General features: G+C 42.9%; 2 protein-coding genes and 2 pseudogenes across 2 annotated transcripts; all 4 read left to right on the top strand.

The window, feature by feature from the left end:
• Positions 1-5,375: 5,375 nt before the first annotated feature.
• LOC118675086 lies at positions 5,376-6,066 on the top strand (annotated as a pseudogene).
• A 317-nt stretch (positions 6,067-6,383) lies between these two features.
• On the top strand, positions 6,384-6,897 carry LOC118675085 (annotated as a pseudogene).
• Positions 6,898-8,821: 1,924 nt separating this feature from the next.
• On the top strand, positions 8,822-15,504 carry LOC118675196 (MYC binding protein). The gene is made up of 5 exons (XM_036347473.1): positions 8,822-8,948; positions 9,149-9,221; positions 12,686-12,734; positions 12,974-13,103; positions 14,295-15,504. The coding sequence occupies exons 1-5, from the start codon at positions 8,865-8,867 to the stop codon at positions 14,337-14,339; spliced, it is 381 nt and encodes a 126-aa protein (XP_036203366.1). The 5' UTR covers positions 8,822-8,864; the 3' UTR covers positions 14,340-15,504.
• A 4,129-nt stretch (positions 15,505-19,633) lies between these two features.
• Positions 19,634-35,724, top strand: RRAGC (Ras related GTP binding C). The gene is made up of 7 exons (XM_036347472.1): positions 19,634-19,988; positions 21,333-21,536; positions 22,511-22,710; positions 25,238-25,352; positions 26,769-26,911; positions 29,267-29,415; positions 34,230-35,724. Exons 1-7 carry the CDS (start codon positions 19,752-19,754, stop codon positions 34,379-34,381), a joined length of 1,200 nt encoding a protein of 399 aa, XP_036203365.1. The 5' UTR covers positions 19,634-19,751; the 3' UTR covers positions 34,382-35,724.
• The last annotated feature ends 25,224 nt before the right edge of the window (positions 35,725-60,948 follow it).

Below are 60,948 nucleotides of genomic sequence, written 5' to 3'. Positions count from 1 at the left end.
CAGACAGTACCGCTTCTCTCGTTTGAGTCTGGGTCCCTAAAGACTCGCCTGTATCTGGAGCTCAGAGTCTGCGACTCCCTCCCGATTGAAAACGCCAAGCGCGCCCTCCGCCGCCAGCCCGCTCCGCACACTCCGCACCTCAGAATTTGACTTCAGCACTGCGCCTCCTCTGAGTGTCCGTATGCGTTTCTCTTTCCTCCTAGTTGTAGGACTTCCACTCAGCCAGCGTTCCTGTGGTTCTGGGTGATGTCCGTTCCGTTTTTTAGTTTCCCTTTTGAAGTAGTTGTTCAAGGCAGCAAACTCCGGCGTTAACCTATGTCGCCATCTTGGTTCTCTCCGACATGTTTTATTTTTAAGCACCCCCATGTAATATAGTGAGGAATGTATTTCAGCATTTTGAGAAAAGCTGATCTGGCATTTGTTTAAAACTTTTTAAAAAAAATCTGAGTATGAGAATATGAGTATGTTCTTGGTTAAATAAAGATTTGAATAACAATGTAAAAAGGTATCCCTCCTCCCCCCCTTTTTTTTTACTTTCTCACCCTCCAAACTGCTTTTTGCCCCTGGTGATGACAACTGTCAACAGCTGGGTGTGTATTCTAGGCCTTTTCTATCCAGGATGAGCAGAAAGGGAAATGTATTGTAGATGATGGCTCACTACTCACTGCACTGAATTGCACTCATCTACTCTACATCCCCAAAGGGACAAATTCATAGAAATGCTCATCTGCCATGGTGAATATACCAGGTCACCAGCTCTGAGGAGAGACCTTTAATGACCTAAAGGGCAATGTAATTGTTAATCACAGGAAACTGGACAGCAACAGGGTTCATCTAACTATGAAATCGGACATGACCCATTGATTATTAATACTGATGACTAAATAGTTATTATCTAGTCAGAAAGATTTTCTGGTACCAGAAACATTGTTCACATGACCAAACACAGTGATTATCTTTTTTTTTTTTTTTAATATATTTTATTGATTTTTTACAGAGAGGAAGGGAGAGAGACAGAGAGCCAGAAACATCGATGAGAGAGAAACATCGATCAGCTGCCTCCTGTACATCCCCACTGGGGATGCCCGCGCAACCCAGGTACATGCCCTTGACCGGAATCGAACCTGGGACCTTTCAGTCCACAGGCCGACGCTCTATCCACTGAGCCAAACCGGTTTTGGCCACAGTGATTATCTTATTGGGTTCCCCAGAGGGCAAAATTACTGTAAAGAGAGCACATACAAACATTGGGTGTTTTAAATTTGATATCTCTGAATTACAGAGGAACCATTTATTCAGCTTAATTTAGGGTTCATAATTTTAGTCTTCTAAAGTGCTGGGTTATTGGTCATACTGTAAGTATTCTTATCTGTGCTGTTCAATAAAGTAGCCACTAGGCACAGGTGGCTTACACATGTCACGTTGCCAGAGCACAAAAGCTGCACGTGACTAGGGGCTACCTCACTGGAGAGCACATGTCGTCTATTTCATCACTGCTGCCAAAAGCTCTATTGGACAGCCTGTTTTAGAGGCAAGAATGAGCTGAAAGGGAAATGGATTTTAGCTGGTGGCTGACTCATTCACTGCACTGAATGGAACTGAACCTGCTCTACACCTGAAAAGGGAGCACAAGTTGGAAATGCCTGAGCTATAACTTCTAAGAAGGATTTGCTTCTGATTCATAGTCATCTAAACCAGCGGTTCTCAACCTGAGGGTTGCGACCGCTTTGGGGGTTGAACGACCCTTTCACAGGGGTTGCCTGAGACCATCGGAAAACACATATATAACTACATACTGTTTTTGTGATTAGTCACTATGCTTTAATTATGTTCAATTTGTAACAATGAAAATACATCCTGCATATCAGATAATTACATGACGATTCATAACAGTAGCAAAATTACAGCTATGAAGTAGCAATGAAAATAATTTTATGGTTGGGGGTCACCACAACATGTGGAACTGTATTAAAGGGTCGAGGCATTAGGAAGGTTGAGAACCACTGATCTAAACTAAGAAAAGTTTGTGTTGATTTCTCTCTTAGCTAATTAAGAGCCAAATGAAATGTTTTATATTTTCTGCTTTTGAATTCTATAGTAATGTATTTATGTACATAGTATTCATATCATTTGCTATAAAAGCTTTAGAATCTAAGACTTGTGAAACAATGCTGCTTCTTTCAGGAAATACTATTCCCTTTAAGGAAAAAAACATCTTTTATTTCTTTTTGTGATAGAAAAGTAAAGTGCTCATGGTACAAAAAATTATTAAAAATCAAGTCAATTGTACTCATACTACCCAGAGATAAGTTAACATTTTGATGAATATACTTCTAGGCTTTTTTGTTGTTGTTGTTAATCATCACCCAAGGATATGTTTTCTATTGATGTTTTAGAGAGAGTGGAAGGGAGGGGGAAAGAAACATTGATGTGTGAGAGACATATCTGGTTGCCTTAAACACACACCCCGACTGGGACAAGGGATCAAGCCTGCAACTGAGATACCTGCCCTTGCCTGGAATTGAACCTGCGACCGTTCAGTCTAAGGGATGACCCTTTAACCACTGAGGAACCGGCCAAGGCATAGGCTTTTTTGGGTATGCATCTCTACATTTAAGTAAATTCACAACGATGGGGCCATATTATTCTATTTTATAATCTGAAAATCACTGACACTATCAAATGTCTTTTTTAAAAAAATATATTTTATTGATTTTTACAGAGAGGGATAGAGAGTTAGAAATATCAATGAGAGAAACATCAATCAGCTGCCTCCTGCACACCCCCTACTGGGGATGTGCCCGCAACCCAGGTACCTGCCCTTGATCAGAATCGAATCTGGGACCCTTCAGTCTGCAGGCCGATGCTCTATCCACGGAGCCAAAACGATTAGGGCTCAAATGTCTTTTTATATTAATATATAATTATCATTTTTACTGTTTGCATACTACCACACTGTGGGTGTACTATTATTTGTTATGTAAAAGTCTTTCTTGTACTGATAATTATTGTGTATGTTTTCAAGTTATGATTACTATCATAATATCTGCTTACACTTTTTTTATGTCTTTTATAAGAGGCCCAATGCACGAAATTCGTGCAAGGGGCTTGGCCCTCGCAGCCCCCGCTTCGTCCGGCAGGAAGTCTGGAAGGTCGTTCAGCTGTCCGGTCTAATTGGCATATTATGCTTTTATTATTATAGATTACTTTTTAAAATATTTTTTTTTTTAAATTTATTTTATTGATTTTTTACAGAGAGGAAGGGAGAGAGATAGAGAGTTAGAAACATCGATGAGAGAGAAACATCGATCAGCTGCCTCCTGCACACCTCCTACCGGGGATGTGCCCGCAACCCAGGTATATGCCCTTGACTGGAATTGAACCTGGGACCTCTCAGTCCGCAGGCCGATGCTCTATCCACTGAGCCAAACCGGTTTTGGCAAAATATATTTTTTTTTTTTTATTGATTTCGGAGAGGAAGAGAGATAGAAACATCAATGATGAGAATCATTGGTCGGCTGCCTCCTGCATGTCGACTCATGGTAAAAATTATTTTTTTTTACTGGGGATCGAACCCACAACCTGGGCATGTGCCCTTGACTAGAATCGAACCTGGGACCTTCAGTCCACAGCCGACACTCTATCCATTGAGCCAAACCAGTTAGGGCCCTGCTTACACTTTAAAGTGCTTTGGATGGTTGGGTCAAAGAGTATATTATTGTTAACATAAATATAAATTTTCTCTATCTCAGGAATACAACTACATTTTAGAAGGTTGATGCTTTTCCAAGTCTTTTTTAACTGCATAAAGATTTCAAAAAGTCTCTAACCAGATATTTAAAAATTCAAAACTATATTTAAATAATTAAACTTTTAAGAGAAAATAGATGATTTCTTAATGTCTCTTGCATGCAGATTTTAAGTATGCTTAAAGAGAAAAACCAGTTTAATAACAACGATTAAGAGCTGACTTTAGGGTTATATTAATTTAGCTGAGACCTTGGATAATATAAGGTGTGCCTCAGTTTCCTCACTATAAAATAAGGAAGCAACATCTTGTAGGATTTTTGTGATGAATGTATCTTGTAACTATAGCATCCCAGGATGTTGTTTGTGTAACATTTCCCTTTCTATAAGGGATATAGGACATGCATTTATATTTTAGATGAAAGTGAATGAAAACATTTATTCTTTTTACTTTCTTTTGGGATATATTTCTTCTTAGATAGATATCCGAGGATACCAATCTTAATATAAAACTTGGCTGATAATCCAAGCATGTAAATTATAACTGGTCCTATTGTTCCTTCCACAAGGCAAGCTTCGTGTCTTAAATAGGTCAAATACTGTTACAACAAAAATTCCTATAATATCATCACCACTCCAATGTTCCATTTATTTCTCTAATAACATCTTGGTAGTAAAAATAGTTGAAAAATTTTGGAGTTAATTTTAAGATGATAAAATTTTTACAGTATTTTTCATAGCAAAATATAATAAAGATTTGATGACTATTAGTGAATACACTACTGAAATGATTTCTGAAAATGTTCAAAAAACTGCCATAAAGAAACTAGAATCTAGACATTTAAATGTGGATTAAAAAAAACTAGTCTAAATTCTTTTTACAGAGAGGAAGGTAGAGGGAGAGTTAGAAACATCGATGAGAGAGAAACATCGATCAGCTGCCTCCTGCACACCCCTTACTGGGGTTGTGCCCGCAACCAAGGTACATGCCCTTGAACAGAATTGAACCTAGGATCCTTGAGTCCACAGGCTGACGCTCTATCCACTGAGCCAAACCAGTTAGGGCTAGTCTAAATTCTTATAGCAAGAGCCAGATCTGTTTCCTCTGCTTTCATTAAATGATGTATCTTACTGAATGATGAAATGAAACACAATCATTTTCCTTTGTGTATAAATGAGATTTTAAAATCACTGACTCTGGTTATAACTTAATAGATCAAACTACTGTTCCTGAACAGTAGTTTCAGGAACCTCTCCAAAAGCTGAGTTAAAAAAAATAAAACAACAAACTTCAGCTAAGTAAGAAGACGCCTTACTTATGAGTTCTACAATTTTATTCTTAATAGAGATTATATGCAGTGCTCTCCAGTATCATGTTTTTATTTATTATTATTATTGCATTATGAGGTCTAAACATAAGTGAATTAAAAATCCTAATATCTTAAATATATTTGTGGTAACAGATTATCACAACTCTAGGGAAAAAGCAAAGCAACCAGCACATGGATAGAGTGATGTTTTGTTCATATTTTGGCCATTGGTTTGCTTTAAGGAATAGCACACAGTCAGAATGGAAGAATTTACCTGCCTCCTAGTTGATGGGGTTCAGAGCTAAGATGGCGGACTAAAAAAACACGGGGGACTGGAGTTTCCTTGGAGGCATTCTGGAGGAAGTTCACATCCACTCCGCTGTGATTGGAAAGATCTGGCTCACCACCCTGTTCATATTTCGTATGCTTGTTCTGGGTGTAGCAGCTGAAAATGTCTGGAATGATGAGCAGTCTGGCTTCATCTGTAATATAGAACAACTTGGCTGCAGAAATGTATACCATGACCAGGCTTTTCCTATCTCCCTCATAGATACTGGGTTCTGCAGGTGATTTTCGTGTCTTCACCATCCCCTGGTCTACATGGCCCATGCTTTGTGCCGACTGAGAGTTCTGGAGAAAGAGGCAGAGGGAGGAAGCTCAACTGGGAGGAGAACTGAAAGGTCTTGAGTTTGATATGTCTGGGGATCGGAGGAGATTGCAGCAAGCACTTTGTCAGCTGCAGCAAAGGACACGTAATAAGCTCCGCTCAGGGAAACCGGGCTTTGCACCTATGTGATACACATTTTCACTCGCTCTGTTGTTGAAGTTGGGTTTATGATTGGACAGTACTTTTTATATGGATTTCATTTAGAGTCTTTATTTAAATGCCAAGGCTACCCATGTCCAAATATGTCGAGTAAGACTCCCTCCATGTTCTGCGTGGAGTAGGGTTCGGTATCTGAAAGAGGAGCCGCACAACAAATGAGAGAAAAAGACACGAGATAATTTTGCAATATTGGGGGACCAGGCGGCCAAGTCCCGAAGGACTTCCTCCGTGCTCAGGCCTCACCAAGCTTTTATTGATCTGGGATGCACCCATAGCATAGCCCTTAGGCAGGTGACCCCCTAGTAACAAGCAGACTAGCCCATCAGCAAGGATTTACATAATAATAAATGGGGGAGTAGTTTCAGCTACCACTGTCTGGACAAACAGAGGTGGCGCCTAGCTCCGAGCTTTGTTAGGGCTTCAAAGGCACCCAGCCTTGGGGGGGGGGGGGGTTTCCGGGGAGTTCTCTGTCTATGCTTATCATATAGTGAAGGCAATAAACAGTTTCCCACACAAATATAATTGATTGTTTTGTCTCAAGACCAACAGAAAAGACAATATTCCTATTATTTTTGCAATCCACAGCCATCGGTTCACTTTTCTTAAACATTCTAGAAATTTTCCACCTAAAAGATTGAGAGAGGGCTCTGGGGACAATATAAATTGAAGGATGAGCATAATGAATTCTATTCAAACAGGTCAAGACAAAATCTTGCCAAATATCAGAGCACAGCTGCAAATTCACTGAAGCGACTCTCTTCTGCACCTGGTTATAATCTGATAGTGGAAAAGCAAGCACACGCAACAGTGCATCCTAGTTTAAACTGCCCTGCATTTCAGGCAGGTCCTGATAGTCACAATAGAAATGATGAGAAATGCATTTTGGATGAACAGGAAACTGTATATTCTAATGAGATGTACACATTTAGTACTACCTGTAGTCATATTCAAAGTATCAGCTCAAGTACTAATGAAAACACTAAAACAAAACAAAACAAAACACAACACAACACACAACACAACAGAAGCCCTAACCGGTTTGGCTCAGTGGATAGAGCATCAGCCTGAGGACTGAAGGGTCCCGGGTTCGATTCTGGTCAAGGGCAGGTACCTTGGTTGCGGGCACAACCCCAGAAGGGGGTGTGCAGGAGGCAGCTGATTGATGTTTCTCTCTCATCGATGTTTCTAACTCTCTATCCCTCTCTCTTCCACTCTGTAAAAAATCAATAAAATGTATTTAAAACAAAACAAAACTGGAAAATAAGTTAGTGGTAAACAGTTGAGGAAAAAAAAAAAGAAATTGATGGCAAAAACAGCAAAAGGAACCAGTACCCTACAGGTCACTGTTCTATTCCAGGTGTTGCTATAGATCTGGACAACCACATGGGCAGTCACTCCAAACAGCTTTCTCTTTGTCAGCTAACTGCACCAGGAAACCATGGTGGCTTCGTGCTACACGGAGTCCCTCTACAGAAGATGAAAATTGGGTGTCACCTCCTAAAGGTAATCTCAAGGGCTGGTTCAGAGAAAGTACAATCAGAACCCTTTCTCCTTTACAAGGAGAATTCCAACCACTTGACATTCCAGACACTCCTAATTCTTTTGGAGCATTGTGCTCTGGATCAGAACCTGCAATAATCCTGCTGCTTGTCCTCCAAATCAATTAGTGTTGCTGACAAGCAATCTCATTGGTAGGCGGGCTCCCACGGACCTTCAGATCTGAACAGCTGTTGGCTTTTAGACATTCTGAGGATTATCACAGAAGTAGCCTAGTAATAGTGGAACACAGACAAAACAACTAAAGGCAGCTCTGAAGACCAGGTGTTAAAATGTACAAATGCAAACCCATTTCAAAGAGGAAAAACAGCTCTAATTCTGAATTGTGAAGGGGTAGTTTCGAAAACAATGATATAGAGTTACCAAATCGGGATTACTTTTTCACAGGCCCACTTCAGAATTTGTGAAAACCGAGTTTGGGGAAATCATATGTTCAGAATTGAGGCTAAATGAATTGGAATAGAGTTTTTCCTTGAAGGGACCACAGTACTTCGGAGATTGTTCTTAATGTATATCATTCCTTCTTTTAATTACTGATCTTTTATTTGTGGACACTGGTTAAATTTTGTTTGCTCCTGGGACTGTTTCCTTACAGACTGCAACTTAATATGTCATGAGTATAATCTTAACGCTGTTATCCAGTCAATAAAATCTTAAAAAGATTTGTGGCTTGCTTTGACCAGTTTATGGCATCGTGATTCCGTGCCCAGACTGACCTTTTGGCTCTGGTTATCTAATCTCACCATTTTACTAACGGGACCTATCTTACAGGTATAGTGTGAAGACCAAAATAAGAAACACGTGTTTAACAGAGTGGCATCAATAGGCTATGCAAAGTGCTAGCTCTGATTAACATGTGTGACTGCTCACTCTATAGGCCCACATTAACTCGGCCACAAAACAAGGAAACCCCAAACGTAAAAGCCAGAACTGAAACATATGATTCCTAAACACATTCCTCAAACCATTGGAAATCCAAAGGCCGCCCTGCGTCAGTCGTGGGCACCTTTTTAGGATGGGAGCCAAAAAGCCAGAGCATACTTATTGGTTACCACAGATTCCGAGGTCCCAGTTGAGGCAGGTCCGCCTACTATCCGCGTCGGAAGATCCTTCCTGGTAATAGTCCTCGGGCTGCCGAGTTACGCAGGCTCCACCCCCATGCGCCACGCCCGTCTTTGGGCCCCACAAGGACGCAGGTTCCGAGTTACCAAAACCTCACTCGTCCCGAGGCCACAGACTCGCTGCAGGGGCCGGAAGAGGAAAGAGTGTTGTCAGGCTAGCCCGATGGGCGGGCGTACGCAGACTCCCTCGGCTCAGCCCACCACGGGGCATTCAGAGCGTCCTTGTCGCCATGAAAACAGGCCACACCCCGACCCTTCCGGACCGTGGTTCGCAAGTGCGCAGGCGCGCGCGCCCTTCCGCGCATGTGCAGTGCTGCTCAGAGCCCGCCAGCCACGGTCTCCGGCGCCAGCTACGCCGCTGCCGCTGTCACTATGGCCCATTACAAAGTGAGGGGGGCGCGGCGGCGTGGCTGGGGGCGTGCGGGAGGTGGTCAGCCGCGGGTCGGCTCCGGGTGGGCATGAGGGCGCGCGCAGGTTTGAGGGGGAGGCCAGAGGTAGCGATGCGGAGGCGGGGTTTGCCAGCCTCCAGAGCCTTCTTCCTGCTCCGGCCCCCGGATCCCGGCCACTGACCCGCCGTATCTCCTCAGGCCGCCGACTCGAAGCGCGAGCAGTTCCGGAGGTACTTGGAGAAGTCGGGAGTGCTGGACACGCTGACCAAGGGTGAGCATGGGCGCGGAGAGAGTGCCTCGTGTTCTCGCCGGGCTCCTCGGGCTGCGCCCCTGACGGTCTGTGACGTGGGGAAGGAAGGGCACAGGTGGGACCCGTGCGGGGGTCCAGCGAGGCGGGCCTCGGGTCCGGCGCACGCCCCGCCGCCGGACGCCGCCCGGCCCGGCCCGGCCCGGCCCGGCCCGGCCCGGGTTGCCTGGCGCACGCCGCCGCTCTCCCGGCCGGGAGTGAAACTCTTGCAGCTGTTGCAAAAAGTCTCTTCAACTTCCGTTCCTTTGCCTCGAGCAGCCGCAGTGGGCATGTTTGCTACAGACCTTGAGATCCCAGTTCCTCCCGCCCGACGGTTTCTGGGGCGCCCTGAATCCTGTTAAGAAACATTTAACCTCGAACCAAGCTGGAAAATTTCCAGGTTTGAAGTGCGCTACGAAGTAGCTAAGTGAGCCTAATCCCCGAAGCAGGCGATTCAGTCAATTAGGCTTTTCAACCCCGTTTCGTAGTCCATATTAGTTTCTACACGGTGCAGATTTCACAGTTAAAGTAGAATTACGGTGATACTGTTTTCACTTTCTAAATGAGAAGCGGTTACACTGTCTCTTCCTCCGGGGTTCAAGCTCTAAGTGAGGGTGCTTGAAGCTGAGGGTTTCGAGTTGGTTGGGGAACTGCTTATTTCGTTAGCAGTAATTTAAATGCCTATTAGGTATCACTTAACTCCCGTTCAAGGATGTGTAAGAGCTGGCAGGATGAGGACCTAGGTCTAAATGAGAAGAACAGTAAGTGTCTGGGAAATAATTTGGTTACCGCTCTTTGGCCGGAAACAAAGATTAGGAGCAAAGTGGAAGGGAAGAATAACTCTGGCTTAGCAGAATGTAGGGTTTTTAATTCTCGAGTATGGATTGATAATTTTGATTTCCTACTTACCTTGGGCGGGGTTCAGGTACTCGTTTCCCTGCCTCTTTGCAAACATTAATAAATTTCAGCAAACATTAAGGAACTAACTACTCTATGAAATGCTTGTCCTCTGTTGTTTCTGGAAGCGTTACAGATTCTTGGAGGCCCCCCCCCCCAAACAAAAACAAAAACAAACACACACACACACACACAAAACTCCACAAGTTCATTTCTTTCTTTCATTTAACCATTTTATTCAGATTAAATGGGGATACAGTAGTGGAAAAACACACCACACTCCCTGCTCTAAATGAGCTTATATCCTAGTTGGGGGAAGACATAATTAATACACAGTGTCAGCCAGTGGTATTAAGACATAGCAAAATAGGGGATAAAGGAGGGATGGGTGTGGCATCTTATGTAGGGTGGGTGGTGGTGGGGGAGGACTCTCTTAAGTAGGAACATTTGAGCAGAGACCTGAATGAAATAGTATCTGCTGTCCAGAGTTCCAGGAAGTGTAAAGAGGCCAAAGTGCTTGGATGGAGCGAGTGAAAAGTAGAATGGTAAAGGCCAGAGAAGTGACCCTGGGGGAAGGCGACTGAAGATGTACAGCTTTGTGGCCATACATGATTTTCCTTCATGAGAGATTAGAAACCATTGGTGGCTTCTTTTCCCTTGCTCACATCTCCTGGTATCTAACCCCTCACCACCTCCCTACATTTCCATTTCCCTAAATAACATCAGGTAACATAATATCTACTGATGTGATCTATTTCAAATTTGATTTTCAGCATCAAACATAGGTACTTTACATAGATTTAACTTCTAATTTTTATCTAGCTTTATTTCCAAGAGGATTTGAAACTGCTTCTAACATTAAAACACTAAAAAGACAGGATGGCTAAAGATAAAAGATGATAAATTAGGAAGAAGAAGCATTTAAGAGTTATTTTGAGCCTATATCAACCTCTAAAAATCCTGGCTGCTAAGGCAAAAAGGGGATCATCAGGTATAGTGTTTTTCTTATCTGACTAAAAGGAAGTATATTCTATCTATAGAAAAGAAAAGAACTTGACATTTACATTATGTTATGTAATTACCAACCTTTTAAGTACCACTGACAAATTGAAAAGTTGAAAGAAATGGGATAAAGAAGAGGAAGAAAGGATAAAAATATTCATGTTTTATAAAATTAGGGCTCAGTAGAGATCAGTGGAAATTAATGGAAGAAACAAGTCTGAGTATATAATTTAAAGGAAAAGATAGTAAGTAGAGTAATTAAAGAGTACTGTAACATTACAAGGCAGGTTGAGGAGAGGGTAGCGGTGATGTTAAATATATCAATTTCTCAAAAAATAATGTAAGTATATTTAGAGAGATGAAGAGTAACTATCAGAACTCAAAGTAGTTGCCCATTTGAGTTTTTCCATACTATCTTATTTTGATGAGTAATTAAAACTAAAAAATAAAAGGGAAGTATGTAAGTTGGTTTACAACAGGAGTTGTTAACTTGGGGTCTAGATATCCACATTTTTGTGTGTGTGTGTAGTTACTTTTTTTGGGGGGGGGGGGGCTTTTATCAGACTTTTCCAAGGGTTCCATGCACAAAAATGTTAATCACAGGTTTAGAGAGATTTTTAGCTGAGTAGTAAATCCTAGTAGGAATTTGTTCCATAGAAGATGAGCAAGGTAGTACTGATATGAGCTATTGGATATGGAAACACTAAAGTATCATATTTTAATGTTGATTACTGGTAAAGTTTTTGGATGGTGGTTATTTAGCATGTTATGTATGAAAACTTCATTCTTGAACATTTTGAATTCCATAGCCATGTTGATATTCCAAAATTTTTCTCAAATTGATCTACTTTCTTTCCACCTCTCTATTATTCTAGTGCAGTTGGCTATCTTTGTCAGCAGGATTACCACATCAGCTTGTTAACTTTTCTTCCTGCTTTTATTCTTGTCCCACTTGCTGATTTTCCACACAGCAATAAATAGTGATCCTGTTACCCTACTGCTTAAAATGTTTATGTGCCTGTTCTTAGAATCAAAGTCCAACCGAACTTGCAGGATCTTCCCTAGTCTGCCCCCTACTCCCTTCTAGTTTCTTCAGCAAATCAATGACAGTGGATACGCCTGCCCCATTGTTCGCAACTCCATCTAGCCACACTTTATTTCAGTTCCTCCATATGTTGTTTGCTTGCCCCTGCCCTTCCCATTTTATCTGCAGTCCTCATCACCTAGATCTCAGATCTTAGTTCCCTTATTTTAGGAAGCCTTCCCTTGTACCCTAGAGTTAGGTGTTCTTCCAGTGCGCTCCCATAACCCGTTATCCTGATTGTTCCTTGACTCTCTTTCTGAGTCTAGTTCCTTGCTTACCTTTTGCACTAGACTGTAAATTCATTGAGAGCGGGGACCTTGTCTGTCTTACTCACCATGGTATGGATAGGCCTGGCAGTGTGCTTGACATATAATAGGCACTTAATATATCCTGAGTTATAGACTATAATGTCAGCCATTCAAATTTCAGACTTTAACTGTTGCTTTCTCTGCTTTTTGATTTGCAGTATTGGTAGCCTTATATGAAGAACCAGAGAAACCTAATAGTGCTTTGGAGTATCCTTTTCATCTTTCAAGTCAGAAAAAGGCCTTCTTTTTAGAATTCTCATTTTTTTCACATAGATAACCTTTAAAATACTTTTGATGAAGAAAAAAGTTACTTTCCTTTGAGTCTTTGGGTGACGATCTCTGGGTAAATATGGGTGGTGGGATGGGGTGACTCTGACCAGAGATGCTACTCTGGGCTATTTCATTACTGTCATTCAGCTCAAGTAAATTCTTAACTTTGAGATTAGTTTTTTAAAGCATCACTTAGGAGCTGCTACCCCAGAAAATCCAGAAATAGAGCTGCTTCGTCTAGAATTGGCAGAAATGAAAGAGAAATATGAAGCTATTGTAGAAGAAAATAAAAAACTGAAAGCAAAGGTAAATTTTTAAAAAGAATTCATGTTAATAACTTCATTTTTAGTTAATAATTTCACCTATCATTAACAATAATTAACACATTCATGTTAATAATATTAATATGACCAAAACCTCACTAAAATGGACAGTAGGGGAGGGAGGAAGGTGAATATCAATCTCAATTAATTGCAAGGCCAAACTGATGCCCTGCCTAGAAAACCACAGACACATTAGAAATAGGGTAAGCAAAGTGTGGTCAAGAAGAGGTTCTGGGGAACCTGCATCAACAAAAAGATGAGAATATTGGTTAATGCTACTTGTAGTATGTGGAGACTTCTGAGAGTCTTACAAAGTTGATTTAAGTTGTTTTGTGAGTGGCACCTCTTAGAGTTGTGCAGTGTACAATCTACCTAGTCATGTGGTGGCTCTTGTAAATTTGTTTGCACTTAATTTTGTCTAGTGCTACTTTTTTCTTTGTTTAAACTCCTGTGAGAATTTTAATAAACTTCAAATTAGTCAACTCTAAGTCCTTGAGGTTTCACCACATTCTGAATCACATAATGCATTTTATGTTACTATAGGAATTTTTCATGAGTTTTATTTTCTCAGTAACTTTGTGAGAAAAGTGAAACAGATGCACAGGTGCGGAAACTACAGCACAGCAAAGCCTAGCTTCTCAAATCTGACAGGTTAATGGAACAAATCTTAGCCTAGTGTTCTTCCCAGGGAACAACTTTGCATAAAAGAAAATGCAGTATTTCCACAATGTGAAAATACCAGTTAACTCTTGGGCACCTTTTAAATCAAAGACATCGGCAGGTCTTTATTATCTGGCTAGATTCATACATAATTTGTTTTTTCTACTTTTTGGGAGAAAGTTCAGTCAACTTTTGGTAGAGGGGCTTATTATAATAAGCCACATCATCCTTGGGAAGATATAGATTATTGCATATCAAATGTCTTGATAGGGTAGCCATAAACTGGAATTAAATTTTAATTTTCTAGTAATATTAAAGGTTTATGTAAAAAGCCTTCATTAGGTTTGATCGTATTAAGTCTTAGATCATTGAATGGTTTAAACATTTAAACATATAAACTTACTGAATCAGTAATTAAATTGAATATAATAGTTAACTCGTTTTGTTACTCTTAAGTTTTTTTTATCCAGTTTAGAATAAAATTCACCTAAACTCCTCTGTCTTTGCCCTATAGCTTGCTCAGTATGAACCACCTCAGGAGGAGAAGCGTGCTGAATAGGATTCTTCTCAGTTGAAAAGACACTGAAAAATGTTTTGTAAGACTTGAATAGTTTGTATAGTATATAATCTTTTCTGAACAGATGCTATAGAACTTTTATATATATATATGTTAAATTCACCGATCACACTTTAACTGTTATAAACACATATTCTTATAATCACCAATAAAAACTCAATATAATCTTCTTTGGGTCTTAAAAGCAGGAGTATCCAAAGTGAATCCTGAAAAAAATCTAAACACAGCCATCTAATTCATTACCTTAAAAAACATTCTGTTTACTAGTCTGACTAGGAATGATGGTACTGGTTGTATTTTAGCTGAGGAAGGTTAGCATGGAACTGTTCCTTGGTTTAGTTCAGGATATGAGCACAGGTACAGTCATTCTTTAAAACGAAGATGACATTGTTTATATTCTCTGTAGGCAGCTGGAGAGATCTGTGTGACATGAGATGCTTTTGCATGGGTTCTAATGAATCTTTTGCTCATTTATATGATGCGGAATAAATAACTCTTCTTTGCCACCACTTTGCCTTAGATAACTGTGTGTGCCAGTTTCAACTCTGACACCACGTTTTCCTTCTATGCATTCATGCCCTATTTGATAATGCTGCCTTGCTTGCTACTTGCACATTGGCTTTCCTGTGTTGATTTTCAATTTGCTATAATAGCAGTTACCCTGTTGTAACTTATATAACATTAAACAGGATCACACTGTTCCCCTGCCTTACTTAGTTGCTCAGTTGAGCACAGAACAGAGGCAATATAAAATGGTGGGTTCATTTACAAGCTGGGATGAGAAGGAGAAAAAGCCATATATAGAGGAAAATTATAGTTTGCTGGTATAATTATATAGTGCTTTTTTCTCTCAAAATATTCTTCTAGACTTGAATTCATTTTAACTTCATTATCCCTATGAAGTAGGTAGGGCAAGTATGAGGGGAGGTTGGGTGCTGAATTTTTAGGCCAAAGACTGATATTAATACAAATTATTTACTAACTGTAGAACCTTGGGTACATCACTTAACTGCTCTGAAATTCACTTTCCACATCTGTTACTTGAGAATAATATCTGTGCTGCCTACCTCACAGGGTTGTTGTGAGGGTCAAGTGGAATGTATGTGAAAGATTTGTAAATGGTAAAGCACTATATTCTTGTTCATTAGTCCTTTTTCATTTATTTTGGAAGACCTACAGACTTTAAAAAAAAGACTGGTTTTAGCCCTAGCCAGTTTGGCTCAGTGGATAGAGGGTCGGCCTGCAAACTGAAAGGTCCCAGGTTCGATTCTGGTCGAGGGCACATGCCCGGGTTGTGGGCTCAATCCCCAGTGGGGGACTTGCAGGAAGCAGCCGATCCATGATTCTCTCATATCACGGATGTTTCTATCTCTCTCCCTCTTCCTTCCTCTCTGAAATCAATAATAAAAAAAATGTATTAAACACACAAAACTGATTTTAGAGAAAGGAGAAGGAGAGAGGGAGAAAGGAGAAAGGGGGGTGGGAGGGGGAGAGAGAGAGAGAGAGAGAGAGAGAGAGAGAGAGAGAGAGAGAGAGAACACGAGAACATAGATTTGTTGTTCCACTTATTTATGCATTCACTTACAAGTGCCCTGACCAGGGATGGAACATGCAACCTTGGCGTATTGGGATGATGCTCTAACCCAGTGTTAGGCAAACTCATTAGTCAACCGAGCCAAATATCAACAGTACAACAATTGAAATTTCTTTTTAGAGCCAAATTTTTTAAACTTAAACTATATAGGTAGGTACACTGTTATTAACTTAATTAGGGTACTCCTAAGGCTCAGGAAGAGCCACACTCAAGGGGCCAAAGAGCTGCATGTGGCTTTCGAGCTGCAGTTTGCTGACCACTGCTCTAACCAACTGAGCTACCCAGCCAGGGCCTCTGTTTTCTTGATCATTTATTTTCCTTACTGATTGACGTTATTAAGAAGTAGTCCTATTTTGTATATCTTACCCGATTGTTAGAGAACCTAGCTTTATTTTTTGGTCAAAACACACAGAAGATGAAACAATACACTGAAAATTGGCTTAACTAGCAAAAGTCTCAGTACCTGCTAGAAACTGACTAAGCCAATTGTAAGGGAATTTTATTCAGTCATGTTGATAGGAATGTGGCCGTTGGTAGGAATGTGCCTCTTCTAATCACAAGTTTGTTTTTGGATGGGGAGGGGGGTCAGATACTGTTGGAAGAACATTCACTTGAATTGGTTTATCTTCTACCAATGTGAGTGCCTTCTACATGGACAGCAGAGGGTTGAGTGCAGGTGTTATAATGATGAATGACTTGAAATTAGTTCTAAGACAGGTATATAAGCAATTACAGTATGGGTTAGGATGTGCTAAGAATTGTCATCATAATAAAACATGGCCCCATGGGGTTTTGGGAGATTGGCTTCTTTAAGCCGTTGGTATGACAGTCCCCTTGTGGATACAGACAAGTAGAAATTTTTTCTGGCAGCTAACCCTCATTTGCTTTTTTCTCCTGGGACTAGTATTAATACATATGTAAGTCAGGTGGTTGTGTCTTGTGACATCCTTTTGGACAGAATGCCAATTTGTGGGTTGGATAATCACACTTTTTGGTGGAACTGACCTGCTAAACTGCTGTACCAGTCAGTGCTATTGAAGAACTTAGGGTCAGCCTGGCCACTGGAGGTCCTCTTCAACGTTTCTATCAAGGATTTGGATGAAGAGAGTATACAGGAAGAGGCTCCATGGAAGAGAAAAAGCACCCTACCCATTCAGTTCCTGCTATGCTTCAGCTAACTTACCTATACAATGTGGTTTCATATCTTGCTTACCTCACAAGGTGGTCATAAGGATCAAATATAATGGATGAAAAGTACCTTGCAAATGATAAAGGACTACACATGGGTCAGATGGTAGTAATGCAAAATCTGTTAAGTGCCACAAAGTTGGAAGGGCTGATTGGTAGACTTATATTGAAACAAGCTTGAGAATGCTTAACAACTTGGAATACACAAACTTCTGGGCCTAAACCAGGAAGCTGAGCAAGTCTTATATTTAGGTTAATGCAGTCACACAAGTTGAGGCACTAGCATTGCTGACAATGTACTAGTTTCAGTGATTATTAATGGGGGACCACTTGTACTTTATGAATATATTTTTTAAAAACATTTTTATTGCTTTCAGAGAGAGCAGGAGAGAGAGAATCATCAATGACGAGAAAGAATCATTGATTGGCTACCTCCTGCACATCCCACACTGGGGAGGAAGCCTGCACCCCTGACCAGGAATTGAACCGTGACTTCCTGGTTCATAGGTGGACACTCAACCACTGAGCCATGCTGGCCGGGCTTTTTCTTTTTAACATATTTTTATTGATTTCAGAGAGGAAGGAAATGGTGGAGAGAGATAGAAACATCAATGATGAGAGAGAATCATTGATCGCTGCCTCCTGAACGCCCCTACTGGGGACTGAGCCCGCAACCTGAGCATGTGCCCTTGACCGGAATCGAACCTGGGACCCCTCAGTCCGTAGGCCGACTCTCTATCCACTGAGCCAAACCAGTTAGGGCACTGGCTGGACTTTTTATTAATATTTTTAAAAAAATCCATTCTGGAAAGCATTAATAGAAATACTCTCCAGGTGCCAGCTAAACAGTTATTCTGAAAGCTGTATTGGTGGTCAGTATTGCATTGTAGGTGCCAGACATTTGATGGATGTTGACAAGCTCAAATGCATATAAAGGAGAGTGACCAAAAGAGAGAAGGCATTTGAAAATACAAGGCTGTACTAATATAGTAACCATAGCCACATTTGGTATTTAAAATTATAAAATTCAAAATTCAGTTCCTTAGTCACATTAGCAACATTTCAGGTGCTCAATCCACATTGGCTACTATATTGACCAGTACAGATTAGAACAATTCTGTCATCATAGAATGTTCTACTGGGCATCACTGAAGGAATGGTTAAGGAACTGCGTATGTTTAATGTAGAGCAGAGAAAAGAGTTAGTTAATAACAAAGACTGCAAATTAGGGCTGTCATGAAAGAGAAGGCTGGTCCTGTGTTCAATTACAAGTTCCTGGGAGTATGATTTTTTTTTTTTTTTTTTTTGGCCTGAAAAAGAGACTGCTAAAGTTTTACCAAAGTGGAAATGGCTCCGTTTTGAGATAGTGAAAACTCTCTTGAAACTATTGAAGTGTATGCTCTATGTCCATCAGATGCTGTATAGTGGGTTCTCTTTAGGTGAGAGTTGGACTAGATCTCTAAAGATGAGTCCTACCTGTAACCTCTAGATTCAGACATCAAGTCCCAGACCTGCATGAACATGCTTTCCCTTCTTAACTTGGAAGATCAGTACCACCACCACCATCCCCACTGGAAGAGGAAGATCCTCTTTTCTCAAATGTCCAATTCTAACACCTGTCAAGGGTGAAAATTCCTCTAGCCTTCTCGAAACACTTGATAGCATTCATCTTGATTTGCTTTCATTGTGTATTCCTTTGGTCTCTGTGGGGGATGGAATTACTGGAGTAGATTTTCACTAGGTGGGAAGGAGGGGAAATTGAGTCATGTTGAGTTTGAAGGGGCAGCAGTATCCTCTTGTCAGTGATTTGCTGAAGAAAGATGTCCTACCTGCTAGAATTAACTGTATACACACCCGGGACTGCCTTGTTTGAGGTTTGCCCTCAACCTGAATGGCTCCTCCTCCATACCTTTGCATTTCCCAACCAATCCATCCATTCAAGGACCAGCTCAGACAACAGCTTCTTGTAGACTTTCTCACCCTCTCAACTCCCGAGCATTACAGTCTGTCTCTGTGCCCTTCCCACTCGTACCTCGTACCGAGACTACTTACGCTATTCATCTTCGAACTGGAGTGAAGCGGGCAGGGTCAGGGTCGGTTCCAGTTTGGTGTCCCAGGACTTCGCGGACATCAATAAATGTTGGTTTGAGCGAGTACAATTGTACTGGAAGGACAATCAATTCTTCCAAATGCCCAGAAAGCATCTCTCGTTGCGATGGCCTCCGGAGCTCCAAGGAAGTCAGGAGAGCGGTGAGAAACAATGTGCGTGGCTGGGCAGGACCGAGGTGCTGGCTGGGGCGGAGAGCGAAAGGCTCGGCCCGGCGGGGCCACCCTCCTCGTGACTCCTCCTCCCCCTCCTCTGTTCCGAGTCAGGTGATTCCGGGCACGTGACGGGCACCACCTACCCTGCTGCCCCCGAATGGCAGCTCCTGCAGCCAATGAGCGGCTGGCCTCGGAGCGGAGCCAATGAGGGCCGGGATGGGGGCGGGAGCGGGCCGCACGGCGGTGGCGGCTGCCGGGGGCGGCGGCGGCGGCGAATTGGGGAGGCGGCGGCCTGGCTCGGCCTGGCCTGGCCTGGCCTGTCAGGGCGCGGGTGTCGGCGGTCCAGCACCATGTCCCTGCAGTACGGGGCGGAGGAGACGCCCCTTGCCGGCAGTTACGGCGCGGCGGACTCGTTCCCCAAGGACTTCGGCTACGGCGTGGAGGAGGAGGAAGAGGAGGCGGCAGTTGCGGGCGGCGGGGTCGGGGCGGGGGCCGGCGGAGGCTGTGGCCCGGGGGGCGCGGACAGCTCCAAGCCGCGGATTCTGCTCATGGGGCTCCGGCGCAGCGGCAAGTCCTCCATCCAGAAGGTGAGTGGGGCCGCGCCGCGTCCCTCCGCCCCTCCGCCCCTCCCCGGGGACGCGGGTGGCCGCCGCGCGGGAGAGGCCCCCCGGAGAGGGCGGCGGCCGGCGCTGGCCGCAGGGCTGGCCCCCCGCGCGTTTCCTCTGAGAAGCAGAGCCCCGGGCGCGGCCCGCGCGAGGACCCCGACCGGTGAGTCCACGCCCAAGTCTGCGGAGGCCGAGCGGGTCCCCGAAGGCGAAACTGGCCGGCAGGAGGCAGGTGCCCGTGGCACCGCGGGGGACCTCCGCCTCCCGGGAACCAGCCCCTACCCCCCAGTTCCTACTTGGAGAACTTCACGGACTCCCTCCCCTGCCGTGTGTGTGTGTGTGTGTGTGTGTGTGTGTGTGTGTGTGTGTGTGTGTGCGCCGCGCACTCCAGGCGGCCTGGGTCTGCAGGGCTGCCAGGTGAGCCCCAGCGAGCAGCGTCCAAAGGAGTTGCGATGAAGTCACGGCCATTGGTTTGTTCTTTTGCTAATGCAGAAGGCTGTCGTACTGTTAACATCACTGGGGGTGTTATTCCACTTACGTTAGTACTTGCGGCCTGGCGAGTATAGTCGCTGGTGGCATTACCCCTGACTGTGTGGCTGAGAATATTTGCAGACCCTTGTCAGTGCATTTGCTTTCACTTAGGAGGGCCTGTCGGGACCGAAGGGAGGGCTGTGCACTTTTTCGCAAGGGGAATGCAGAGAGGCACGGGTGACCTGGTCCTGAAAGGCCAGATTCCTTCCCCTTTGCCCTTTCCACTCGGTTGCAAAGGTCTGTCCAAAATAAACCTTCCTGTGATAATGTGCAGAGATAATGTTTTCGAAAAGTAGTCATCTTTCCAGTTTACTGGGTTGCTTGCTTTTCACCTACCTCTACAGCAAAATTTGGGTACATTTATTGTAGGTATTTAGCAAACTAATCTTAATCCGTTTCGTATTAATATTACTGACTAAATCTTGGGAGTGACTGTCCATTTTTCTCTTTTAGAAAGTAACTGAGAGAGAGAGGCAAATTAGTTTTGTGTTAGAGTTGCATGGATTGCAATTATTGTGATACTTAACAATTGTCTTTACCATTTCTTTTCTCAGGGGTTTCCCTGTCAATTACTCCTGTATCCCCCATATATCACTTTCCACTTGGTATAATTACTGTCTTTGTTTTGTTTCTTCCACGAGACTGCAAACTCATTTTCCATTTCTGACTATATTGGAGCCTAATGTAGGCATGCCAATAAGTGGATTAGGTTCTTTAAATTATGTTAATTCAGGGTAGATTTTTTAACTTTTGATACAAAGTTGAATAGTCATAAAATTGTTTTTCTTTTAACAGGTGGTGTTTCATAAAATGTCACCCAACGAGACCCTCTTCTTGGAAAGTACCAACAAGATTTATAAAGATGACATTTCTAATAGTTCCTTTGTGAATTTCCAAATATGGGATTTTCCTGGGCAAATGGACTTTTTTGACCCAACTTTTGACTACGAGATGATCTTCAGGGGAACAGGAGCATTGATATATGTCATTGATGCACAGGTAGTTGGGGGAATCATTGTTGATTTATTTTTCTTCTCTGGTGGCAAAAGATGTAGAAACAAGACAGAGTTGTTTATCTTTTTTGTCATGTGCTTCTTGCAGCTTATTTTTTTGCCAGTAGATTCCCTAGCAGTACAAGAGATGCAGCTGTGAAGGTGCTTTGTGAGCAAGCATGGCTTTGTGAGAGTACAGAATAGCAGATGATTAGGAGATGTGGTTTATATCCCTGAGTTCTAGTTCATGAGCAGCTTTCCACTTTTATTTGTTAATAGTAGAAGTTGCTGTACTTCAGTAACTATTACAATAATGATGTCACTCACTGAAAAGATCTCATCAGTGCCCATAATATAAGAATATGGAACTGAGTAAATATTAAAGTGAATAGTGTCCTTAATTGTCTAAATTGAGTTTAGCTTAACAAGCATTTATTAAGGGCCTAGCAAGTGGCAGGCCCTCAGATAAAAAATGGGACACGTCTTAAGAAGCTTCCTTTTTATACGAGTGCATTAGTTAGGAGTGCTTTCTGAGTGACAGGCTCTGGAATGGGTGCTTTCACAGAGCTGATCCAATGTAATTTATCTTTTACAAACTCTGAGGAATGTACTGTAGTTCCAGTTTTATGGATGAGTAAACTGAGATCACAGTCTTAAGCAACCTGCTTAAAGTCATACATCTAATAATGGCAGAGCTGGGATTACTTCAAAAAGTCTATTGGGAAGAAATGTCCATTTCCCTTTTTCTTTCCTTATATTATCAGTATCAAAAATTACAACATTTACTTGGTAATTGAATTTTTTAATCTTAGATTAAAGATCTGTTGAGTGGTGAAAGTTAATGTATTTGTTTGAGTATGAATAGTTAGGGTAATATATTTTCTGTGGTTGGGGAAAGAGGTGTTTTGAGGCTTTCTTAACTCATTACTTGACTTTGATAAGATTACTTTTAAAAAAAACTATTTTTTTTCTGACTTACAGGATGACTACATGGAGGCTTTAACAAGACTTCACATTACTGTTTCTAAAGCCTACAAAGTTAATCCAGACATGAATTTTGAGGTTTTTATTCACAAAGTTGATGGTCTGTCTGATGATCACAAAATAGAAACACAGAGGGACATTCATCAAAGGGCCAATGATGACCTTGCAGATGCTGGGCTAGAAAAACTCCACCTTAGGTAACAACAACATGTGTGTTTGATATGAGCCCTGAAAAATGTGTCAATGTATTCCCATCTCTGTCATTACAAACACAAAGCTTTCTGTTACCAGTATATCCTTCCCAATTCTGTAATGTTTTTGATCTCTTCTTTGTTGAATTCAAGCAGTTTTGGGAACCTGATGTTATTGAGGAGGTACTTTCCCTCTTTTTTTTTTGTATTTTCCTGGAGGTTGAAGTCATGTGAAGTCTTTCTGTTGGTGCTTTTACAGATTCATCCCAAGAGACTGGAATCAGGCTTTTTCCTCATGGCATAAAACTGTTTTGGGACTTCCCCCTCTTGGTTTCATCTTTTCTTTTTTTTTCTTACCTCAGTTCAAGGACTCTCTGTCACATTTGCTGTAGATCCCTGTAGCTTGAATTTTTACAGTATTTTTCTTAGTAGAAGAGCCTTTTATACATTCAAGTGATGACTTTAATGTATCTTGTTTATATTTTTTTAAACACTGTATGCTTTTATGAAACTCTAAAGTTTGGGTTAGGTGGGTTTATCCTATAAATCTGCTTAGGGCTTCAATTAAGTTTGAAGAACTGATTCATAATTAAAGACCATTAAGAAATTATTAACATATTTTTGTGTGCTATAGGTAGGAATGAGTAATAGAAAGTTCCCAAGAAAATGTCCTCTCGATGATATAAACAGCTACTGTTATAAACAGCTTAAACGGGAAGCAGGGGAGAAATTCATGTGTCGCTATTTCCTTATCCTTGGTCTGTTACAATGACTTCCTTATAGGCTCAAGCCACCCCCATCCTGAAATACTCACTAGGGCCTCAGACTCCAAGGTCTTTCAGTTGTTCTTCTAGAAAATCTTACAGAAAACTCTCATTGAGCTCTAGTTTACCTAGATTAAAAATTTTTAATGTTTGTAAGTAATTTATGTATTAAAAATAATCAACAGTATTTGTAAGAGAAAGTGGCAGTGTCTCCCCAATCATTTTTTGGGAATCCACTATTAGTGGATTTTAAGCCATGATTGTCCTGTGTTCCCCAATGCCCATAGGAATCCTAATCCTCTACACCAGTGGTTCTCAACCTTGGCTGCACATTAGAATCCCCTGGGAATCACAAAAAGATTCCCAGGGGATTCTAATGTGCAGCCAAGGTTGAGAACCATTGCTCTACACCATGGCTGTGTCCCTTCCCAGGGCATCCCATCCCAGTGGTGCATACTGTCCCTTTCCCTGGTGCGTTATAGGGCTCTAGGCCTTGTTAACCTCAGGATTCTGCATCAAGCTTTTAATAACTACTAGCAGGCCTGTGGATGAGGCACCATTTGATTTCTGGTTTCCAGAAACATGGCATTCGAAAATGCCCTGTTCTCTCTGTCCCTGCCCACCTCCAAGCCTCACTGCCCCTGCACACCTTCTCACATTGCTAATCTTTTTGACTAAAGGAAACACTAAAATATTCCTGTGTCTTCAGTGCCTTTAGGGGGTCATCTTGGCCTCACCTATTCCTTTGCTCTCACGTCAAGAGTAGAGCCCTATCTTGTTAAGCTCTTAGGTCAGCTCCTTGAAAGTATCTTTAAATTACCTGTAACATATGATACACTCAGTTCTGTGTTTCTGACTTTGCAGTATGTACTTATAAATGTGTCATAGATACAACTACATAATGAAGATTATACTCACTGGGTGAAAAAGCAGGTAGGATTTTTCATCCTGTTTAAATTGTTAAAGGCATCTCTCTCTCTCTCATTCTCAAATACGTGTTTCACTAAATATATAGATGTTACTTCTCTACCTTACATCCTTTTAGGCTTCCCCTCTCTGTGAGGCCCCAGCTGCCATCCTTCCTAATAAGTTATTTACATACATCCTAAGCATCAGTTGTATCTTTTATTTATTCAAATATTATGAGCACTGTTTAGGGTAGTGGGCTTGCAGCTACAAAGAAGACTGACTGACAATCTCTGTCCTCATGGAGCTTACATTCTAATGAATGAGACAGATCAAAAGCACTTATAAATAAATGTAGAGTGTAATTTTAAGTTCTTGTCAGTGCTATGAAGAAAAATTAGGGAAAGCGATGGTACAGAGGTACTATTTTAGGTAGAAGGATCAGGAAAGAACTTTCTGAGGAGGTGACATTTTGGTAGAGTCCTGAATTACATACTTATTTGCTAAATGTCACCTATCTCCTCTAAGCTTTCTTTTGATTTTTGTCAGTAATAAGCTTAAGAAACTAAGCTTTTTGGATCAAATTGCAAGGGCTTAGGTGAATATTCAAGTTTCTGCATCTGAAAATGCTTTCCTGGGTAGTACCTCAAATGCCTTTTGTATAAATGCAATAGAAGGGATGGATAGCTACAAACCAGGTGGGGACACTGCATTTGTCATCTTGAACTATGGGAATGGTAGGCAAGATAAAAAGCTTTTAATTTACTGAAATAAAATGTTAAGAAACTTAAAATTTTGTGTATTATGATCATTGTCACCAAACTTGAAATTTTTCAAATTAATCAAACTGTATTGTTTTTCAGCTTTTATTTGACTAGTATCTATGACCATTCAATATTTGAAGCCTTTAGTAAGGTGGTACAGAAACTCATTCCACAACTGCCGACCTTGGAAAACCTATTAAATATTTTTATATCAGTAAGTGAGCTATTTAATTCACTATAGTTTTGATTTCATTTTCATTGAACATATTTGTATTATCAAATTCTCCAAAAATGGCTTGAATTGAGTTGAAAGACTAACGACGCACTTAACAGATAACATAAATAAAAACATTAAAAAAGGCTTGAGTTATTTTCTGAATTCTTTCCTTAGGACTTACCCTTTTTATCTTAAAATGAATTGATGAAAAATTTCCTCATGCTTTTTATTTATTTATTTATTTATTTAAAGAATATATTTTATTGATTTTTTTACAGAGAGGAAGGGAGAGGGATAGAGAGTTAGAAACATTGATGAGAGAGAAACATCGATCAGCTGCCTCCTGCGCACCTCCTACTGGAGATGTGCCCGCAACCAAGGTACATGCCCTTGACCGGAATCGAACCTGGGACCTTTCAGTCCGCAGGCCGATGCTCTATCCACTGAGCCAAACCGGTTAGGGCTCCTCATGCTTTTTAAATGAAAAAATATCTTCATGATGTCTGTTTCCTGAAACAAGTAACTGGAAAAGCAATTGGAAAAGACTGGGTTTTGGGAATTTGGCTTAGTTTATTTCTCTGCATTAATGGAGGTCACATTGAAAAATTGATCTTTTCATTTACTTGCTAACCTTAGTATCATTTTACATTCATGCATTTTGAGGAATTCAGCTTAATTAAGGGGGTGGATATAGAAGAGGGTCTTAATATGAGGTGACAGGAGGAAAATTTGACTTTGGGTGGTGGGCACATGGTACAATATACAGATCTTGTAACAGACAATCACTCATGAAACCTATATATTCATGTTGACTAATGTCACTCCAGTCAATTTAGTAAGTAAAAAATAAAGATATCCCTCCAATAAATTTAGTAATCTTCATTATATTTTCTAAGCATTACTTTGAAGGACTTAGTGTGTAGTGATCTCGAGTTCTTTTGGGCTTTTGGGTTATGCTAGATGTTGACATCTAATATAACTAATATTTTATGATTTGCTAATGGTCATATAAAATCCTCTGGTGTCCGGGTCATTCAGATCAGATACTGATTATTGTAACAAGAAAAGGTTACTGAAAATGTAGCATGGCTTGATTTTTGGAGGATTTCTTTGTTTTGTTAATTTTATTTATGATGTCTTAGAAAATCATTCAAGTGAAAAGGAGAGAGAAAAAACAAACTTGACTGACTGATGATGCAATTATGTCAGTAAATCAGCAGAGAAATAAGTTCACTTTTATTCTTTGGCTAACAGAAGTGTCACTTTCCCCAGTACTATTTGGTTATTTTGGAATTGGGTTGTGTCATTAAAAATGTCCTTGGATGTTCATCAATAATTCAAGATCTTTGATAAGTTGCAAATTGTAATTCTTAAAAAAAAAACTGAACACTTCCTCCATTTTGTTTTTCCAAGAATTCAGGTATTGAAAAAGCTTTTCTCTTTGATGTTGTCAGCAAAATCTACATTGCAACAGACAGTTCTCCTGTGGATATGCAGTCTTATGAACTTTGCTGTGACATGATTGATGTTGTAATTGATGTGTCTTGTATATATGGGTAAGTTATGTACGTATTTCTGTAAGATCTCCGGTGGAAAACTACTAGTTTGATTTTTCAGAGGGATTAATTGCTGAGGCCTCCAGCAAGTACTGTCTGAAGTAGACTCGTTCTGACCATAGTACTTCAACTTGGAGCATGATTTCTCTGTAGGTGGGCTGCTGGGTTTTACTCCTTCAGCGAGAATGAACAAGAATGGTTGAAAAAGTGTGACTAGGGCCAGACTTTCTCCTGTCATTATTTGAGGGGGTTTGCACTTCGTCTTCTCATTTAGGGAACTTAGCTAGATAAAAACACGAGGTTAATTTATTTAAGACATCTTGAGTAACAGAGTGAGTACTGTTCCTAACTTAACTGGAGGCTTTGTGGAATGAGGGTCCTTAAGGAGTTGGAATTTTGGATGTTAGAAGGATTTATACGTATAAAATTTTGACCTATATGAGTTTCCAAAGTAAATCTCTAAATTACAAACTCTCCCTTTATGTAAATTCACCAAACTATACAGAAATTTATAAAAGCCAGTAAAGGTGTGATTTTGTACATTATCCCAGAGGGATGAGTGAAAACTGGCGAATTACTGGTATTTTAAAAGCCCAAAACCTGTGTTGCCTTTGATAGCCCTGATTCCCTAATACAGTGATTTTCACCAGGTGTGCTGTGGCAGACACACAGATGGCTGCAAGAATTTTTATTTTATTTAAAAAAATATATTTTTATGATTTCAGAGAGGAATGGAGGGGGAGAAAGAGATAGAAACATCAATGATGAGAGAATCATTGATCAGCTGCCTACTGCATGGCCCCTACTAGGGATCGAGCCTGCAACCTGGACATGTGCCCTTGACCAGAAATCGAACTGTGACTTTTTGGTTCATAGGTTGACACTCAGCCATTGTGCTACGCTGGCCAGGTTGCAAAAAACTTTAAAACATGTAATACCTGATGGTTTAGTCAGGGCACTCACCTCTTTTCCCTCCGATTGTCAAGTAAAAAAAAAAAAGGACAACAGCCAGCACAACAACAGCCATCCGGTGTGAATGAATCAAAGTTACGCCTTTTTTAAAATTGTCAGATTGTCAAAAAATATAATACATTTTTAGGTGTACTGCAGAATTTTAGTAATTAGTTTCTGTGTGACATGAAAAAGTTTGAAAATCACTGCCTTAATATGTTAACACCAGCACTTCCAACCCACTTTCTGATGTTATAACATTGCCTTTGCTTTCTGATACCTATGTCCTTTATCTGTTGGTCTCTGCTCCATCTAAACTCCTCTTTCATTTCTCTGTTCCTACCCTTGACCTTGGTCTTTCTGCCTAATTTGTCAGTGTCTTTCTCCAACTACCTCCGAGTAGGAAAATGCATTTGTCTCACCTGTTCTTGTCTATTCTTGTCTTCCATTTCTACTTATCACTTTTGTGATTACATGCTCTCCTTTGTTTTGATTCTTTCCATAATGAAGTGAGATGTCTGTTTATATTATTCAGTAAAGTTTCATGTTTCCATTTCTAATTTTAAAAAGTGGATGAATTACCCCTGGCTGCTGTGCCTCGGTTGGGTATTGTCCCGTGCACCAAAAGGTTGCCAGTATGATTCCTGGTCAGGGCACATGCCCAGTTGTGGGCTTAATCCCTGGAAGGGGGCATGCAGGAGACAGCAGTTTGATGTTTTGCTATCACATCGATGTTTCTCTTTCCCTCTCCCTTTCTAAAAATCAGCAAAAAATAAAAAAATTAATAGAACATTTGTTTTTTCTTTAAAACAAATCTAAACTTTGTAAGCCAAATTTTTATCTCATTAACACAATGTATGCATGCACTTTGGTGTGCTTTATTATAGTTTAATTTGCTTTCTTACTTGACTATTAATTTACATTTTTTGAAGGGGGACTTCATATAACAATTCTAGAATGTCAATTCTAATTTAATAAATGAAAGCTTTCAGAACCTGTAAGACTCACTTTATAGGCATCAGGATTCCTCAGTATCTTTGATAGACTATTTTAGTTTTTTTCCTTACTCTTTTTTCACTAATGGCAGTTTTTGTATTTTGGTCCTTCTTTATTTGCAGACTCTGTCAGTACAGATTAGCGTGAGGGAAAATTTACCTAAATGGCTGTATTCCATGCATTTTAGGTAAACAAGATGAAGGTGTGAATGCATGGGATGCTGCATCAAGGTCTGGGAACCCTATACACCTAAACGAGAACTTCTGTGCCAATATATTTAAGCCCGTATTCTTCTTTCTCAAAACACATTTGGGAAACTGGGTGGAAAGACATGTCATTGTGCAAATGAAATGTGACAAAATACTTCGTTGGGAACCCTGTAATGAATAATACTTTCTTTTAAAACAGGTTAAAGGAAGATGGCAGTGGAAGTGCTTATGACAAAGAATCTATGGCAATTATCAAGCTGAATAACACAACTGTCCTTTATTTAAAGGAAGTGACTAAATTTTTGGCACTGGTTTGCATTCTTAGGGAAGAAAGTTTTGAACGAAAAGGTAATGGCATTTTAAAAATGCTGTTTTTATGTTAAGTCCTCTTGTTATAATTTCTTAGGTTCTTGAAAATGAGAAAATAATACTGCAGTGTTAGAACTGTGATTTTTAACTGGTGTGCCGCAAGGATTTTTAAAACACGCAGTATTGACTACTTAGGGCACTGACCTCTTTCCCCTTAGATTGTCAGATAAAAAAAGTGACAACTGGTAACAGTAGCTGTCTTGTGTGAATGAATCAAAATTATACCTATACTAGAGGCCTGATGCACGAAATTCGTGCAAGGGACTTGGCTCTCGCAGCCATGGCAGCTTGCCTCAGCCCTCACAGCCATGGCTTTGTCTGGAAGGTCGCCTGGAAGGACATCCTGAAGGTCATTCGGCTATCCGGTCTAATTAGCATATTATGCTTTTATTATATTTTTTCAGATAGGGGAAAAATATTTTTTGGTGTGCTGCAGAATTTTAGTAACTAGTTTATGTGTGCTATGAGATGAAAAAGGTTGAAAATGACTGTGTTAGATGATTAAAAGCTCAAACTACTTTTCTCCCTTCCCTTCCATATTTAGTCAGACTTACTCCTTCCTTCGTTTGATCTGCTGTATTAAATCAAGTTCTTTACTCCAGTCTCTTATTGCAGATCTTTTCATTACCCAGCTGCCTGCCATTTGGCTTCTTCCTGAGCTAGGTTACCAGGTTACCTCCTTGCTGCCAGTGGCCTTTTCTCATTCTGTGGCTTCTTCAGCCTTCTGAAGCCTCTCCAACCTTGAAGCTTTTTTCTCTCTTGGCTTCCCTAAGCCTAACCCCTATGGATTGTTTTATGTGTTTGTTTCTCTGATTGTTTTCCTTTTTCTAGGTGCTGAGTGTTCCTCAGCATCAAGTCTTTCTGCTTGCTTCTCTTATTCTCCAGGTCGGCTCATCCAAGCCATGGCTTCAGATAATCTTCTTTATGTGGTTGGTTGGAAAATTCACATCTGCAGCTCTGACTTGGGCCACATTCCTGTCCCATGTTTGGAGCTGCTATTAGTAAGACGTCTACATTTAATTGAATATTTGACTATTATCTTACCCAGGTGTCAAAAACTGTTGAAGGCCTTTGTTTCATGGCCTTCCTGGCACCCTACTTCTGTTACTAGTTTTGACATTTTTTTGGTGTCCAAACTTAGCTATCTTGTTGTGTGGTGGCATGGCTGAAGGGGCTCTTGCAGATAGAGGGCATTCATTGTTCTCTTTTTCCCCATTCTTTTCCTGTATGGCTTACATTGAATTTTCACCAAATCTTATCATTTGTTTCTTGGAACTGTTTCTTGGATTTTCTTTTTTATTTTTTAAAATATATTTTTATTGATTTCAGAGAGGAAGGGAGAGGGAGATAGAATCATTGATAGGCTGCCTCCTGCACGCCCCCCACTGGGGTTCAAACCCGAAACCTGGACATGTGCCCTTGACAAGAATTGAACCTGGGACCCTTCAGCTCACAGGCTGATGCTATCCACTGAGCCAAACTGGCTAGGGCGGTTTTCTTTTTCTTTCCACTGTCATAGGACCTCATCCCTCTAGGCTTATGGTGCTGCAGCAGCTTTGTACTTGAGATTATGCATTCAGCATATACCGGGGTGGGCAAAAGTAGGTTTAGAGTTGTGAGTACATGAAAAGAGTTGTATTCTTGTGTTATTATTAGTTGTATTATTTTTATATGAATAACCATAAACCTACCTTTGCCCATCTCTGGATATATATAGAAGGCTTGTATGTATCATCTTTTATTCCAAAGGAAGACTAGAATTCAGAAAATTACGTATGTTATTACTTATGGATCTACAATAGCTCTCCATTATTCACTGCAACAAGTCCCTGCTCTTCTCCCTGAGATCTTAATGTTAATTAATATTAAATGATTACTATTCTTTCATTAATGTTAATAATAATGAATTATTTCAGATATGTGTAACTTTTTGGATAAAATAAAAATGTTTATATTTCTTTGAGCTTAAGAAGTAACACATGGCCGAAACCGGTTTGGCTCAGTGGATAGAGCGTCGGCCTGCGGACTCAAGGGTCCCAGGTTCGATTCCGGTCAAGGGCATGTACCTGGGTTGCGGGCACATCCCCAGTGGGAGATGTGCAGGAGGCAGCTGATCGATGTTTCTCTCTCATCGATGTTTCTAACTCTCTATCTCTCTCCCTTCCTCTCTGTAAAAAATCAATAAAATATATTAAAAAAAAAAAAAGAAGTAACACATGACAAATACATGTATGCCCTTTGTGTCTTCTGTGTTATTTCTCAATTGAAAACCCCTCCTTTGCACTTGTAGTGTTTTATTTTTCCCCATGCATGATTTATTCATTTACTTCACATCTATCTATAAAGTATAGAGTATAAATGATCTAAAAATGTAAATAGTGTTTTCTGCAAAATTGTTTTTGAGATTTATCCATATTGATAACATATAGCTCTATCTAGTTCATTCATTTTTTAAAAATATTTTTATTGATTTTAGAGGAAGGGAGAAGGATATATAGAGAGAAACATCAATGATGAGAGAGAAACATCATTGATCGGCTGCTTCCTGTACTCCCTACCAGGGATCGAACCTGCAACCCAGGCATGTGCACTGGCAGGGAATCCAACCGTGACCTCCTGGATCACTCAACCACTGAGCCATGACGGTTGGGCCAGAACATCATTTTTAAAAAGACATTGCTCTCCAAAGTGGTTTTACCATTTTCACGCCTGTTAGCATTGTGTGGTAGTTCTTGTCACTTTATGTCCGTGGTAATACTTGATGTTGTTAAGACTGTTTAGTCACTATCAGTCAGGTAAGTGAAATAACATCTCATTTGGCTCTAATTTTTACTTCTTTTACTAGTTAGGGCAAGCAATTAATTACCTTTTTATGCCTGATCAGGTTTCTTCTTTGGTGATTTACCTCTTCTTATTCTTTTGCTTTTTTGTACTGATCTTTTTTGTACTCTATCTTTTTTGTACTTCTTAGGATTTCTTTATTTTTCTCCATTCTGTTTAAAATTTTTTTAAATTCTTGATTATGGAAATTTTCAGATGTACGCAAAAGTAGACCAGCACAATGACTCTTCATGTACCCATTTCCCTGCTTCAGTAATCATCAACATAGGGTCACTCTTGTTTTCTGTATGTCCTTTTCCCAATGAAATTTTTTTTTACTCTTTTGTTGTGAAAACTGTCAAACATATTTAAAAAAGTAGAGAAAATCATGTAATGAACCATTTTTAATCTGTCACCCAGATTCAACATTACCAAAATTAAAGCCAATCTTATTTCATCTCTATACTTCTTTTTCTACTAGATTATTTTGAAGCAGATACCTGACATCAAATCATTTGTCTGTATAGATTTCAGCAGATATCTCTAAGAGGTAGTATTCTTTTTCAAACGTTAGCAGTATTACCATTAATACAGGTAAACAATAATGATTTCATAATATCAAATATCAGGTCAGTGTTCAACATTCCACAACTGTTAATTTTATTTTACCATTTGCATAGAAGTAAATTTTAATGTAGTTGAACTTATCAAAACTTTTATAGTTTTTTCCTATGTCGGAAGGACCTTTGTAATTTGGTTCTAACCTACTTATTTAGACTTGATTCTCAGTACTTTCTACCAAGAATTCTCTGCCCCTTTCTCCAGTCAGACTCGTTTCTGTCCCATCTTTCGCCTGTGCTGTGTACTGATTGCCAGCTTCCTGCTGTTGTCTTATAATTTTGCTCCTCTTTCCTGCCTGATGAAATCTTACTGGTTTCCCCAAAGTGCTGCTTCATCTCTGAAGTTTCATTGACTGCTTTTGCCCTGCACTTCGCTTTCCCTCCTTTGGACTTCTTTATCGTTTGCAGTCACTGTGACACCAGATGGTTTTGATTTGTTTGTTGTGTGTCATCTTTGTGTCCCAGTGTCCTTGAGGGCATCATTTCTTTTCTTTCTGCTCTGCCTTCTTAGCACTGTTTTCTGTTCTCAAGGTCACTTCATGGTTTGGAATGGCTCCAGGAGCTTTGGCCATTTTACCCATATTCCAGTCACTAAGGAGGACCAGGGGTGAGGAAAGAATACAGCCTCTTCCTTTTTTAAAGGAGCCGTCACTGAGGTCCACACACTTACACTTACCTCAGTGGCCAGAATTGGTCATGTGGCCATACATAACGGCGAGGAGGCCTGCGGAGTGTAACGTTTCAGCTGAGCACCAGTATGCTTGTGCAGAATTGGGGTTCTGTTTCTGAGGTAAAAGGAGGAGAGTGGATAGTTAGTGGGCAGCTAGCCATTTCTTTCATAAAATAGAACTGTTTGGTTGATCAAAATTTTACTTGTAAGCCAGTTCATGAAACATGAAGAAGGAGCTGCTTTGCCTGAGGTGGGGTACAGGCTGCCTGAGGCTCTGCTGGGGGCCTCTGGTACCTCCCAGACCCCAGGGCTCTACTGAACAGTTTGCCAGCGATTATTCTAGCTGTTTCCTTCAGTCTTCATTAGCTGCCCCAAAGATGTGTAAAAGGAAAAGCTTGATAATTAAAAAGTATTTTATTTTCATTTTATTGTAAATTTTCTTAGCAAATTTACCTTCCTCACTCCTTTTTTTTTTTTTACCTGTTTATTCCCAGGCCCCAGAGGTAACCAATGTTAACAATATGGGCATATGCTTTATTTATTTTCAGTGTAGGGAATTCCTCAGCTGGATGTATGTTTTTCAATAAATATCAATTTATTTTTTTTCTGTCACCAAATGTTTCTTAGTAGATAATTTCACAGTTGACATTCAGGAGGACTGATCTTCTTTTTTCTCCTTGCAGGTTTAATAGACTACAACTTCCATTGTTTCCGAAAAGCTATTCATGAGGTTTTTGAGGTGGGTGTGACTTCTCACAGGGGCTGTGGTCACCAGACCAGTGTCCCCAGCCTGAAAGCATTGGCACACAATGGCACGCCTCGAAATGCCATCTAGCCTGAATTCCAGTTGTCGGGGCTCTGTGCCAGCTTACTCTTCACTCCAGGGTCAGATGCCACGTGCTGCAGGACATGGGAGTTGCCACTTGTGGGAATCTGGTGCCTGTCCCACCAGAGACGAGGGGCAGAGTTTCTCATTTGGATGAAAACCCCTTCAACCAGTGGTCTACAACCGAATCTACTATTTCTTCTTTTTCAAAAATGACAAAAAAGAATTCTAGAGGCCACAGAAGTCAAGTGTGTGTTTCTCTTCTTTGGGGTCCTACTTTAAGTAGTTGGGATATTTTGGACCTGGAGACAACACCGCTTACCCATCCTTTCCATGGAATGTTGCCACCATTTACCAGTTGAAAATAATAGAACTGAGTTTTTATATGTTCCACTTAGGTTTTCAGTTGAGTAGTCTCTAAAATGCTGCCTTGCTTAAGTTCTAACACTGCCTCTCAGACTTCAGTTTTGGACATTGCATACCTAAGACCTTTTAAGTGCATTTGCCTGCTAACTCAGAAGACTTGTGGTCTCACTGCAGCAAAGGACATTCCTGTATTTGTTACTGAAGAAATGAGAACATTTTATGTTGCATCAGATCAAGGGCAAGGTTCAGCAGTGGAAGCACCGAGGAAAAAATTTTAAAACAGAAGAAAATTTTTGCAATGGTGATTTGGGTACCAGATATCTGGGTTCTTTTCTCCTGCATATGATAAATGATCATGATCAGTGTAACAAAGGGAATTTTAAAAATATTGTTTTCCCCACAATCTCCTTCTAGGGGAGGAACTCATTATGTCATTGAAATATTTAACTCATTTTTCTTTAAACTCGATACCAGCAGCTACATACCTTTTATTCTATGCTATCTAGATTCTTTAAGTACAGCTGTTTTGTTGACCATGAATGACCCTAAGGCACTGGTCCCCTGGGAGTTGGAGAGAGCACATGTGTTGTTAAACACTCTTCGTCTTCAGTATTCTGACACCAAGTGTCACCTGTGGTACTTCCTTCACCTAGCATATTAATTCATAATTTTTTCTTCTTGTTGTTGGTTGATACCCTTTTTGTTGATTTAAACTTACACATTATTTTTACTTCACATGCCCAGTAGTCATTTATTCCAAAGCCACTGGACCACTTGAGTACATAAGTGCCACTGTTGAATGAAATGTGTATATTCAGGTCTGTAAACCTAACAGTGCAACTTGGAGTGCTTCCTGCAGATGACTCTGACTGCTGAATATTTACATGGACCATGGTGATATCCAAAAGAAAAGTGCTTTTATATTTATAGATTATTTCATTGAACTATATATAAAATGGGTATCAATAAATGTATTTACACCAAAATCAGTTTTTTTTATTTGCCTAAGATATGAGAGGATGGGGTGATAGAACATTGGGTTGTCCCACTCTGTCACCTTATCATCCATTTTCTTTCCTTTGCTGCCTCATGGTTAACATGCCTATGTTTCAGGACTGCAAGTTTTTTTTTGTTTTTTTTTTTTAAAATATATTTTATTGGTTTTTTACAGAGAGGAAGGGAGAGGGATAGAGAGCTAGAAACATCGATCAGCTGCCTCCTGCACACTCCCCACTGGGGATGGCCCGCAACCAAGGCACATGCCCCTGACCGGAATCGAACCCGGGAACCTTCAGTCCGCAGGCCGACGCTCTATCCACTGAGCCAAACCAGTCAGGGCAGGACTGCAAGTTCTGTCCTGATGCAGGAATTTCATATCTTGTGGCCAGATATCTCTCCTGGGCTGTTTATGCTTAGGATAGGAGATCTTGGCCCAGGTAAAAATGGTTTTTTGGTTGTGGTGTTTCATACCAACTGATCTCATGATGGGGAATATCTAGGGCCTGGCATAATTGATGTATTAAATCCAAGCTAGGATGGAGAGGAATTAAGCCGAACACCATATAAAAATGTGTGCTGCCCTAGCTGGTTTTTCTCAGTGGTTAGAGCATCAGTCTGCGGACTGGAGGGTCTTGGGTTCGATTCCAGTCAAGGACACGTACCTCGGTTGCAGGCTCAATCTCCAGCCCTGGTTGGTGTGTGCCAGAGGCAACCAATCGATGTGTCTCTTTCATATCAATGTTTCTGTCTCTCCCCCTCCCTTCCACTCGTTCTAAAAATCAATGGAAAACATATCCTGGGATGAGGATTAACAACAACAACAACAAACTTGTACTGATTCCAACTTGTGATTCATTTCTTCCAGTTCCTGAGATATTTATTACTGACTTTTATATGTCGGTTAAATCGATCTTTATATCGATGCTCATATAGTTAGGCTGGGTCTAAATGGTTTGGAGTAAAAAGCATACATTAGCTTATTAAAAGGGAGGGAGGTCAAAAGATCTTTACTTTCATAATTGGGCTACTTTAGAAGTTCAATTTTAAAACTGAAATAGAAATCACAGAAATAGCCCAGGCAGGTATGGCTCAGTTGGGCTGTCCTGTGCACCAAACGGTTGTTAGTTTGATTCCCGGTCATACGTGGGTTACAGGCTTGATCCCCAGTGGGAGCATGCAGGAGGCAACCAGTCTCTATTTTGCTCTCACATTGATGTTTCTCTCTTCCCTTTCTCTAAATATCAAGAATTTAAAAAAAAAAGTAAATCACAAAAACACAGTGAAAAACAACCACCATAAATCCTGTATCATTTTTCAAATTATGGAAACTAAGTCCAGAGGATTAAACAGCCTTGTCTAGGCTTATGGATGGTGTGACCATGTAAATTACTCCAGACGTGGTACTGTTGAGAGTGCCGACACTGCAGTAGGTGTAAACTGCACTGTCTTAAGTAAACCAAGGGTGGCCGACCTTGTCATAGATCTAGTTGGTGGCCAGCTGGGGCCTGTGCTTCAGATCTGGCAGCCCAGTGCTGCCTGCCTTTATCTTTTGCCTCCGGCTCCCATTGGTTAATGGAGGCAATGTCTCTAGATGAGTGTAACATGGCACATAGATGCCCAAGAAATATTATTTCTTCCCCACGATGGAAAATTACAAATTCAGAGTGATTAAGGAGAAAAGGTGAAATAGAAATAAAGTCAATGAGGAAAGGGGACAACTCAGGAAAGGGGAATGGAAGAATCATATTGAACTATTAAGGATTTGCCTGATGTGCACCTGAGAGATGTTAATGTGTGCCAGGCTACCTCAGAGAGAACAGGGACAGATGGTAAAATAAAACCTTTAAAATCTTTTGCAGCCAGGTGTTACAGCTGTTCCACACATCACGACCTCTCCCACACATTCATGCTGACATGCATACACATATGCACATATACACTGAGTGGCCAGATTATTATGACCGGCCAGATTATTATGATCACCCCATCAGTACTTTATAGACACTTCCAAAAATACTGAATATTGAAAACTTCCTAAGCAAATATTCTCAAAGTTTTATTATTTGCATAACTAATTCACTTGATTGTACTAATGGGGTGGTCATAATAATCTGGCCACTCAGTGTATATGTACACAGACATATAATGATGCCCCAATATATTTGTGAGTTGTGCTAATTTACCTTCTGCATGCTTAGTTCTGCTCTTAACAGACAGAAACAAGTGATTTTAAAGATAAAATTCTGATAGTACATACTTTTGTAGTTGGGGAAAGCAATGTGTGTGATTTGTAGACTTTGTTATGGTTTTCTATTTTGTTTTGTTTTGCTAATGCTGAAAGCTCTTCCAATTATATCCCAAAGATATTAGTGAATACCATTATTGTTCTCCATCTAAGCTAGTAGCCACCCCTTTCCTTCCCCCCCCCCCCCCCGACACCCCAAAGGAACATAGTCTTTACAGGGAATGTGAGCAGCAAGCAGCTGCACATATCTGGAGTGTATTTCTGTTAATAGTATCTTCCCTGAACTCCCATAGAGCTGGGAGACTGCGGACATAAAGAGCACAAAGAAGGACCAATGATTTAGGTCAGTAGTCGGCAAACCACGGCTCGCGAGCCACATGCGGCTCTTTGGCCTCTTGAGTGTGGCTCTTCCACAAAATACCACGTGCGGGTGCACACGTACAGGGAACGTTGTGGAGTGAAAGAAGATGTAGTGTCGAGGATTGAGAAAGGTATGTTGAGATGGTTTGGACATACAGAGAGGATGAACGAAAGGAGATAGATGAAACAAGTATACAAGATGAGTGTGGATGGGAGAGTTGGAAGGGGTCGACCTCAGCGAACGTACCTCGATCAGATTGAGGACGTTTTTAGCAAAGGCCAGCTTAGGAGTACCCTAATTAAGTTAATAACAATGTACCTACCTATATAGTTTAAGTTTAAAAAATTTGGCTCTCAAAAGAAATTTCAATCGTTGTACTGTTGATATTTGGCTCTGTTGACTAATGAGTTTGCCGACCGCTGATTTAGGTGGTTTATGTGTATTACCTTATGTAATCTTCATAATACCTTAAGAGGTAAGTATATGTTCCCATTTTCCAGATGGAGAAACAGTCCAAGAGAGGCTCACTTGTGAGTGGTGGAATCTATGCAGTTAAAATTGGAATCTATGCAGTTGAGAACCTTCATCTGTAAACTGCCATTGACCTTGCTTCCTAAATAGGATTTGCTCATGGGATATTTTGCAGAAAAGTTTGACAGTTAAATTTTGGAAACAGCATTCTGTAGTCTCTTCTTGGAGATTTACTATGTACAGTCAAATATTAAATGTTCTGCATATTTGAGAAGACCTGCAATAGAGAATTTGACCTTGGTTTATATCCCATGTTCCTAAATTTATTTGATCCTTTATGAAATGCCTATTCAAGCAGCATATAATAAGTATACTGAAACTAGAGGCCTGATGCATGAATTCGTGCACTGGTGGGTCCCTCGGCCTGGCCTGCGCCCTCTCACAGTCTGGGACCCCTCAGGGCATGTTGGACTGGTTTCAGCCCGATCCCCACATATCCTAGTATGGATATAAGATCTTTGGTTAATCTCTTCCCACCCTCCCTCCTTCCCCCTTCCCTCTGAGATTCATTAGTCTGTTCCATGTTTCCATGTCTGTGTGTTGAGCAGAGCCCCCTGGTGGTCAGTGTGCATCATAGCTACTGGTTGAACGGTCGAATGGTTGCTTAGGCTTTTATATAATGTATATAGATGTTTTCAATGGGATTGGAAATATGATTTTTATTCCACTTTTCCCACATGTTTTAACACAACATTCACTGAACTGGTTGTGAGATAGAGTAAAGCTTATGTATTTCCACAGTTGAGTTTAGTAGCTCATACTGGCTGTTCCTTGAGCCTAGAATCCACTTCCCTTGGTCTGTAGAAACTCTATTATCCCACTAAGCTTAGCCTAAATGCCACATCCTTCACAAAACCCTCTGACCACTCCCTTTTCTACCTCTACTCCCCACCCCCCGAACCTTGTCATGGGTGAGTCTGTGCTTAGCGCAGGACCTGTCTTTGTAGGTAGTGATGTGGGAACCATATTATTTTCTACTCTGTAGCATTTCCTCACTGTGTCTCATATGTTGAAGAAAACCCATGCTCATCTAAATTGTGAAGGCAGGGCCTGGTTTGGCTGTAGTGACCAATTCCTTAGTGTTTGACCTCTAGGTGGCGGTGTTGTATCATTTAAGCATGGCTTCTAGCTTTCTGGCTCCGGCTGTTGGCTCTGTTCTGAAAGGTTGAATTGCCTGTTATCACCCCAGTGTACACCTAACTTAGAGATCCAAAGAACTGCTGATGTTATTTCCCCTGAAATAATTTTCAGAGCTGATTTGAGACATTTTATTGGAACTGGAGCAGTTTGCAATTTTTCAGTTTTATATCTGTTAACAGCTACAAAGAGTTGGATAGAATGAAGGTCATAACATCATTTACTTCAAGGATTACAGGTTACAAAAGGCCTTAAGAAGACTACTCTGTCCACATTCCTACAGCAGGCAAACGATTTGCTCCCTATGCTTTCTGTTGTAGATGTATGTCCTCTTAAATGCTTCTAAGGAAGGAAATGCCACATATTTGAATACCAATATCTGCTTTCATCACTTTCCTATGCCTCAAATAAGTTTTGTTGTAATCCTTTCACACTTAAGAGTTAAAATATTGTAAAGGAAAAGGCTCCAGCCCACTATTCTTCCATGGACACTTGTTTTTCTTTCTTAGAGCCGTATCATCTCTCCACAATCTCCAGCTATGCCTTTGTTCTGCGAAGACAACTTTTAGTGTAAAAGGAACTAGATACATCAGTACGTCTTCAGAACTGTTTAAAATATAATTGAGAAAGTTTAAAAAGAGAGTTATAATGAGGAATTGAGTGGGAGGAAACTAGTAAGCACCCAATCCCCCCAACTTGCAAGTGCCTGTTATTACCAATGTGTTGCCCTAAAAGTGCTGCAACTTCTACTTTAAGATCCTTACAGTATTATTTTCACATAAAAGTTCTTAGTTTCTTAATCTTGTGAAATATCTGCACAGATAAAGTCACTGGAGAATCTTTACTACTGTTGTCCAATCCCCAACTCACTTAATTTTTAAAATTTTATTGACTTAAGGGAGAGGGAGAGAGAGAAACATCAATGATGAGAGAGAATCATTGATTGGCTGCCTTCTGCATGCTCCACACTGAGAATTGAGCCTACAATCTGGGCATGTGCCCTGATCGGGAATTGAACGATAACCACCTGGTTCATAGGTCGATGCTCAGCCACTGAGCCATTCCAGCCTGGCCCCAGCACACTTTTGTCAGCACCAACGTTGGCCTTTGTGGTCCCCCTGACTTTCTTTCTTTCTTTTTTTTTTAATTAAATTTTTATTGTTCAGATTATTACAGTTGTTCCTCTTTTTCCTCCCCATAGCTCCCCTCCCCCCGGTTCCCATCCCACCCTCTGCCCTTACCCTCCACCCCACACTGTCCTCATCCATAGGTGTACAAATTTTGTCCAGTCTCTTCCCCCCCCCCCCCCCCCAGAATAGTCAGTCCACTCCCTTTCTATTCTATTATATTCACCACTTTATTCTGTTCATCAGATTATTTATTCACTTGATTTTTAGATTCACTTGTTGATAGATGTGTATTTGTAGTTCATAATTTGTATCTTTACCTTTTTCTTCTTCTTCTTCTTCTTAAAGAATACTTTTCAGCATTTCATATAATACTGGTTTGGTGGTGATGAACTCCTTTAGCTTTTTCTTATCTGTGAAGCTCTTTATCTGACCTTCAATTCTGAATGATAGCTTTGCTGGGTAAAGTAATCTTGGTTGTAGGTTCTTGGCATTCATCACTTTGAATATTTCTTGCCACTCCCTTCTGGCCTGCAAAGTTTCTGTTGAGAAATCAGCTGACAGTTGTATGGGTACTCCCTTGTAGGTAACTGACTTTCTTTCTCTTGCTGCTTTTAAGATTCTCTCTTTGTCTTTTGCTCTTGGCATTTTAATTATGATGTGTCTTGGTGTGGTCCTCTTTGGATCCCTTTTGTTTGGGGTTCTCTGCGCTTCCTGGACTTGTAAGTCTATTTCTTTGATCACGTAGGGGAAGTTTTCTGTCATTATTTCTTCAAATAGGTTTTCAATATCTTGCTCTCTCTCATCTTCTGGCACCCCTATAATTCGGATGTTGGTACACTTGAAGTTGTCCCAGAGACTCCTTACACTATCTTCATATTTTTGGATTCTTTTATCTTTTTGTTTTTCCAGTTGGGTATTTTTTGCTTCTTCGTATTTCAAATCTTTGACTTGATTCTTGCGATCCTCTAGTCTGCTGTTGGAACTCTGTATAATATTCTTTATTTCAGTCAAAGTATACTTAATTCCTAGTTGGTCCTTTTTCATAACCTCGAGGGTCTCACTGTCTTGAGGGTCTCACTTAATTTATCGGCGGTTTCTAGAAAATTCTTGAAAAACCTTATAAATGTGGTTTTGAACTCTATATCCTGTAGTTTGCTTTCCTCCATTTCTGTCATTTGTGACCTGTTTCTTTGTCTCCGCATTTTTTATGCTTCCCTATGTTGATAGAGTGGCTTTCTGTGCTAGGTGTTCTATAGGGCCCAGTGGCTCAGCCTCCCCAATTACATGAGATGGACATTCTTGGTGCACCCCTTTGTGGGCTTTGTGCACAGTCTTGTTGTAGTTAAGACTTGATTGTTGTAGGTATCATTGGGAGGAATTGACCTCCAGGCCAATTGGCTCTGAGAATCAGCTGTGTCTGCAGTGGGAGAACTTCTGTGTTGGAGACACCCTTCTGGGGCAAGACTTGCTTCAGTGGGGCTTTGGTGCTCACTGAGTCTGCCCCCTGAGTGTGTCCCTTATGGATCTGAGGAGTTGTAATCTGGATGGTCCCACTCTGACCACTGAGTACACTGGCTGTTGGATCTCTAAGGAGGTGCTAATTTAGTCTCTTCCTGAGGCTACCCAGCAGGAGCTATGGAGAGATCTGCAGATTCCTCTTCTTTGTTTGGGTTTGGAGGTGCCCAGATGAGGCCAAGCTGTGAAGCAATGCAAGCTGCTGTGGGGCCTTGGGCCTTCTTTTGGAAGTTCTGGGTCTCTCTGACCCAGCTGCAGTTTGTTAGGTAATTTTTAGATTGCAAAGGGCCAGGCCTTTCATATGCAAAAGCTTCTGCACATAGCTTGGGTGGGGTGGATCTCAGGGGATCAACAGGATGGAGCAAGCAGCTATGGCTGCTCTTCAGTCCTACCCTAAGGGCCCCACGTTTCAGTGTCCCGGTAATTGCTGCAAGCACCTCTGAGAGAAAGATGCCCTCGAGTTCCAACCAATGCCAGACAGTCCAGTTTCTCCCTGTATGAGTCTGGGTCCCCAGAGACTTGACTGTAACTGGAGTTCAAATCAGTTGGAAGCTTGAGACTCCCTCCCGATTGAAAAAGATAGCCGCGTCCTTAGTTGCCAGCCCTTTCCACGTGCGCCTCTGTACCTCTGCACTTACGCACCTCCTCTGAGTGTCAGTGTGCTTTTCTCTTTCCTTCTAGTTGTAGAATTTCCACTCAGCCATCCTTCCTGTGGTTCTGGATGATGTCCATTTTGTCTCTTAGTTGTATTTTTGAAGTGGTTGTGCGAGGCAGCAATTTCTGGTGTTTACCTCTGCCGCCATCTTGGTTTCTCCCTGACTTTCTTCATTCTGCATTCCTTTCTCTGTTTTCCTGAAGTCATGTTCTCATATAGGCCATGTCTTGCAAGTCTGTGTTTAGGTTCATTTTTCTTTGCATAACCCAAAGAATCATAAGTCATTGATTTATGATTGTAAGTTGTCTTGCCACCACCAAAATGGGTTCTGAATCCAAACACAAAGATGACATCTGGTGAGGTCTTATACATTTAGGCTAGTTTTCCCCACATTTCTGTCTTAGGTAGCTTTGCCTTCCCAGGGTGAAGGACGTCCATTTGTTTCTGCTGAAGTTGTCTGTTGGCCATGAACTTCCTGGTCCGGTTAGTTACTGTGTCGTTCATGATGGTGGCTGATTTCAAGCAGCCAGGGAGGAAATGAGAAGATCCTTAAACTTTTATACTTTTTAAAATCCTCACCCAAGGATATATTTATTGATAGGTATGTGCCCTATCAACCAGGAATCTAACCCCCAGGCTTTGGGTGTCTGGGATGATACTTCAACTGACTGAGCCACCTGGCCAGGACAAAATCCTTATACTTTAAAGAAGTATCTTTTGAGCTAAAGTGACCAAATATCAGAAGATTTAAAGTGATCAAATATCAGAAGATTAATTTGATTTAATATGACAACCTGCAGAACAGACAGACGCTTAGGCTATAAAAATGGAATATCAATCTACATTTGTTGTTGTTGTAAAAAAAGAGGTGCTGGTACACTCCTTTTGGTACATTGTAAATATTCCTTCTTTTCCATCCCCTCTCTCTGGTCTCTATTCAAACAGACATGCAAACTTAGTATTTCAGATAATGAGATAGCTGAGAATGGAGTGTTAATTTATCTGAGCAAGCCAGACCTATCTTATTCTGAAAAGCAGTGCTGCAACTCTCTGTACGGGGGCTTGGTCCCAGAAAAGGCATTGGCTTTACAGCTTTGGGAGATGAACTGAGAAGTAGGCTTATAGCCCCACTGACCTAATACCAGTCTTGACTTTGAAAATAGAGCTGTTTGCCATTTCCATCTCGGAGGATGCCTTTTTGCTTCACTGTAGCTCTTCCTGGAAGATGTCTAAGACTGAAGACCCTCTGGGCTCTGTTTCCTCACTATATGACCCCTGTGATGGTCCATTGATAGGCATGGGATAATTGAGAAAGGCAAACTATTTGGCAAAAAGGAAGGTGTCAGGGGTCACTGGATCTCAGTGGAAATGCTCTTTGGACAATAGAGTGATGAGGCTGGATGGAGGTGAAGAAGGCTGAGCTGAAGATTGAGCAAGCATACTGGGGGCATGGGGCAGGACTTCAGGAAGGCCATGGTCAATCAACAGGAGGAAGATAGCTGGGAAAGAAGTCAGGAGGATAACTTGAAGTGAAAAGAATACTAGGTATTCTGTGAAATGTGAAATGCAGCAGAGGCCTGAAGAATAAAAACAAATGAGAGACCTTGATTTTGCCTGGGAATATTGGTGACTTTGAAAGACCTCCAAACTGGAGATCAGGGACACTTTATATTTCTGTACGTCCTGGATTCTCCTCTCCCAATGGATTGTTAAATCCCTAAATTATTTTTTATTTCTTTCCAATCCAAGATAATGCTTATAGAAGTGCTTGTTTAACTGGTATTCTTTTAAAAAAATGTTTTTATTGATTTCAGAGAGGAAGGGAGAGGGAGAAGGAGAAACATCAATGATAAGAGAGAATCACTGATTGGCTGCCTCCTGCACACCCCCAACCAGGGATTGAGCCCACAACCCAGGCATGTGCCCCTGATCGGAATCAACCCTGGGACCCTCCAGTCCACTGGCTGACACTCTATTCACTGAGCCAAGCTGGCTAGGGATAACTGGTATTCTTTTTTATTTTACCCCATCCAGGCCGGACCCTTACCACATTTTTTTAAATGTTTTTATTGATTTTTGAGAGAAAGAGAGAGGAAGGGAGAGGGAATAGAGATAGAAACTTCAATGAGAGAGAAACATCATCAATTGGCTGCCTCCTGCATGCCCCCCACAGGAGACTGAGCCCTCAATTGGGCATGTGCCCTGACCGGGAATTGAACCGGAAGCCTCATGATTCCTGGGTCGAAGCTCAACAACTGAGCTACACCAGCCAGGCACCCTTACCACATTTTATCTCAGTTTTTATAGGAGCTTTGGCTTGTCTCTTGGATTCTCTTTATTTTCAAAACCTAGCCTATAATATAATAGTACTAGAGGCCTGGTGCACAAAATTCATGCAAGGTTGGGGTCCCTCTGCCTGGCTGGCGATCGGGGTGAATCAGGGCCATCTTGCCCAGTCCTGATCGGGACCGATAGGGGCTGGTGGCCAGGGATGGACTGCAGGAGAGCTCCAGGGCGTGTCTGGCCTTGTCTTGCCCAGTCCTGATTGGCTGGACCCCAGCAGCAAGCTAACCTACTGGTTGGAGCATCTACCCCCTGGTGGTCAGTGCATGTCATAGCAACCAGTCAGTTGACCGCTTGTCAGATGCTTAGCATATTAGGCTTTTATATATATAGACTAGAGGCCCGCTGCACTAAAATTCGTGCACTGGGGGCTGGTTCCTCAGCCTGGCCTGCTGTCTCTCACAGTCTGGGAGCCCTCAGGGGATGTCCTACTGATGGCTTAGGCCCACTCCCCATGGGAGGCAACTGGGCCGATCAGGGGATGACACTGCCCCCATCACCCCGCCGCTGCTGCAGCTGCCTGCCCTTGGTCCTTGCAGCTGCCGCGGCTTTGTCTGGAAGGATGTCTGGCTGTCCGGTCTAATTATGCTTTAATTATTATAGATTGTAACTCATGGTGTGGAATGCTCAGCACATACTTTCCCTTCAGCCCCTGGTCTTGGAGACCTCATGTCCTTCCAAGGGTCTGCTCACCCTCTTCAGCTGCCACATGAAGTAAATTGCATCGTGTGCATGGAAACCCTTTGCTGGCTCCATGGGTGTGTGTTTTCTTCGCTTCAATTCAGATTTCCCCAACATAAGGAGAGACACCCTCATTATCAGGTAACACCATCGTGGTAAGACCCCTGCTCAGCCTACTGCAGCGGTTTTAAATAGGCCATGGGTTGCCCTAGATGGTTTGGCTCAGTGGATAGAGCCCCGGCATGCAGACTCAAGGGTCTTGGGTTTGATTCCGGTCAAGGGCACATTCCTGGATTGCGGGCTCAATGCCCAGTAGGGGGCGTGTGGGAGGCAGCAGATCTATTCTCTCTCATCATTGATGTTTCTATCTCTCCCTCCCTCTGCCTTCTCCTCTGAAATCAATAAAAACATATTAACAAAAATAAAAATAAATAGGCCATGAATCAAAGGTCTCTGTTCTCCATCCATCCAGTCCCCTCACACACTCTTTTGTCTTCGCCACCCTGTACTGACGCCTCCCCCCCCCCCCCCCCCCCCCACACACACACACTCTGCTGGGGTCTGTAAAATGGGGTCAGGATTTCTATGTCAACCAAGAGCGATGCTTTGGCATAGCCCTCCTTCCCCGCCCATCTCTGTCCCCAGTCCTATGGGGTCTCTCCCGCCCTCCCCTCCATCTAACTTGGTGGGCCCTGCTCTGCCCCCTCCTCCTGTGACTTCCTGTCTGCAGCCTCCCCCTTTCTCCTCCGGGGGTGGGGGGTGGGTGGAGCTCCCCAAAGGCGGTGTGGGCAGGGCTGTGTGGGGCAAGCCTAGGCGGGGGCCTCGGAGGAGAGCTGGGGTGACGGGTCACGGGGAGGATGGAGGGACATGGAACCTGTCCCGTGGGAGAGGCACTAGGCTCCTTGGCTGCCCCCACCCAGCAGCTTTTCTAGGCCCCTGCACAGCTGTCACCCTCCACGCCTCGCTGCCTCCCACTTCCTTTCAAGTTTTGGACTCAGTTTCTCCGACTCAGCCCCTCTCTGTTGCATCCCAGGGAGCCCTGGCCCTTGCCCCTGTAATGGTGCCACCCACTCTCCTGGAATAGTTAGTGAAACTTAACTAAATTGCTTACTGAGAATGCCACAGGCTGCGTAGGGCTGCACAGTCCACGGCTCTGTCTTAGCAGCCTTCCCCGCCATCCGGTCCCTCCTGGCGCCCGCTCCCGCCTGCCCAGCCTGCCTTTGCCAGGGGCTGGGGCCAAACCCTGGGGGCTTCCTGATGACACTCACCTCACACCTCACTTTCCAGTCCAGCCCACCAGCGCCCCGGTTGCAGTGGTCAGTGCGTGTCATAGCGACTGGTCCAGCGGTGGAACTCCCAGTGGAACTCGGGTGGAGGGGACAATTTGCATATAAGGCTTTTATTAGATAGGATTATTTTAGTTATAGTAATTATTACTATTATGGTATTTGAGTGCTTACAACTTGCCAGCCATTAATGCTAACAGCTTACTTGCCTTCTCATATAATGCGCCCAGTGTCATGAGGTTGGAGCTATTTTGTGGTCCATTTTACATGAGAAAATCAAGGCACAGAGAGGCTAAGGAATTTGCAAGAACATATTGCTAATTATTGGGAGAGTCTGATGCCAGAGCGAAGATCTGCCTTCTCGGTAGTAGCAGAGCTCCTTGGAAAATGAGTTAACATAAGGAGGAGGGATAATGGCTACGTGGGGATTCTGAGCAGCTTGGCCCAGAGTTCCTCAAGAGTAGCTGTAGACACCCATTGTGGCAGAGGCAGGATACCTGTTCACCAAACAACTTTCCTCTACTTCCTGGGCACAGGGATAACCTTTTCAGCCTCCTTTGCAATTCGGGATGGTTATGTGACTGTGTTTTGGCCAATAGAATGTGAGTGGAAGTGATGTATACCATTATCAAGCCCAGCCCCTAAAACCATCTCATGTAGGATCCTCCATGCATGACCCTTTCCCCTGCTACCATATTGCTGCCTGTGCGCACGGCAACACTGTTGCAAATGCAGAGCCTTGATGTGGAAGGAACCTGGATTCCTGGGATCACACTGTGGAAGGCTCATCTGCTGACCAGAACCACTTGTTACATAAGCAGTGAAGAAATGCCTCTGATGTGAGGTCTTTCACAGTATGGGCTTTCTTTGTTATAGCAGCTGGTGTTATCCTAATTTAACACCTATAGGCTATATGGGTCATGATTCTTGGCCAGGAGGTCAGGCAGGTAGGAAATGAGAAAGGAAATAATTTCTGGAAAGAAGTGAAGCAGAAAGACCCAGTTTTTGTGTCTAGTTGCAAAATGCTAAAAATAATGTTTTTCAGGCCAAGCAGATTATACTGACTACAGAATTTGAACTGGGGTTTACTGGATACGCTTAGGGCAAACTTCTAATGCAAGGAGTTTACTGTGTGACCCTAGGAATCAATGGATGAGCTAGAGAGGTTCTGAGAGCTCCTGAAATTGTGTGCAAAATTACATGTACCGACTGGACAGAAGGAATCAGGCTTTTCTCTGTACACTCCAAAGGCTCTACACTCAAAAAGGTGAAGGACCAGTTTTGAATCTGAACAGAAACCACACAGGAAGCATATTTAGAACAGAAATGAAAAACTTGATTTGGCTGAGTGTTCTGGATTTCACATTTTTTTCCTGGGGTTTCCAAACTTCCCCCTTGTATGTGTAAAAACTATAAAAGGAGAGCTTTTCTTGAAACCAATACATTAGCATATGGTACAAGTGTCAATGAGCAAGTAAAACAGTTGGAGCGAGGGAAATCATGAATATAAAATGTACTGATCTTGTGGTCAAGTAGCACATTAGACCAACAGTCTTCGGAATGAAAGTAAGCTTAGATCATGGTTTACCATCTGGCCTGCCAGCTTCCCCTTCTCTGTATGTCAGAAGCGTCCTCATCCTTCGTGTCCCTTGGTGCTCCCTCCTCTAACGAGCCTTCCCTGCTCCTGCTTTCTCCTTTTTGATCTCACTTCTCAGCGAGACTCCTGGCCCACATTCTGGCCCATCTCATCTCCTCTTCTAATTATTCTACGTGTATAATGAAATCCTGCAAGGGCCATCACCAGGCCTAGGCAGGGTCTGTGCATTTTGCACCCACCAGGGGTGCTCAGAACAGGCTGGCCTCATACTGTACTCCCGATACATTGCTGTGCTGGGGAATAATGGGAAAAATGTAAATGGCAGGACTGGGAGATACAACTTGTGACCCGTGAAAGACTTCTTAGGAACAGTGATGTCTGGGCCTGCCTGTGGGTGACCAATATTTACTGGTTGCGTGCTCTGAGCTAGGGTCCAGGCCAGATGTTTATTCACTCATTGAACACATATTTATTGAGTACCTACTGGGTGCAAGGCTCTGTTCTAGGTTCTGGGGATCTATCAGTGAATAAAATAGCAAAGTTCTTGCCATTCTGGCAAAAATTGGGATGCAGGTGGAGGAAAACAGAGGCTCACAGAAGTGAAGTGCGTGCCTTTAATTGCATAGCTGGTCCGTGAGTGTCCATCTTTGGACTCCAAGTCCCAGGGGCTTGTCAACATGCAAAGAGGATAGGGAGGAGAGATATAAAAGATATTAGAGGCAATTAAATACGGAGTCTTTTCAAAACAAAATGTACTATATACAAAACAGGAGAAACCCTTAGGAAAAATGTTTGTTAATGTATAATATAAGAAGTTAATATTCTTAGTACACTTTCACAAATCAGTAAGAAACACATTCCAAAATGAAATGAGGAAAAGATATCAGTGTGACACTCACATGCAAAGTACGTAGAAGAGGCCAAAAACATGAAAAACCTTAAACCTCATAAGTAATAGGAAAATGCATATTAAAATAACAATGGGCTTCCCTTTCTTGATCAAATAGAAATTTTTCCCCCCCAAAGGATGATACTCCATGTTGATGAGAGTTCAAGAACAGAATCTTTCACTCATGCTTTTGTAATCAATTTTTGGATGTTTTAGAACTGATTGATTCTTGTACCTCTTTAAAATAGCATTGGAAAAGTTTCTTACATTTTTGTACCGTTTTAACAGTGATTTCCAATTTTTCTGCAGTGAATATGTATCCTTTTTTATAGTTAAAATATACATATATGCATTTTATTTTTTATTATTTTTTAAAATATATTTTTATTGATTTCAGAGAGGAAGGGTGAGGGAGAGAGAGATAGAAACATCAATGAGGAGAGAATTATTGATCTGCTGCCCCCTGCACGCCCTCTAATGGGGATTGATTGAGCCCGCAACCTGGGCATGTGCCCTTGACCTGTATTGAACCTGGGACCCTTCAGTCACCAGGCCAACACTCTATCCACTGAGCCAAACCAGCTAGGGCCATATATGCATTTTAAAGAATCTTATGAAAATTGATGGGAGGGAGAGGAGGGGATGTTTATTGGTTTTTAACATGCAGTAGAGTATGGCCCTAGACTCAGAGAAGAGGGACCAAATTTATTGTCTGCAGTTTCTATCATGTCAAATTGCCCTTCTTTTGTGCATCCTCACCTGGCCGGTCTGTGGTTCTCTTCCTTTCAGCTCCTAGTCAGAGCCTGATCATCAAGTCTAGTTCTCCGAGCGTGGACTGTGCAGTTCCTATAGTTATGTTGTAGGCCTTTATGGCAGTGGTTCTCAACCCTAGCTGCACTCTGGAAGCACTCTGGAAGCACAAACCAATAAAATGAGGCTGACCCCATGCGACTTAATGTCAGTGTTGTTGAGAACCACTGGCCTGTACGCTGGATCCAAACTCACCTAGTTGTTTGCTCAGGCCTAGGTCACGTGACATAATATAGGCTTGTTGAATTGACTTAAATAGGTTTGGTCTCCCCAGCTCCTCAAGCACAAAGAATTCTGATTTTGCCACTCTTTGTTTGTTTGTTTTTGATGTGTCAAACACACACACACACACACACACACACACACACACACACAAGAGGTGTCAGATGTATATTAGTTTGTTAGTACACCATTCTTTTTCCTTCTAAATTCCTGGGTTGTGCTAGCTCAAAGTATCTACAGTTAGTACCAGGTTTATTGTAAAAGTTTCAAAGGAAGAGGAAGGGAGAGGGAGAGAGAGATAGAAACATCAATGATGAGAGAGAACCATTGATCCGCTGCCTCCTGCATGCCCCATACTGCGGATCAAATCCACAACCTGGACATGTGCCCTTGACCAGAATTGAACCTGGGGTCCTTCAGTCTGTAGGTCGATGCTCTATTCACTGAGCCAAACAGGCTATGGCAAAGCAAGATGAATTTTGATTCACTTGGTTAAATAAAGAAACATGTTGCAATGGGTTATTTGACAGAAGCTATAGTTAGCCATCATAGGCCAGTTACTGTATTTATCTATCTCTGGCACTTGGTAGCTGTCCAATGAATATAGGATGAATGAAAGAAGGAATGAGTGAATGAAAAGATTGAAACCAGGGTGGTACAGGGTCTCTAACTTTATATTTGTCTCTAATAAGGGTCTCTAGCTCCTTCTACCCATTCTACCATTTACCACTAAATTTTTACTTCAGACTTAAGTTGAATATCACTGTTTTGGTGGTGTTTTACCCCAAACAACATGCAAGCCCTAAATAATCTTCAAAGTAAACCAATTTCTGGGCTAGGACACGTTCAAGAATATTCATTCCAGAACTTGAGCACATAGCTATATAGACGGTCTGTCATTTTCTCCAATGCCAGCATTTGCTCTCCTACAAAATGCTCCCCTCCTCTCTCCTCTGACTAAAGATTCTAAAACACAGGTATGAGCCTCACCAAACTTCTCTTGCATCTACTCTGTCGGCAGGCATGGTACTGTGAAAGCAAATGTCACTGCCGAAGCCATAATTTAAGACGTCCTTTTAAAAAATTCCAATTTCATCATTTCACAGAAGAATAGATCAATATTTCTACAGTTAAGAGTTTAGTTAAAAACCCTGCTGTGCAATGAAATAATGCATCTGCTATTGGCGTAGAGCGACTGGGATGTTAATTCCCTGGTTTTGTGTCAGTTAAGGGCAAATTAGCCTTCCAGCACCAGTCATGACTCATTATGTCATTATGTAGAAGGCACTTACTGTACCTCCACTACTATGCAATTTAGATCCAATAAAAATTGTGACAGCGTTTTTATCCACTTCATTAAGCTACTAATTTCTTGTAAAAAAATGTACATTAATCTTTTTATAGCTTCATGCAGAGTGGCATATTTTTAGACTCTAACATTGATTAGGTCCTGGTTAAGAATAATTTTCACAGTACTTTTAAGAAATGTAAATAAAGTTACAATAATTTAATTTTTCAACATAGTTATGACAGTATTGATCTTAAAATGAACATGTTGGCTGAATTAAATGTGTAGCCCAAATGAAATACAGACTGAATATTTAAACATGCAACAAATTACAAAGCATGGCTTAACAATACCCTGCAAACAGAATGAAGAGAGGGAGCGTGAACCTCCATGGAAAATATTAATTGCTCGTATTTTAAAAGATGTAAATGGGAATTTTTTTTTGACATCTGACTTTTCTCCCCCAAATGTTTAAAAAATACAGTAAAAAATCATCTTCCTCCTTTGATTTTTCATTCCTCGTGAAGTATTAATGACTCTTCTGTCGGAATACATTAGGGAGAAGTAGACCAAGTGCCCTGTGCCGGGGCTGTGATAGTAGGTTGGAGTCAGGGAAAATGTGCCCAGGGCTTTCAGAGGGCACTACAGGCAATCAAGGGCAGGGTGTTGGCATCTTTTGGTGCCAGGAGCTGCTCCTGTTCACTCCAAGCACCCATCCTACCCTGGTCGTTTTTTAATCAGGTCGACTAGGCCATGAGTCACATCCGCATGGGCCTCAAAGGTGAGCCCTAAAGGCCGGCTGACATTTGATGTCATTATGTGGGTTTCCCATTAGATCCTGACGTGCCTTGCTGGACCTTGTCTCCTCGCTCTGGACTGAGCTGCATTCTGACTTTGCTCCCGAGCCTAGCACGTAGTCTTCTGCTTTCCCAGGCCAGGGAGCCCAGCTCTGTCTTGGGCTCCACTCCCACCCCATTCTAGCCCTTGGCAGGCGTCCACCACACCAGCCCCGAGAGGCATGCGGAAGTGGGAGGGGGTGTGGGACCATGAGACTATGTCACAGGAAACACAGAGTATGACCAGTACTACATTGGTGCCAAAGACTTCAGGACATAGCTGTGTCCCCTCTCCAATTCCGCCCCTGTCTCCTGTCGGGAGGCTTTGTGCTGGCTGATTAGAAAGCGCCGTCATAGGACTGACGTTCTGGGACTGAAGGCCTCCCTCTCAAATAGAAATCCGTCCCTGGGACACCCCTGGTGGGTTGTGTGTGGATGCTCCCAATGCTGGGAAGCTCACTTCTTTTCGTTTTGTTTTTTAAATCCGCGGAGCCCTGCATCTTTCCTGAAAGGATTTAATGTGGGGGTAGAGATGGGCTTCCTGCCTTATAACATCTTCACTGTCATCGAGGTGGCACAAGTCAGAGCAGTTCTTGCCAGCCAGTCACCCTCAGTGTGCAAGCTGCTGCCACTGCTGCTGAGGGTAATGACGTTCCTGTCACCATTGCCGCGTCCTGGTTCTGGGAGTATGATTGTCCCCAAGTAGGTTTGTGTGGGACCAAAGGCCTGTTCTTAGCCTGAAGCCCAAACAGCCTCTTTCTGACCCTTGGTCGCTCTCTGGAGAACCTGCAGTGGTAGGAAATGGTCCTTCTGCTTTTTTGGCTGCCCTAGACCCTGGGTCAGACAGACAGACCCTGGGTCAGACAGACAGGCCCTGGGTCAGACAGACAGACCCTGGGTCAGACAGACAGGCCCTGGGTCAGACAGACAGACCCTGGGTCAGACAGACAGACCCTGGGTCAGATAGACAGATTCTGGGTCAGACAGACAGGCCCTGGGTCAGACAGACAGACCCTGGGTCAGACAGACAGACCCTGGGTCAGACAGACAGGCCCTGGGTCAGACAGACAGATTCTGGGTCAGACAGACCGACCCTGGGTCAGACAGACAGATCCTGGGTCAGACAGGCCCTGGGTCAGACAGACAGACCCTGGGTCAGACAGACAGGCCCTGGGTCAGACAGACAGACCCTGGGTCAGACAGACAGACCCTGGGTCAGACAGACAGACCCTGGGTTAGACAGACAGGCCCTGGGTCAGACAGACAGGCCCTGGGTCAGACAGAGCCTTTTCCCCTGGGGATTCCCTAAAGCTGCTCCTCTTTGCAGTGGCTGCTGCCTCCCTGCTGTTCACGGCTGGACATTGCTGTCTGTTCCTAGTATCGAGGATCCTGTTGTTGCTCTTCTCACCTGTGAGTGCTTTACCCATCAGGAGAGCGTCACTGCCACTCCCTGAATAGGCAGATCAACGGAGACCCAGAGAGGCAGAGTGACTGACCCAAGGTCACACAGCCATGAGGCAGGGGAGCCAGGACTAGAGCCCTGGCCTTCTAACTCAAAACCCTGTGCTCTGCCCTAACCGGTTTGGCTCAGTGGATAGAGCGTCAGCCTGCAGACTGAAAAGGTCCCAGGTTCGATTCCGGCTAAGGGCATATACCTTGGTTGTGGGCACACCCCCAGTAGGAGGTGTGCAGGAGGCAGCTGATCAATGTTTCTCTCTCATCGATGTTTCTAACTCTCTATCCCTTTCCCTTCCTCTCTGTGAAAAATCAATAAAATATATTAAAAACAAAACCAAACCCAGAGCTTACAAAATGCTGTGGTAGCAGCACAGGCCAGTGGTCAGGAGCTTGGACATTGCAGCTGGGTAGATTTGGGCTCAAAATCCAGCTCTCCCACTTACTTGGATAAACTTAGGTAGCTTACCAAGCTTTTCTGAACTTCTGTTTCATCTTGTATAAAACTGAGATAATACTTTTTCTCCTCACGTGGTGGCAGTGAGATTTAAATGAGATAAGATGTGGAGCACACAGATTTGCACTTGGCACATACTGAACTCAATAAATGGTAGCCCTTGTCGTCGTCGTCATCATCATCATCATCATCATCATCACTGCTTCATTCAGATCTCACCATAACCCCATGCAACAGGCATTCATTTACTCATGTATCGATATTTATAATCATAACAGCTAAATTAGCCGAGAGAAAGATGAGCCCGGCCTGGTGTGTTAGGACGTTTGCAGCCTGCTGCTGCATTTCTTCCTGCCAGTGCCCAGCATCGTTTTGTCAAGCCCAGGCCTACAAGGCTCCTGGCTTCTTCCTTCCTTTCACAGGCCCAGGCTCCGAGCTGCTGAGCCTCATGGCCGGTGACCTCCGATTCTCAGGAGGTGACCCGGGTGACACCGAGGCCGTGGCTGGGGAAGCAGGATCCGGCCCAGAGGAGGAGCTGAGCTGTGCCCCCAGCACCCAGCCTCTCTCTCCAGGAAGAATTCACGTTCTGGGGTCACGTAATTGCTCCCCGCAGGAAGCTCTTGTGACTTAAGTATAGGGTTCTGTATGTGACGCTGTCTGCCAGGAGGACTGGCGGGAGGTTAGGCACTGTTTCTCTTCAAAACAATGATTCCTTTGAGGTTCACATAAATACTCAGTCAGTTTCCTGTTATGACAACGTGAAGGAGCAGTTGGCAGTTGGTTGCATCTTCATAATGAAGACTGGAAGAAAAGTCAATGACAGTGAATAAATTAGACTTGGGTGTTTTTCACCCTCCCTGGCCTTGTTTCCCTGTGTACCTGAGTACCCTCCCGGGACCAGTCTGCTGGCCTGGCCTCTCCCGCCCTAAGCATCAGGGGAGGGGGACGGGCTCTGGCGTCCTCTCCCACTAGGCTGTGAAGTCCCAGAGTAGGAGGGGTTTAGGCTTGCAGGCTCCTTAGCCAGATGGCATTTGATACGAATATTGATGTTGATGGCGTTTGGATAATGCCGCTGTCTGCGGCAGGGGCTTTATTACTGTTATGAACGGCGCAGTCCTGGAGGGAGCCATTCTGTTTAGTTACCTTTGTGTGCCAGTTACAAATGTTTAACAGACAATTATCAGGAGATAGTGTTCTAGGGGATTCGGGTTTTTCCTGGATTCCCCGGCCGGTTCTGCCGTCAGCCCGCGCCACAGGGCTCAGGCACCTTGAGTCGGCGTGGGCTGCCTGAGATCATTCGCTTTCCAGCAGGATCTCGTCACCCTAATCCTTTCCGTTTGTCCTTGAATAAGGCCTGCCCATTCTCCGGGGGCTTGCTTTGTTGCAACCTCTCCATACCAGATACATCAAAACTCTACCTTTCACACTTCCTGGGGGAGTTGGAGCTTCTTCCTATTAAACATGAATAATAAAATCCTCTGCTTTCATCCTAATGGGGTTAGTAGGAGGTGTTTAGCTTTTTATAGCTACCTAGATGATCGAAGGAGGCAGATGAAGCCATCACAAAATTAAGGACGAGGTCATCATTGGAAGGCTAGGGACCGAAGTCTTTTAAAAGCATGTCTGGTCTTAATTCAAAGCATCTCTCTGGAGAGCTTCAGCGAGTAGAGGCCACGGGTTTCCTCTGTTGGAACCAGAGCCTTGGCAAGGAGGGGACTGTGCAGAGAGGCTTCTCTTCAAGTCCCGGGGAAGGACCGGTCCCTTCAGAGCACATGGCACTTTCAGGACGGATTATCTGGTGAAGAGTCAGGCCTGCCTCCTCCCCTCGCGCAAAAGGCCTTGTGAGAAATGGATGCGTGCGTGATGGGACTGCAGGTGTTGTCCTGGGCCCTGGAAAATGGTTTCAGAGGCCGGGCTGGCGGATGCCACCTACCAAGTACTCCTGGGATCGGAGATATCAGGCAAAATGGGAAATCAGGAGGCTGAGCCGAACTTCGGGAAACAGCATACAAATGGATTGTTGTGTGTGCTCCCAGCGCAGCTCTAAATCTGAATACAAAATAGAGAAGATGCTCTTTTGCTCCTTTCAGACTAATGATTTTGTCCTTTTTCCCTCTCCTCCTCGTTTTATTTCTTCATCTATAACATCTGCAAGAGGGCAGCCAGACTAATAAAACTGTGCTAAGCTCGCCTAATGCCAGCCATTGATCCAAGGGTGGGACCCGATTAATCAATAGGATTTTAGCCGTGTTCACGTCCCCAAGGGACATCAGGCCCAAAGACAGCTCTTGCCTCAGCAGAGGGGAGGAATCTGAGAACTGATGGAGCTGTGATTCTCTCTGTGTGGCTTCTGGGAGGTGGGGAGAGGCGGGGTGCCCACCCCCCAGGGACAGCCTGGGCAGCAGTTTCAGACAGCCACGGTGGGTGTTTGATGGCCTTGCTTTGGAGATGCTTACATCCTCTGCAGTGTGACAACGCCGCAGGATTTGCTGGGCTCCTGGGGTGGGTGCTGTAGGAGATAGAAAGGGGTTTCTAGAATAGAGAAAACCTCACTCAACATATGGGCACCTCTCACATAACTATAGACCTGGGACATCATCTTCTCTAAGCCCCCTCCTCGTGCAGTAGAGGAGATAGGCCCAGAGAGGGCAGGGCCTTGCCCAAGGTGATCCAGTGAATTAGTAATGCCACAGAACTAGAATTCAAGTCTCCCGGGCCAAGGTCTTCACCCTCCTGTATCTATCAAGTTGAGTCAGGATCAGACTCTGTTGCAGTCACATGAGAGAATCAAAGGGTTGATACAAGCAGTTTAAGAGAATTCAGGCAGGGTATAGACACCCAAACTGAAGAATTCAGTTTCAAAAAAAAACCACCATACATTTAAAAAATAGACCACATATTCCTTTTCCCCCCCTGTTTTCTTTTTTAAAAAATGTATTTTTATTCATTTCAGAGAGGAAGGGAGAGGGAAAGATAGAAACATCAATGTTGAGAATCATTGATTGGCTGCCTCCTGCATTCCCCCTAGTGGGGATTGAACCCACAGCCCGAGCATGTGCCCTGACCGGAATCCAACCATGATCTCCTAGTTCATAGGTTGATGCTCAACCACTGAGCCATAGCTGCTGGGCTCCTTTTCCTTGAATGTTTTTTTTTTTTTTATTGTATGCTACCACATTTACAAAAAGTACATGAAACACAGATACAATTTGACAAATAAACTAGAAATACCTTTGCAACCAACACCCCCCAAAAGCCCACAGTGTGCCCCTTTTATTTCAAATTCCCCTTCTTAGAAGTAATCACTGTCTTGACTTTTGTGATGACCATTTCCTTGTCTTCATAATTTCCCCACAAAAATAGCTCCTTGCTGCCTGCTTTTAAACGCTGTATAAATGGAACCATCCTCTATGCATGTGCTCTTTTCTGTCTTCTTTCTTTAATTGTGAGATTCATCCATGCTGTTATCTGTAACTGAATTTCATTCATTGTCATGGCTAGTATTTTTTTTTTTTACGTGAAAATTATCTTAAAGACACACATTGAACCCTGCCCTGTGAAATAAAGTGTGATTCATAAAGTAGTTCACCCTAAGGGCTGGGTGTTGGAACAAGGGTGCCCCTAAAAGGTTGAGTTTTGAACTTGGTTCTGGCTGCCCTAAGTACTACTACCAACTTCTTTTTATGTAGCTTTAGGGACCTGATTGTCTCAGGAATTCCCTCAAAACAGACAGTAACTTAAGGGGAACAGGACTGTGCTAGGGTCCAGATCTCCCCCAGGCTGGGCAGGGGGAAAATCCCAGAATTCCTTGCTTTGCCAGTGGAGCACCTGACCTAGACCCTGAGCCCCTGGAGGCAGCTGCTGCTCTGTCTTATATCTCCAAGGCCCAGTCCAGAGCCAAGTCAGTCCAGAGCAGGAGATGATAAAGGTCATTCAAAACAGCCCTCCACAAGGAGCCTGCATTCCCTCAGCAAGAGGGTCTTCAGTGACCAGTGACTGAGGAGCTATTTCCTTGGTGGGCTGGCGGAGGCCCCCCAGATGCAAAAAATCAGCTTAGTGGTAGAGGCAAGACTCTGGATCAGCCTTAGTGCATTGGTATCTTAGAAAGGTCAGTGTTAACCGGAGACTCACCGCTTCTCAAGAAATTACATAAGAAGGAGTGTGGGAAGAGCAGCTCTTATTAAAAACAAACATAGCCCGCCATGTGCTTTTGCAGGGAGCCGCTGGGGCCCCGGGCGGGGCTGTTCCAGGCCTCCTGCTCTGAGGTGTAGGGTTTGTGGCCACGGAAGCCTCTCCAGGGGGCTCTGAGCCCGGGCCTGTGAGCCTCCTGCTCAGCTGGGAGAGGAAGCTGAGAGCGAGCCCATTTCTGCTGCTGCCCTGGCTTAGGCTGGAGGGACAGCAGCCTGCTGGGCTCAGGGACCTTCACCTTGCCCGGCCAGGTCAGGCATCAGGACAGCTACCACCATAGCTGGAGATGCAAATGCATATTGTTTGAATTATTATAAGTTTTAAAAAATTTAAAGAGCTCATTCTTTAAGGAATACCATAAAATATTTAGGACAATCAAGGCTTATTGCAGGATCAACTCTTCCCACCCCTCCAGGGTCCCTGGAGGCTCCCTGAACTTTCATGGAATTCATCCAGTAAGTTATAATCTATACTTCTTTTTTTCCCCCCTGAGACACTCATTTGTAATTTGCATGTATTTATTTGTTGGCTTGTTCATTACATTAACCTTTTCCACCAGATATGAATCCCACCTCGGTTTCCTTGGCCCTAAGGGATTTGTAGGTACTTGGTAATGCGTAAATATTTACGGAATGAATGAATGATGGGGGATTGCTGAGGAGTCTGACTCAGCTGTGGGTTGAAGGAAGAAGACCTCCCACCCCGTCCAGGTCTCCGAAGGACAGTTCAGAGCTCTCAGCCAGAACCACAGCCTGGGAGCCCCTGGGAGCCCTGGGAGGCGCGTGGGAAGGCCCGCCTTCCTGGAAAGCCTTGCTTGGAATTGTCTTCAAAAGCTGCGACGCAGCCCCCGGAGTTTGAGCGCGAATAAATCATTAGCATTTTATTTACAATTCTGGATTTACAGTTCCTAGAAAAGGATCCTGCTGTTCAGTGCGGATTCCTGCTTTGCTGGCTTTCCGCGGCGCCTCCTTCTGCTCCGGTTTTCGGGGGAACCGGGTTAGCTCGAGCCTCGTTTGGACCAGGGTGAGCTGCGGGGCTGACGCGCGTTGCGGGTGGCCCGGAGGAAGGAGGGTGCGCCACTCCCCAGGTCTCGCGTTTTCCGACGACCCTGAGCGGAGAAGTCGTCTGATCCCCGTTTTACCGGGAAAGGTTTGCTTCAAAGAGGGCCGGGTACTTGGCCAAGGTCACACAGCTCGTGCTCAAGTTTGCACGCGAGTCCTCGGCCTTCACACCCCGCCGAGCTGCCGCAGCCCCGGGCGCTCTGTCCGCCGGGTCCCGGCTCCGGGCGCCCTCGGCGTCTGCGCGGCGCGCCCGCTAGATGGCAGCCGCGGTCTCCGCCGGGCCGCGCGGGCCGCCCGGGAGGGAGGGGGGAGGCCCCGGCGGGCGCCACGGCCACGCTCCGGAGGCTCTGGCTGGAGGCCTCGCGGGTTGCTCCGTCGGAGGTGCTGGCGTGGGCACCCAAGCCCGGGGCGCAGGGTCCAAGTGACCAAAGGAAGAGGGTGGCTGGAAGCAGTTCAGGCTCCCCTGCCTGGAGTGAAATGGGGCTGGTTTCCGGCTCTCCAACTGGGGGTCCGAGGGCATGGCA

The sequence above is a fragment of the Myotis myotis genome, unplaced genomic scaffold (assembly GCF_014108235.1).
Source record: "Myotis myotis isolate mMyoMyo1 unplaced genomic scaffold, mMyoMyo1.p scaffold_m19_p_2, whole genome shotgun sequence".
Lineage (NCBI taxonomy): Eukaryota > Metazoa > Chordata > Mammalia > Chiroptera > Vespertilionidae > Myotis > Myotis myotis.
This window is presented reverse-complemented; position numbering and strand designations above follow the sequence as displayed.

Coding starts and splice junctions, on each gene's coding strand:
- LOC118675196 (XM_036347473.1), top strand. CDS start 8,865: ATGTGCAGTGCTGCTCAGAGCCCGCCAGCCACGGTCTCCGGCGCCAGC. Junction 8,949..9,148: donor TCACTATGGCCCATTACAAA/GTGAGGGGGGCG, acceptor GTATCTCCTCAG/GCCGCCGACTCGAAGCGCGA. Junction 13,104..14,294: donor ATAAAAAACTGAAAGCAAAG/GTAAATTTTTAA, acceptor TTTGCCCTATAG/CTTGCTCAGTATGAACCACC.
- RRAGC (XM_036347472.1), top strand. CDS start 19,752: ATGTCCCTGCAGTACGGGGCGGAGGAGACGCCCCTTGCCGGCAGTTAC. Junction 19,989..21,332: donor GCAAGTCCTCCATCCAGAAG/GTGAGTGGGGCC, acceptor TTCTTTTAACAG/GTGGTGTTTCATAAAATGTC. Junction 29,416..34,229: donor AGAAAGTTTTGAACGAAAAG/GTAATGGCATTT, acceptor TTCTCCTTGCAG/GTTTAATAGACTACAACTTC.